The sequence below is a fragment of the Pangasianodon hypophthalmus genome, chromosome 18 (genome assembly GCF_027358585.1).
Source record: "Pangasianodon hypophthalmus isolate fPanHyp1 chromosome 18, fPanHyp1.pri, whole genome shotgun sequence".
NCBI classification, from domain to species: Eukaryota; Metazoa; Chordata; class Actinopteri; order Siluriformes; family Pangasiidae; genus Pangasianodon; species Pangasianodon hypophthalmus.
In genome coordinates this window covers 1,422,106-1,494,194 of record NC_069727.1, presented here as the reverse complement: position 1 = coordinate 1,494,194, position 72,089 = coordinate 1,422,106, and the positions used below count along the sequence as shown (strand labels likewise).

The following is a 72,089-nucleotide window of genomic DNA, read 5'->3' as shown; positions in this document are numbered from 1 at the left end:
CGGCCATCTATAACCTTTATCCTCCACCTGACAGCGGCCATCTTTAACCTTTATCCTCCACCTGACAGCGGCCATCTTTAACCTTTATCCTCCACCTGACAGCGGCCATCTTTAACCTTTAACCTCCACCTGACAGCGGCCATCTATAATCTTTATCCTCCACCTGACAGCGGCCATCTTTAACCTTTAACCTCCATCTGACAGCGGCCATCTTTAACCTTTATCCTCCACCTGACAGCGGCCATCTATAATCTTTATCCTCCACCTGACAGCGGCCATCTATAACCTTTATCCTCCACCTGACAGCGGCCATCTTTAACCTTTATCCTCCACCTGACAGCGGCCATCTATAATCTTTATCCTCCACCTGACAGCGGCCATCTATAACCTTTAACCTCCACCTGACAGTGGCCATCTTTAACCTTTAACCTCCACCTGACAGCGGCCATCTATAACCTTTATCCTCCACCTGACAGCGGCCATCTTTAACCTTTAACCTCCACCTGACAGCGGCCATCTTTAACCTTTATCCTCCACCTGACAGCGGCCATCTTTAACCTTTATCCTCCACCTGACAGCGGCCATCTTTAACCTTTATCCTCCACCTGACAGCGGCCATCTATAATCTTTATCCTCCACCTGACGGCGGCCATCTTTAACCTTTATCCTCCACCTGACGGCGGCCATCTTTAACCTTTATCCTCCACCTGACGGCGGCCATCTTTAACCTTTATCCTCCACCTGACGGCGGCCATCTATAACCTTTATCCTCCACCTGACGGCGGCCATCTATAACCTTTATCCTCCACCTGACGGCGGCCATCTTTAACCTTTATCCTCCACCTGACGGCGGCCATCTATAACCTTTATCCTCCACCTGACAGCGGCCATCTATAACCTTTATCCTCCACCTGACAGCGGCCATCTATAACCTTTATCCTCCACCTGACAGCGGCCATCTTTAACCTTTATCCTCCACCTGACAGCGGCCATCTATAACCTTTATCCTCCACCTGACAGCGGCCATCTATAACCTTTATCCTCCACCTGACGGCGGCCATCTTTAACCTTTATCCTCCACCTGACGGCGGCCATCTATAACCTTTATCCTCCACCTGACGGCGGCCATCTATAACCTTTATCCTCCACCTGACAGCGGCCATCTATAACCTTTATCCTCCACCTGACAGCGGCCATCTATAACCTTTATCCTCCACCTGACAGCGGCCATCTATAACCTTTATCCTCCACCTGACAGCGGCCATCTATAACCTTTATCCTCCACCTGACGGCGGCCATCTATAATCTTTATCCTCCACCTGACAGCGGCCATCTTTAACCTTTATCCTCCACCTGACAGCGGCCATCTTTAACCTTTATCCTCCACCTGACGGCAGCTATCTATAACCTTTATCCTCCACCTGACAGCGGCCATCTATAACCTTTATCCTCCACCTGACAGCGGCCATCTATAACCTTTATCCTCCACCTGACAGCGGCCATCTTTAACCTTTATCCTCCACCTGACGGCGGCCATCTATAACCTTTATCCTCCACCTGAGCCCTTATAACACTTTATAACCCTTAGAGCCAGAGTTCCATTTGTGCAGAAAGTTTCCCTTCGTCCCAACAGGAATCATTAACACTATAATCATTAACATATTAAATTAATCCATAATATGATTTTTGTGCGTGTTGTTGTGTGTGTTTAGATGTTCTAGATGTTCTAGAAGGTGTCATGCTTTTGGCGGTTCTAGAAGATTCTTGTGCATTTAGACGTTCTAGACCATTGTTGTGTGTTTGTTCTAGAATACATTTGTGCACTAGAATATTTTTTAGAATATTTTTGTGCATTTGGAAAAACTGGAACATTACGTGTTTGGATGTTGTAGAAGATTTTATGTGGAGGAACACTAGAACATTTTTGTGTGTTTGTATGATCTAGATCATTTTTAATGGGTTTGGATATTTAAGAACTTTGTTTGGATGTTCTAGAACATTGTGCATTTGGATCACTTTTGTATGTGTTTTGAAAGGTTCTAGATCATGCTTTGTGTGTTTGGATGTTCTAGAACTCCTTTGTAAGTGTTTGGATGTTCTAGATCACTTTTATATGTGTTGAGTGTTGAGATGTTCTAGATCACGCCTTGTGTGTTTGGATCTTCTTGTGTGTTTGGATGTTTCAGAAGACTTTTTGAGTATTTGAAGGATGTTTTTCAACAGTGTTTATAGCTGATGGTTCAGACTGAATGAGCTGAATGGCTCAGATCAAATGGAGGAATTACAGAATGACGGCACACACACACACACACACGGAGAGAGAGAGGAAGTAGATGTGGATAATTGCTGTGTTTATGGAGGAACTCGTTCTCCATCTGTGCAGTGTGTGTGGTTTCTCCACAGCTGTGTTCATGTGAGAGATGAAATGATGCCTCTGCCATGATTACATGCCTTTACTATTGTACCTGCTGTGTGTGTGTGTGTGTGTGTGTGTTCCTACAGGAGATTTGTTCTTTAGTAACATATTCACTCAGTGTGTGATGTCGACTCACAGCTTCAGCTCCAGTTATATAATCACTCTTATTACACTTATCACGTGTGTGAGGATCAGCGTTTAGTGCTGTAATGAGTTCTCAGAGTACGACAGGAAGCTTTAGTCTGTGACTAACTCGAGATTTAGAAAAATGGGTCCGTCCAGTCTACACGACAGAACCAGAACCGGTGCTGAAGGAGCCGTAATGAGCAGTGCGTGTCCGGATCAGTGAACGCAGCATTTTAGTGACACTTTACAGATTCTAATCTAAATCTAAAACTGTCTGTACTATGAGTAAGTACTCTGTCTGTTTCCTGTCACAACACTGTGAAGGTAGGCGGGGTTTCTGTGTGTGTATGTGTGTGTGTGTGTGTGTGTGTGAGTGATTAATATGTAAATATGAGGCAAGTGTTGTGAGAGGGTGATTATTGACGGAGAGCTGAATGAGTCACAGCTACGCCTCTGCTCTAGTACAAGACATTGTGTGTGTGTGTGTGTGTGTGTGTGTGTGTCTTAAATAGTGTAATTGTGCCACACTTTTTTGTATGACAGGACACTACGTACCAGAGGGAGAGAGGGATATCGTCCAAGTTCATCAAAACCCCCCTCCCCACTCCCCCCTCCCTCTCTACCTCTCTCTCTCTCTGTCTCTTTCTCACTTTCGTTCTCTCTGTTGTTCTTTCAGAGCCATCACTGCTTCTCAAGGGCATGATTTTACATGGTCACACAGTAAAACATTATGACCCTGGGACTAAGTGCCTTTGTGTTGGTCAATGTGTGTGTGTGTGTGTGTGTGTGTGAGAGAGAGAGAAAGAGAGAAAGAGAGAGAGAGAGAGTTAATGCATGCATATTCCCAAAGCAGTACAATAAATCTGGGTTAATGAAAACCAGCTAAAGCAAAAGAGTGAGAGAAGCGGAGAGCAGAGAATAAGAGAAATGAGAGAAAGAGATGAGGATTATATTTATATTAGATTAGATCTATTATGCACAAAGTGAGTGATATTTTTTTTCTCCTGTCTGAGGTGTATAAAATGTGGTTTGGATTTGGGTTCAGTTAAGTGATATGTCTAATAATTAACAGACATGTTTACTTATAAAGTTGCAGGTTAAGCAGACACTCACACATTGTGTTAAATTTGGGCTTCACTGAAACTCAATTTCTCAGCAACACGTATTTAAAACGTGAATTTCTATAAATAAAAGTATGTAGAATGTAATTTTACAAGTATACGACTCTCACAGAGGAGCAGATTTACAGTGCAGATTTATTAACAGTGTAGTTTACAGATTTAATGTAAAGATGTACAGTGTATATTTACAGATTTGCTGAATTAAAGTGCAGATGTACAGTTAATATTTACAGATATACTGTATAGATGTAGATATACAGTGAGGTGTACGTATTTACAGCCAGATTTACAGCAGTGTAGATTTACAGATTTACAGATTTACAGTGCAGGTGTAGTGCTGGCTCAGTGTTTAAGGCTCTGGGTTACTGATCAGAAGGTCAGGGGTTCAAGCCCCAGCACCACCAAGGTGTCACTGCTGGGCCCTTGAGCAAGGCCCTTAACCTGCTCTGCTCCAGGGGCGCTGTATCACGACTGACCCTGCGCTCTGACCCCTGCTTCCTAACAAGCTGGGATACGTGAAGGAAAGAATTTCACTGTTCTGTAAAGTATGTGTGACAAATAATAAAAAGGCTTCTTCTTCTAAGGAAGCTGTGCAGTATTACATTTACAGTGCAGGTTACAGTTTTGCAGATTTACACTGCAGATAAACACATTTACAGCACAGATTTACACATTTACAGTCCATATTTACAAATTTACAGTGCATATTTACAGATTTACATTGCATATTTACAGATTTACATTGTTGTATACATTTACAGATTTACAGTACAAATTGACAGTGCAGATCTACATTATTATAGTGCAGATTTATATATTTACAGATTACAATGCACATGTACAGATATACAGTGTAGTTTTAGTGTAGATTTACAGTGCAGTTTTACAGTGCATATTTACAAATTTACAGTACAAATTTACAGATTTACATTGTTGCGTACATTTACAGATTTACAGTACAGACTTACAGATTTACAGTACAGATTTACAGTGCAGATCTACATTATTATAGTGCAGATTTACATATTTACAGACTACAATGCACATGTACAGATATACAGTGTCGTTTTACAGATTTACAGTGCAGTTTTACGGTGTAGATTTACACATTTACAGTACAAATTGACAGATTTACATTGTTGTGTACATTTACAGATTCACAGTACAGATTGACAGTGCAGATCTACATTATTATAGTGCAGATTTACATATTTAGATTACAGTGTAACAGATTACAATGTACATGTAGATATACAGCAGTGTAGATTTACAGATGTACAGCGCAGAGTTTCATATTTACAGCAATGTAGATTTACAGATTTACAGTGCAGCTCTACGGTGCAGATCTACATTATTACAGTGCAGATCTACATTATTACAGTACAGTCTAACAGATTTACAATTCACATGTACAGATTTACAGTGAGGTTTTACAGATATACAGTGCCAATTTACAACATTGGGGAGAGTTGCATCAGAAAGAGCATCTAGTGTAAAAACTGTGCCAAATCAAATACATGGACCAAAGATCCACAGTGGCAACCCCTAACAGCAGCCAAAACAAGAACAACAGTGTGGTTTCATAGATGTACAGTGTAGCTTTACAGTACAGATGTTCAGATTTACAGTGTAGACAGTGCATGTCCAGCTGTTCAGTGCAGTTTTATGGATTAACAGTACAGAGTCACAGATTTATAGTGGAGTTCCACAGACATACACTGCCATTTTTCAGCGCCGATGTACAATTTGTCAATGTAGACTTGCAGATTTACAGAGGAGCTTTACAGATTTATAGTCTTACATCTCAGATTAACAGTTCAGTTTTACATGTTTACAGTTCAGATTTACAGATCACAGTCTGGAAACTTGAGTAAAGCGGCTGCTTGTAGGTTTCATCTGTTCATCAGGAAGTTCCTTTTCTGATGTCACCACAGTTTTCCGACTGATGAGCTGTAGTCATCCATACATATGAATTTCACTTCCTGCAAGTGATTAGCGCTGCTTACAAGCTTCTGGTGAGTTTGCCGGTTCTTTGAAATCATCACATTTAGAAACGTTTCATCTGCTCGATTTACGCTGATATTTTTAAGTCTGATTTGATCAGTTAGGCCACAGTTCGAGTAAATACTGTATTATTGTCAGGTCAAGTCAAGTGGATCTTTACTGTCATCACAGCCAAGTACATGTGCAGGACATAGTGAGATGAAATAACGTTTCTCCTGGATCCAAGGAGTGTTTGGAATGAACGATTCTTCAGTGAGTTTATGTTTCAGTCTCTCCATGCCTGTGATTGGCTGGTGTTGTTTTGATGATGTCATCTTTCTCGTCCCCTCCTCCCAAAAAAAAAAAAAAAAAAAAAAAACAAGAATGAAAGCTCAGAACCATTCATTTTCATTTGACTGAAATGAGTTTCCTCACTCCTTCAGTTCTGTTTGTGTTTATTAATTGTGGCTTTCAGAGATTTCTATGACAAGTTTCGGTGCCTGTGGATCTGTTGGCCATGAGCTGACTGTCAGCACTGCTTTGCTGGCGTCGTTACTCATCAGCTGTTAAAAACGTTCAAGCTGTATTACACGAGGCATCGGAACTAATATTTCTCTCAGGCTGGCGTTTTAATATTTGCCTTTAAAAGATTGAATGAAAGTCTTTAAATCAGGCTATAAATCCTGAGGTTAAGCTGCTGCTTACTGTTTGTGTATGAGCTTTTATAAAATTACCAACCAAAATAGCCTGACGTTTATTGGTATTCATGGATTTCCAAAACACAATCACACACACACACACACATACACACATTTTCATTTGCATTTGGGTTGATAGTAAAAATTTCTGTAATACAAAAATGTTTATAATAGCTGGGATTTAGCAAATAAAATATGGCAGCAATTTTATTAGTGTTACTTCAGTAAATATAATCAGGGAAAACATTTTTTTTCTAGTGAGGCTGTGAGCTAAAGCCCGACTTCTGACAGTAAGCAGCTTTCTTTTCTGATCTTAAGCCACTGACTGATTTGTCCCTCATTTCTGCATTCACTCACTCAGTAGGGAGCCTAAATCCGGTGACATTACATTCTTAATACCCACTAATATAGTACATGTTATATATGATTGTAAAAAAAAAAAAAGAAAAGAAAAAACAGTGTTTAGCTAATATATAAAGAACTGACAGCAAAATGAGGTAAATCTTACAGAATGGTGCATCAAAATGCTAATCTGGCTAAAACCTCCAATGATTAATAATATAGGCAATAAAATATTTTATCATATTTTAGCAGAATTAGCTGAAATTATATTCTAATTTATAAACTAGAATTTAATGATACAGCACATGTTGGAGCTAGGCAACTGCAGAAAAATATTCTCAACTAAAGGGTCAATAAATGAGAGAGAACAGCGAATAAAAGCTATATACAGCAATACAGGCTGAAAGCCTCCTTACTAGCTTTTGCTTGTTATTCACAATAAAGTGTTAATAAGCTTAGCTATAGGCTTTAACAGCTGAAAGGTGCTGCTGTTACTGCTTTTTCTAAACACCGTTCTGTACTAGAAATAAAAACACAGGAGGTGTAACGTTCTTGTTCCGTAAATACGGCTGAGTAAGAGGTGCTTTAAACAGATGCTCCAGTTCTTTCAATTATGCTAACAGCTGGAGTGGCAGAGGCTCAGTGTGAGATGCTGGCTCGAAATCAAAGCAGGAAAAGTGCTGCCGATGCCAGCATCCTCACAGATTCCAGCTAATGAGAAAAACTCTGGAGGGCCTTCAAATAGCCAAACATCTCCAAAAGTTCTGTCACGACTCTGGCTGATTATGAGCGGGCGAATAGCCAACTATTTTTTTAAATGGATGCAAGTTTTTTAACAAGTTCAAAATAGTCCTTTTAGCAGATTTAGCCACAGCAAGGATAACATGGAGATTATCAGTTATTATAATATTATCACAATCAAACACTGTCATTCACAAAAAACACCAACATTGTCCATCAAACATATAATTATCCACCATTATATCCACCGTCATTATATACCAAATTACTTCAGTGACATCATCTCCATCAGACACCAACATTCATGATCAAACATCATGTTTGTTATTAAACATCAACAAAAATCACACAAATATACTCTACCAAACACCATCAATCATTGACCTTCACCACCACATTCCTAAATAGTTCATCAAACATCATCTCAATCAAACACCAACATTCTCCATTACAGATCAACATTTACTGTCAAACTCCACTGATCTCCATCAATCAGCAACACTCACCATCAAACATTCATGATCAAACATAACATTTGTTATTAAGTACCAACAAAATTTACACAAATATACTCTATCAAACACCATCATTCATCACCAGTCATCAACATTCACCATCACACATCAACATTCACCATCAGACATCACTGTTCGCTTTTAAAAACCAAGTCTGTCCATCAACCACTGACCTTTACAACCACATTAAATCATTCATCAAACATCAACATTTGCATTATTCAAGGCCATCATTCTCAAACACCAGTATTCTCCATCAAACACCAACATTCTCCATCAAACACCAACATTCACCATCAAACACCAACATTCTACATTAAACATCAACATTTACCTTCAAACTCCAGTGTTATCCATCAAACATCAACATTCTCCATCGAACATTAACAGTCTCCATCAAACATCAACATTCTCCATCAAACATCAACATTTACCTTCAAACTCCAGTGTTATCCATCAAACATCAACATTCACCATCAAACACCAACATTCTACATTAAACATCAACATTTACCTTCAAACTCCAATGTTCTCCATCAGTCATCAACATTCTCCATCAAACATCAACATTCTCCATCAAACACCAACATCAACATTTACCTTCAAACTCCAGTGTTATCCATCAAACATCAACATTCACCATCAAACATTCATGATCAAACCCCAATCTTGCCATCAGCTTCCTACTCCATCAGACGCTAATGTTCTCCACCAAACATCAGTGTAGACTTTTAAAGATTAATATTCACTGCCAAACACCTAAATAATCCATTACACATCAATATTACAATTAAACACCAACATTATCACACACCAAGATTTGGCATTAAACATTCTCCATCAAACACCAACTCTCACCTTCAGACACCAATATTCTCCATCAAAAACTGAAATTTTCCAGCAAACACCAACATTCTCCATCAAACACAAAAAATTCATAATTAAACACACAATTTCGTGATAAATTGCCAACAAAAACGTACCCCATTGGACACCGGCAATTGCAGTCAAACACCAAGATTCATTATCAGAATTAACTTTATTTGTTATTTATTTGTCATTTTTCTTTCTAAGGGCCAGTAAGAGAACTGATGAGCCTGATTACATGTGTGAATAAAAAATAATCAGTATTTGTTTTTTTTGGTGTTTGTTGTGTCCTGACCTGAAGAATAAAGCATCTGTTGTCTCTCTCTTTCTCCTTTCCTCCATCAGGTCTATCAGTACATGCATGAGACAATAACAGTGAACGGCTGTCCGGAGTATCAGGCTCGAGCCACAGCAAAGGTGAGAATGGCTAAGACTGTGATTCATCTAGCTAGCATGCGCAGTGTCAGGATACTGATAGCAAAAACGAGACAGAACCATCGAGAACATCAACATTTTCCTCAGATGTTTTGGTAAATTAGATGGAAAAGACACTGTATGGGTAAAATGACCCTGGATCTAACCTAACTAAGGATTCAACTACATGGAGAAATGTCAACATTGTGTAGGAACTCGGTTTAAGTTATCAGTTGTGGATGCCACAAGAGTGTACCATTCATGTAGAATCTTCTCAAATACAGAGTTGTATGTAGCATAAGAACATTTCGTGGAAAGTGTTGGTAAATTGGTACAGTCCAGAAATAAAAATGGTGAACTGAAGCCTTGGTAGTGGTGAGCTTTACGCTTTTTATGCTAATGTTTAACTTCCATATCATGATATTAGCATGACAACATTCCTTCCAACCTTCATGTATTTTGTGTAAGAACTTCAAATTTTAACATCGGAGTACGCATGAATCTGGAATGATTGACAGTTGCACAGGTATTTTGACTTCTCTGATATTAACTGAAACCCTGGAAGCCCCGCCCCCTTCCCCCATCTCACGTTAGTCATATTTTCGCTGGTGCTCTCATCTGCTTGAAAATGGAGAACATTTTGAGTTCATTAATGTGAAATAAAATTAATCAGTGTGTTTTCCAGTTAGCTAACATTACACACGTATAGAGTTAACCTCAGTTAGCTAGATTTATTAAAGCTACGCTGAAGATTTTCAGCCGAAAAACAAAAGTGGCGTTTAGGGTCAGTGGGTCTGGCATGACACATGTTTCCCTGCAACACAATGATACACAATAACAATATAGTGAATTTTTGGTGTTGTGGTATTTCGTGTAATTTATTATCTGCACATGTGAAATACCTTTACAGGAGAAAAGAGCAGAAAGTGAATTGGGAGAGAGGATGAAAATACGGTTTATCTGTGAGAGTGAAGGACGAGTGCAGTGTGGAGATGATACACAGCACTGTCAGGGCGTGGATTCAGCGCTTTTGTCTCTGAGAAGAACAGACCATCTTCAGGGTTTTGTATTGACTGAACTCAATTAGCGCACTACAGTGTGTAATAGCCCATTAACCACGAGGAAACGAGGGAGAACAGAAGACGCTAATAGTCTTCAAGGACATTTTCAACTGTGGAATTTATAACGAGCCACACAATCAGGTCTTCCTCTTTTTGTTCGCATTAAGTGAAATGTGAATTATCAGTCCTGCTTCGAGAAGTAGACCAAGGCCTGGTTTACACGCTGGGTAATGAGCAGGACCGGGTGTGTTCACGTGTTTTCAGTCCTTTGTCTCTTTATTGATAAGACAGTAATTCAATTATGCGGAACGCAGTGTGAATTTTAATAAAGCAGCCTTGTTTTAGCTGCAGAGATCAATTTTTATATCCTGTGTCCTCAGTGAAGGAGGCGTGGCCTCTGTGTGTCTCCTGTAAGTCTCAGTGAAGGAGGCGTGGCCTCTGTGTGTCTCCTGTCAGTCTCAGTGAGGGAGGCGTGGCCTCTGTGTGTGTCCTGTCAGTCTCAGTGAGGGAGGCATGGCCTCTGTGTGTCTCCTGTCAGTCTCAGTGAGGGAGGCGTGGCCTCTGTGTGTCTCCTGTCAGTCTCAGTGAAGGAGGCGTGGCCTCTGTGTGTCTCCTGTCAGTCTCAGTGAAGGAGGCGTGGCCTCCGTGTGTCTCCTGTAAGTCTCAGTGAAGGAGGCGTGGCCTCCGTGTGTCTCCTGTAAGTCTCAGTGAAGGAGGCGTGGCCTTTGTGTCATTATGTAACTAGCCAAGCTAGATAGCATTTAGGTAAACTATTATACCACGTAATTAAAAACAGTATTTTATCTTAAAAAGTGTATTGAGACAAAGAATTTTGTCTGTGATTGGCTAAACAAACAAACTTAAGCACCATCCTTGATTTCTTTTCTTTGGCTTGCTATTATTGCTTAGTATTCAGTACTGGTTTAATTACACAGTATAACTGCTTAGCAAGTTTAGTCAAGCTAACCAACAGTAGCAGCAGTAGTTGTATTTATTTATCTTTTTTTTTTAAGTGAAGTGAAGTGAAGTGTGGCCAAGTATGGTGACCCATACTCGGAATTTGTGCTCTGCATTTAACCCATCCAAGTGCACACACACAGTAGTGAACACACACACACACACACCAGGAAACACACACCCGGAGTAGTGGGCAGCCTTTTTTGCTGCGGCGCCCGGGGAGCAGTTGGGGGTACGGTGTTTTGCTCAAGGGTCTCATCTCAGTCGTGGTATTGAGGGTGGAAGAGAGCGCTGGTGATTCACTCCCCCCACCTACAATCCCTGCCGGACCTGAGACTCGAACCCACGACCTTCGGGTTCACCTTCGGGTTGCAAGTCCGACTCTCTATCCATTAGGCCACGACTGCCCCCATATCATCAGGTTTGTGATTGGCTGATCAAACTTATTTTATGCTTCATCCTTATGGCAAAATCAAGAAATGCTAAATATTATTTCAAACGTTATAAATATTATTTCAGCTTGGCATGTGCTTTTCTCCCCTAACAGCAGCCATATGGTTTAGCGACAGTGTGCTGGAAACACGTTCTGGGAGAAAGTCTATAAGGCTTGTGCCACTCTGGGAGGATATTTGGCTTTGGAGACGTTGTTCACCATATGCTATTTCATGACACCTTCTCTTCCAGCCAGTGTGAAGCTGTGAAGGTCGAGTCTGGTCTGTGTTCTGCATGCTGAACACACTCTGACAGAACCGAGCTCTTTATTCCATGCCTGAGGAACAGAGAAATATGGTTTTTGAGTCTCACAGAGCAGATCAGAACCCCGCCCTCTTTTCCCATCAGGTTTTCACCTTGTGGGAATCGACTGAAGGAAAGCTTTGAAAGTCTTTTCTTTCGTCTTCCCTTTCCTGAGCACCAATATCTTAATGATGAGGAAAAACCTGAAAGAACAGCACCTCTGGCTAGAAGTTTCAATCTGTATCCCCAAACGCTAGTGTTTCACAGAAAAACTTTGACCAGAATTGGTTCAAACAAATACTTGTTGTCGAGTAAAACTTAAAAGAACATGCGGTGTGGGACGCTGTGTAGAAATACTGCATTACAAATAAATCGATAGAAAAAAACCCTCAGACCTCTGTCTTGTTTTAACCTGTTTAGTACCTCCTAGCAAGCGTTAGCTAATAATTAGGGGTCCAAGCACCACAACTCCTGGAATACTGTTCCTTCATTTACATTGTAATTAGCTGCAATGGTAATGTAAACGTTATAAGTGTAAATCTGTTTTATAAAATTTCTTTTTAAGCGACTCTTCTCTAACGTGTTCTTTCAATGAATTCGGCTTGGACATGTTCAAATTGATATTATTTTATAGTGTGATTTTAATTTTTGGACATACGAATGAGCAAGCTGTCACTGAATAACTTCCCATGCAACTACACACACACCAGGGTGCCAAAACTTTTAGTAAAAATACAGACATTTGTGTGCAAGAAGATATTTTCTGGGGCTGAATCTCAAATCTACACTATGCATGTAGGGCACTAGGTAGGGTGTTTAGATCCATGATACTCTACGTGGGGCACAAACAAAGTGAATAGGAAGCCATTTTGGATTTATCTTAATCCCTCGTAAGATACTTTCTGCTCTCAGCCAATCAGAACTCTTCGTAGGATAATGGTGTATCACTTTGTATTTAATGAGTGATGAAATAACTTTTTTTCTCTGTTTAATGTTTCATCACTAGGCGACGGTGGCAGCTTTCGCCGCGAGTGAAGGCCACTCCCACCCGCGAGTGGTGGAATTACCGAAAACTGATGAAGGGCTGGGCTTCAACGTGATGGGCGGGAAAGAGCAAAACTCCCCAATCTACATCTCCCGCATCATCCCAGGGGGCGTGGCCGAGAGACACGGGGGCTTAAAACGGGGCGATCAGCTACTGTCTGTCAACGGAGTGGTGAGTTGTAATCCTCAGAGTGTTAGCGAGAGTTAGAGAGCATGTTACCTCAGCTTTCCCATGAAATTTTCTTAAATCAACCTTATAAAACCAAGCGGCACAAAGGAGGCGTGATTAAAAGTTACTGAAAACGAGGGGAAAATAGCAAACATCTCAGACAGCTTAATCCATACGGGAGGAGCAGCGGGATCATCGTCTCTGAAGTGATTTCAACACGCTCTCATTGTGGAAACGTTTGTAACTGAACTGCTGTTAAGAACGACAGAATCCTTAAACAAACTGGCAGTAAACTTTAGTTAAGAACATATCTGTGAGCAGAAAGTGCTGAAGGCAAGGAAAAAGTTCTATTTGTTTATTATATGATTTGAAAATTAAGGGCCATCAACATAAATATGCATATTTTATAAAAAAGTAAAAAAAAAATTTCTGTGCATTTATTTTCTCCTGTCCGCATGAAAACGGTGTAAGGAAGCTTTTTTCTAAACACACCTTCACAGGTGGAGAAATTCCACCTTTGGAATCAGAGAACTCCAGCTTCACTGTTTGTGTGTAGACGGGAAAATGTATGTTTTTGAAAACACTACGTCACAGCATGAACCTGAACATGCCTGATTGGTGTGTTTTTGTGTGTATTATAAATGTGCTAGGACTCTGTTTAGCACAGCTGCTGAATATTTTGTTATGTTGTGCTCTGTAATTTCTTATTTGAAGTCTAATTTGACTTTGTGTTATTATTACAACCTCCTGTAGAGGAGACTCTGATATGATCAGAGCTGTAGTGCTCCTGAATCCACCGCTCCGGTGCTACAAACCGCACTCCGAACACAGATTATGGATAAGATCCGGACGCACTAGCAGTTTGGACGATTTCCAGTCAGAGATACTGTGGCTGAAGAACGTGTTTAGACATTTCACTTTTTCTATCGTTCAGTGCACAGCTCTTAAAGTTATTTGCTGTGTAGCATTAAGGCAGTGAGGCATTTAAATCCCAGCAGCCTGGTGCTACCAGAGTAAAGTAAAGATAAGCCACGCCCACTAGAAACAGCATCGAGTGACTCACGAAAAATTGCTGCTGGTGTGAACACAGTATGAAGATGTAAGAACTTCAAGTGCTTGACCCCTACACAATAGCCTGGCACTGCCACTGTAGCCATGGCAACCAGTAGTATAGCAGTAAGATATAAGAGTAGAGTATATACAGTTCTGTGCAAAAGTCTTAGGCATGTGCAAAGAAATGCTGTAGAGCAAAGATGCCTTCAAAAATAATGAAATTAAATGTTTCTACATTAAAAATAAATCCCGTAAAGAGCAGTAAACAGTAATAAATGAAACAAAGTCAATATTTGGTGTGTCGATCCTTTGCTTTAAAAAATAAATAAATCAGTATCTGAGGTGCAGTGTGTGCAGTTTTATAAGGAAATGAGCTGGAAGTGTTACTGAGCATCTTGCAGAAGCAGCCACAGTTCTTCTGGAGACTTTGACTGTCGACTCGCTTCTTATTTCTGCAGCGAAACCCAGCAGCCTTCATTCTGTTTTTATCTGAAAAGTGTCTCTTATGGAATCTGCTGCTTTCTTTACTGACATACAAACATTTTTCTGTAACATTTCATTTTGTGCTGGAAAACTAATGTTTGGAATCTAAAATGTTTTTGTACTGAATCAATAATGTAGAAGTCAGAAAATAAACATCTATAACAAAGTTTGTGCTTAAAAAAAAACCAATTAGGGTGCCTAATATAGATAGATAAATAAATATAGATATATAGATATATAGATATAACAGTATATAGTATAGGAGTAAGATAGAACACACCCACAAGCTACCAGCGTAGAGCCAATAGGAAAAATCATGTCTCGTGTGAATGCAGTATGAGGATGTTTCAGTGCTTGGCCCCCTAAAGAGTGCTTAATGTGTTAGAATAAAATGACTAGAGACTAGAGATCTAAATTTCTTCTGTCTTTTTTTTTACACATGAAATTCCTGAAGACATAACCCATCTCTTTTTTTACTCTAAAAGGAATCAGATGGAAGTGAAATGTTTTTATTCCCAGAGCTTCTCCTCTTTAAATCCCATCTGTATCACCACTAAAAAGGAATCGTAGACATTTCAGAGTGTTTTTTTTTTTAACTGGTCTCTGTCAGTTTCTCCTCCAAACTTTCAGACCGTGACAAACTTCAGACAGTAATTTGCTTTTCTCACACACTGTGAAGGAAGAAAGCGACTTCCAACCGCGGCACCACACAGGATTAATTTGATTTTTCATTTTGCTATAATGGGAAATCTGTCATTATGTCGGAGGTAGAGGTTCTCATTAAAGTAAACGTGCAGCACTTTACTCAGCAAAGAATAACTAATTAATGCTCATTTATGATAAAGTGTGATTGGAAAATTGTCACGTTTCAAAATAACTGCAGTTCCAATGCACCATGTAATGCTCACATTCACCTCAGTGAACTTCAGAGCAGCTATAAAACTCCATTCTTCATTACAGTGGGCCTTATTACAAATAAAATACGTTAATGAATTAAAGGGGCAGTGTGTAATGTTTAGAGCCATCTACTGTCCATTAGGTGAATTACATTTGTAATGAAAGCATGGAAAAGACATCACTTTCCCCCTGACTGACCCATTTATGGAAGATGGGTAGAGTTGAGTAAGGAGGCGGAGCTAATTTCAATGCCAGAACAAATTAAAACAAAATCTTGTTTATTCTAAATGAGTAAATTAGTGAGATCACTGCACGAACCACAGTTTTTAAAAAATCATATAAATGAAATAATTGTCATTGAGACATTTTTAAACATTACATACTGCACCTTTAAAATATTGAGTTTATAATTTGTGTATTTATTTATTTATTGTCTGACAGAAGACGCTACATTTATTAAATTAAATTATTGGTCATTTAATCATTAGCCAACATTAATTTATTTTTAGTAATTATTGGACATTTAGTTCTATTGACTGTCCAGCAGGGGGCGCCACATTTGTTTAAAAAATAAATAAATATACACCATTTTATTTATTGGCCAGCAGTAGGTGAAATATTTAATAAATAAGATTATTTATTGGGCATTTTATTTAATGACCAGCAGGGGGCACCATATTTATTCAGTAAGATTGCTAGCAGTAATAAGACCATTTTATTTATTGGCCAGCAGATGACAGTTGACAGTTTAAGTGCAATATATGTTTCTGCTGTTTAATATTTTACATCATTTTAATATTTTGCATCATCAACAGAGCAGTGCACTTGGAAAGAACATGTTTTTTTTTGAGGTAACATTATTATCAGTATCAGTACAGCATAATGTTTATAGTATAACTGTTTATACTTCAGACATGCTACTCATAATATACCTTTATCCTGGTTTATTATCACATCCCTGGTTTGGATGCAATCAAAATGGATGACATTCTACATTCCACTAGTGTTCACCGACTTCCTGCGAATGGCTTACTAACTCACTAGCAGAGTAAACTAGTGAAGCTACATCAGCTGTGAATGAGTGTTAAACCATACAGAGCTTTTTTGTTTGTTTGCATTCTCAGAGTGTGGAAGGCGAGCACCATGAGAAGGCAGTGGAGCTGCTGAAGGCGGCTGAGGGCAGCGTGAAGCTGGTGGTGCGCTACACACCCAAAGTGCTGGAGGAGATGGAGGCTCGCTTTGAGAAGCTCCGCTCGGCCCGACGCCGCCAACAGCAGCAGCTCCTCATTCAACAACAGCAACAACAACACAACCTCAACACTCAACAGAACCACACGGCGTAGGTGAGGCTTTTCATTGCTTTAAGGCCCCCAACACACGGACAGCAGGGGGCGCTACAGTTACTGCGTAAGAACTGTTATTGTGTGTTTATTTATTGTGCAGCAGGGGGCGCTACAGTTACCGAGTAAGAACTGTTATTGTGTTTATTTATTGTGCAGCAGGGGGCGCTACAGTTACTGCGTAAGAACTGTTATTGTGTGTTTATTTATTGTGCAGCAGGGGGCGCTACAGTTACCGAGTAAGAACTGTTATTGTGTGTATTTATTGTGCAGCAGGGGGCGCTACAGTTACCGCGTAAGAACAGTTATTGTGTTTATTTATTGTGCAGCAGGGGGCGCTACAGTTACTGCGTAAGAACTGTTATTGTGTGTTTATTTATTGTGCAGCAGGGGGCGCTACAGTTACCGAGTAAGAACTGTTATTGTGTTTATTTATTGTGCAGCAGGGGGCGCTACAGTTACCGCGTAAGAACTGTTATTGTGTTTATTTATTGTGCAGCAGGGGGCGCTACAGTTACCGCGTAAGAACTGTTATTGTGTTTATTTATTGTGCAGCAGGGGGCGCTACAGTTACCGAGTAAGAACTGTTATTGTGTTTATTTATTGTGCAGCAGGGGGCGCTACAGTTACTGAGTAAGAACTGTTATTGTGTTTATTTATTGTGCAGCAGGGGGCGCTACAGTTACTGAGTAAGAACAGTTATTGTGTTTATTTATTGTGCAGCAGGGGGCGCTACAGTTACTGAGTAAGAACTGTTATTGTGTTTATTTATTGTGCAGCAGGGGGCGCTACAGTTACCGAGTAAGAACTGTTATTGTGTTTATTTATTGTGCAGCAGGGGGCGCTACAGTTACCGAGTAAGAACTGTTATTGTGTGTTTATTTATTGTGCAGCAGGGGGCGCTACAGTTACTGAGTAAGAACTGTTATTGTGTGTATTTATTGTGCAGCAGGGGGCGCTACAGTTACCGAGTAAGAACTGTTATTGTGTGTATTTATTGTGCAGCAGGGGGCGCTACAGTTACCGAGTAAGAACTGTTATTGTGTTTATTTATTGTGCAGCAGGGGGCGCTACAGTTACCGAGTAAGAACTGTTATTGTGTGTTTATTTATTGTGCAGCAGGGGGCGCTACAGTTACCGAGTAAGAACTGTTATTGTGTTTATTTATTGTGCAGCAGGGGGCGCTACAGTTACCGAGTAAGAACTGTTATTGTGTGTTTATTTATTGTGCAGCAGGGGGCGCTACAGTTACCGAGTAAGAACTGTTATTGTGTGTTTATTTATTGTGCAGCAGGGGGCGCTACAGTTACCGCGTAAGAACTGTTATTGTGTTTATTTATTGTGCAGCAGGGGGCGCTACAGTTACCGCGTAAGAACTGTTATTGTGTGTTTATTTATTGTGCAGCAGGGGGCGCTACAGTTATTGCGTAAGAACTGTTATTGTGTTTATTTATTGTGCAGCAGGGGGCGCTACAGTTACCGAGTAAGAACTGTTATTGTGTTTATTTATTGTGCAGCAGGGGGCGCTACAGTTACCGAGTAAGAACTGTTATTGTGTTTATTTATTGTGCAGCAGGGGGCGCTACAGTTACCGAGTAAGAACTGTTATTGTGTTTATTTATTGTGCAGCAGGGGGCGCTACAGTTACCGAGTAAGAACTGTTATTGTGTTTATTTATTGTGCAGCAGGGGGCGCTACAGTTACCGAGTAAGAACTGTTATTGTGTTTATTTATTGTGCAGCAGGGGGCGCTACAGTTATTGCGTAAGAACTGTTATTGTGTTTATTTATTGTGCAGCAGGGGGCGCTACAGTTACTGAGTAAGAACTGTTATTGTGTGTTTATTTATTGTGCAGCAGGGGGCGCTACAGTTACCGAGTAAGAACTGTTATTGTGTTTATTTATTGTGCAGCAGGGGGCGCTACAGTTACCGCGTAAGAACAGTTATTGTGTTTATTTATTGTGCAGCAGGGGGCGCTACAGTTACCGAGTAAGAACTGTTATTGTGTTTATTTATTGTGCAGCAGGGGGCGCTACAGTTACCGAGTAAGAACTGTTATTGTGTTTATTTATTGTGCAGCAGGGGGCGCTACAGTTACTGAGTAAGAACTGTTATTGTGTTTATTTATTGTGCAGCAGGGGGCGCTACAGTTACTGAGCGAGAACTGTTATTGTGTGCAGCAGAGGGCGCTAGGTTTATTAAATAAAAGTCCATTTTTATTATATATTAACAAATAATTAATTAATGGTCATTTTATTGCCCAGAAGAGGGCGCTATATTTATTAAATAAGATTAATTATTTGTCATTACATTATTAGCCCAAACTAGCCATAATAATTCATTAGTGATAATATGTGACCGTAGCTGCTACTATTATTATTATTATTATTATTATTATTAATACTTTATGCAGCAAATAACAAAGGAAAGTTAGCATTTCATTAGCATAACTGATTACTAGCTAACTGCAAGCTTTTACACATTGCTAGTCTAAATTTATTATTAGCCATGTTAGCATTTTTTAGACCTTCTGTACAAGTCACACGGTGTAAATCCTGACAATCTGGGGCAAAAATGCTAATATGTTCATGCTAAATAAGTGTGTTACGTGATTTAGGACACAGTCATAGTCTTAGCTTGAGCTTTTGCCTTAGCCTTAGCTAACGCTCAGTCTCTCAGCGTTTGTCGCTTTGCTACTTCACAGGTTGTTCCAGAAGAAGAAAAAGTAAACGATGCACCATGAGCTTTATTGGAACTTCACAATCTGCAGACGAGGGTCGCGTCCTTTTCCAGCGAAGACCACTCTCCCTCGTTTTAGTGTACTACCTACAGCTTTACAACATCCTGAACGTAGACGCCGGTGCTCGCTAAACGTACGTGCGACTGCAGAACGACGACCTCGAGCACTTTCACTTCTCCTTTTTTCCACCAGTCGTGACCCGTTCCAAAGAAAACGTCCCGCTTGTAGTTTGATTAGCGCTTTTATTTGTGTTTTTAAACCAGTTTCCTGTTTAGTCGCCGCCTTCTACGCTAACTTATTAACAGATTCTTCTGGTGCTTGTGTCTGTGAGAAAGAAAATCGTGTCCGATGTCGTCTTTTCCCGGATAAAAGTGAGGTATTTTATACCGTATTGTAGCAAGAAATATTTTATATGAAAAAGTGTAGATTTAGCAATAACACACTTCAGTTGGTTTTAAAAACGTCGTGAAAATTCTGTAAAAAAAAAAATTCAGTTTAACGCCAAACACACGGTTGTGAGAAAGAAACTGGCTTGGCTAACAACAAACTGAAGCTAGCAGAGCATGAAAGCTAACTGCTAATGTCCCTGCAGGCTTAAGCTACTTTTAGCTGTTAGCATTGTTAGTGTTTATGGACATTCTGTGCAAATAAACTTAACTGTTAACTTTACAGTATGGAGCAAAAATGCTAATATAGCTAATGAAAAAAAGCTAGCAGAACTTTACAGCAGAGAATTACTGCTAGCCAACTGTACGCTTTTACACTTTAGCGCTAGTTAACATTTGCCTTTAGCCATGTTAGCATTTTTAAACATTTCGTACAAATAAAATTAAAGGTACTTGACACAGTTGGGACAAAACTGCTACTTTTGCTAACAAAAAAACAGAAGCTAGAAGAGCATGAAAGCTAACTGCAAGGATGAATATTAGCTTTAGCCCAGATTTGTTGTTAGCCATGTTAGCATTTGTGGACATTTCATACATTAACAGTTCATCGTCGTAATCACAGCATGGAGCAAATATGCTAAAATACGTAACAAAAAGCAAGCTAGCAGAACATTTAGCATTATCCCTAGCATTTCTGTTAGCTAACTACATGCTTTCAGACTCTAGTGCTAGTTAACATTTGACGTTAGCCATGTTAGCGGTCGTGGACATTCTGTACAAACTTAAAGGTAAATGACACATGAAGCCAAATGCTTCTATGCTAACAACAAATGTTAGCCTGCAGAACAGGAAAGTTAGCAGTTTAGCGTGGCTGCTAGCTGGATTGCTAGCTTTGTGCTTTGTTAAATAGCATTTTGGCTCCATGTGAAACATAAAATGAACCTGATTTACACAGAATACAGATTAAATATCAAAGCTAATCGATGCTAATCGAAGCTAATCGATGCTAATTTGCTTAAATTGAAGGAGTGTGATTAGCTACATTTACTGTTTTTTTCACGATGCAATTTTACAGTTATTGTATGAAAACGATGATATTTATGAGGATGTGAATGTCGTACACAGATGTATGAAATAAATAAATAAAGTTATATAAAGTCGTGGTCATGTAACATAACGCTATTTTATTATTTATAAATTTTCTAGTTTGTGATCTTGAAGAGTTTTTAATTGTAATTCTATTCAATTTTATTGTAAATTCCGAAACGAAGCGTCTCATTTGATCAAAACCGGCTGTAATTTTCTCCACTTCTGACAATCGTTCATTCACACGCAATTTACGAATGAATTGAATCTTTAAATAACTCTTTAAACGACTCTTTAAACGACTCTTTAAAGGAACAGTTCAGTGAAAAATCAAACGTACACAATATTTTTTAATCGATTAGCCGAGACAAGCCGAGCTTGTTTGGTTTTGTATTAGAGCTACGATGCTATCGTAGCTAACATTAGCCTCATATGTACGCTCGGGTTATTTTAACATCTCAGTTGATGGGTTTGGGTCATGTGACCCAAAATGACGTAGCGAGAAAAAATCAGACGCAACTGCAAGAATTTTCGTTCAAATTTAACTTCATTTGTAATTTAGTTTTCGAAATTATATTTCCATAGAAATTCTGTAGGCAAAAGCTTTTTTGATAGCCAGTGTTAGCCTGCTGACAAAATTTACGCTAGCTAACATTATTAGAGTCGAAAATATGGCTGACGTTAGCGTCTCTTAATAAATAAGACAAATTAGTTTTTTTGGTAAGAAAATTTTTCATACAGTTTCAATTCTTACATAATTATATTTGTAGCTAATTATATTTGTTACTTAATTTCGAGCTGCTACATAACAATTAGGCTAATGTTACTTCTAGCTAGTTAATTATCTCCGATTAACCGCGAGCGCTGGAGTCGAGTTGATGCTAATCCTGCGGTTGATATTCGTCACTCAAGGCTTCAAAATGTGCAGAGATAGTAACTTAGGCTACGTCCACATTAATCCACATTTTCATTTAAAGTGCTTTCCGTTCCATCTACACCAGCATTTTCAAACGTTTCCCAAAAATTGCTCGTTCACACTGAAACGTCTGAAAATGCTCGCTTTGCTATACTGCGTGTGAGTAAAAACGTACGAAGCGTTGGCCTGCGTCGTTTCCGTCTGAAGGTTGTACAAAGTGACGTTAATCTTTAACAACACTATCAAACTGGACAGCAGCCACAACAACTGCAGTACGACATCGTCCACCATCTTGTTTGTTTTGAGTTGAATGAGTCACATGACTAAAAATACACTATTGTTTTTGAATATGTCCATTTTCTCGGTCCAGACTACGATGCGAAAACGGCGTTTTCAAATTTATCCACTTGGGAGAGAGTTTTCAAAAAGCTCCGTTTCAAATTTATCCAGATTAATGAGGACGTAGCCTTAAAAGTTACAAATGTTAACGTTAAGCACTACGTTATAAAATGTCATTGAGCTTAGTGATGTCACTTGGAGCAAGTATATGAAAATTAGCGTGTGTGTGTGTGTGTGTGTGTGTGCTAGATTTTTGGGTGACTTCCGTTCCTTATTTTAGCCTCATAACTAAAGAAGAAGTAAAGATCAGCCCCTGAAGCTAAGATTATTGTGTAATGTTAATTTTGAACTGAATCGTTTCTCTAAAATGAGTCGAATGAATCAATTCTCTTTAACAAATGTAATGTTTAAGGAGTCGTTTTCCTTCTACGGATTATTCTAAAGCTTAAATGTGTTTCTGCAAATGGAGTTATTTCTGGATTTTCATTCAAATCAAATGAATCAAAACACTGAACTAATTTGTTCAAAAGAATCGACTCAGTAAAGTGAGTCATGAAGCCTGGTATGAATCTGAAGAATCTGAATAAGTCTTTTTGTTTTGGTTTTATTCGGTTTATTTGTGAACCTGTGAGAGATCTGGTGCAGTAAAACCGCTTTGTAGGAACCAGACGACGCTGTGAGGTGAATCCGCTGTTCCTCGGACGATCTTTTCTCTCTGTTTTGTATGTTTTAAACACTTTTCTTATCGACGATGTGCATTTTGAGGACTGATTAAACTTGTACAGAGAGACAAAAACAATACCAGGTGATATGCAATTGTTATATACGTATATTATATTATATTATAGTATATTATATTATATTATATTATATTATATTATATTTGTATGAATAAATAGATATATGTCCGTGTGCACATCAGTGTCTTGACTGGTTTATCTTCATTCCTGTACCCAAGTTCTGTCCTGTTTCTTTATATTTTATAGTAACGTTTATTTAAAAACCTCCAAAATGCAAAAAAAAAAATAATAATAAATCACTATAAAAATAATAAAATAATGTTATCTCTCCTGATATAAGCAGCTTCCTGGTAGAAGGATCACCATGTAAAGATTAATAACAATATTTTATATTTTATATTACCACCACACACACACACACACACACACACACAAACACACACACACTGGTCCTTTAATAGGAACAACTGCTCATACACCAGCCATAACATTATCACCACCTGCCTAATATTGTGTTGGTCCCCCTTTTGTTGCCAAAACAGCTCTGACCCGTCGAGGCATGGACTCCACTAGATCCCTGAAGGTGTGTGTGGTATCTGGCACAAAGACGTTAACAGCAGATCCTTTAAGTCCTGTAAGTTGTGAGGTGGAGCCTCCATGGATCGGACTTGATGTCCAGCACGTCACACAGATGTTCGATTGGATTGAGATCTGGGGAATTTGGAGGCCAAGTCAACACCTTGAACTCTTTGTCATGTTCCTCGAACCATGGACAATTTTTACAGTGTGGCAGGGCGCATTATCCTGCGGAAAGAGGTCACTTCCATTAGGGAATACCGTTGCCATGAAGGAGTGTAACCTGGTCTGCTACAATGTTTAGGTAGGTGGTATGTGTCAAAATAGCATCCACATGAAGGCCAGGACCCAAAGTTTCCCAGCAGAACATTGCCCAGAGCATCACACTGCCTCCGCCAGCTTGTGTTCTTCCCATAGTGCATGCTGGTGTCATCTCTTCCCCAGGTAAATGATGCACACGCACCCGGCCTTCCACATGATGTAAAAGAAAATGTGATCTATCGGACCAGGCCGCCTTCTTCCATTGCTCCGTGGTCCAGTTCTGATGCTCACCTGTCCATTGTAGGCACTTTTGGCAGTGGACAGAGGTCAGCATGGGCACTCTGACAGGTCTGTGGCTACACAGCTCCATACGCAGCAAGCTGCAATGCACTGTGTGTTCTGACACCTTTCTATCAGAGCCAGCTTTAACTTTTCAGCAGTTTGTGCTACAGTAGCTCTTCTGTGGGATCAGACCAGACAGACTAGCCTTCACTCTCCTCATTGGATCAGGTGATTTTCTGAGGAATGAAGATTTCCAGCTCTGTGTTGTAGATGTTGCACTTTACTGCCTCCTGGTGGCTAAAATCCATTACTACAGGTTTCTAAAGATAGATGCAGGAAGCTTCAGCACAGAACACTGATTCATAGCAGGCGAAACTAGGTTAACTGATTTAATATTTCTCATTATGAGATTATGTGTGAACAGATATATTTGTTTGGGTGTCTCTGCCTTCTGATTAGTCATCCCGCCCACACACACACCACACACACACACACACACACACACACACACACCTCATCAGTCATCAAGGACTAAACGTGCTTCAGTGTTTCTAGTGTTCAGTGCAGGGTCTTGTTGCTAAACGTATGAGCTGTGACTATTTTAGTTTTTCTCGTTCTCTTGTTTGGAGTTTGTTTGCTGGATATCTTCAGTGCATTTCGCACTTTTTGTCTTTTTACTGTTGATCGTAATTATAATCTCTTTTTATAGCAAGTTCTTTTCTTGCCTTAGCTGCCTCTGTAGCGCTCATTAGGATCTCAGTCTAAACCCAGATTTCTGTGAAGCTGCTTTATGTCTATTGTTAAAAGCATTTAATAGCTTATTAAACCTATTTCTAGACATTTTCACTCATTTAAAATAGTCTTAGTCTGTTGTGAGATAATTTTACTTATGTCTAGAAATAAACGGGCTGAAGTAGAGTTACTGTTACACCCCGAAGCTGATTATGTTCCTGAGCACCTCGTTAATTTTCTCCACTTCTGACAATCCTTCGTTCATTAAGATTGACGCACAATGAATTGACCCTTTAAACGACTCTTTAAACAACTCTTTAAAGGAACAGTTCAGTGAAAAAATCAAATATTTTAAATATTTTCCAATCGATTTAATCGAACAGCATGTCACCAATTGTTTTATTCCTCTTATACTGCAGAAATCTACCAACAATTATAATTTTGCATTTATTAAAAACATGCTGTACTTTTTTTATCTGTTTCTAGTTACATTTAATGTTCTGTTAAACAAGTCACTCTTCTGTCCTAAAATTACAGCTTTATCCCTGAGTGTTACAAAGCACTGACACTGGAGACTCCTTCCATGGTCTTAAGAACAAATCCTGGGTCAGTAAATTAGCAAGAGTTAAGCAAATAAATAAGGCTGGAAACGGATATAAAATTCAACCTAGCACAAGTTTGGATGTATAAAGATTTCCAAAAAAAAAAATTTCTTGTGGGATTTTTTTTTCTAAAAAGATAAGTGGTTATTTGGAGATCTGTGACACCTTCTAACGAGCTCATAAATAGAACTAAAAGCAACGTTGTGAGTCAATCAGTGAAGGAGTGAGAAAATCTGCTGCAAAAAAGCTAAATATCACGCAGCAGTCAGAAATCACTGAGCAGGTCTTCATCTGAAATTTACAAGAATGTAAAGGCAGAGAAAAGCCCGGTTTCTCTCTCAGCTACTAAGGGAATAACTCAGCACTTTGAAACGAGAGGTGAAGTTGTCAGGAAGAAAGGCACGTCGTGCAGCGAAGAGCACCGTCTGAAACAACAGCTGGCCGAAGATCTCCGAAAACGCGACTGTTTCGAGGACAATAGTTACCAGAAGGTTATCTCGAGCAGGTTTTGTGGCTTGAAGATGTGTGTTTTTTTAAAAAAAGAGAGAAAAACAGCTGCAGCAGTTGAGGTTCAGCAGAATTGTGTGGAGTGATGGATCAGGATTTGAGTTGTATGGTGATGCTCCAGAAGACCTGGTGAGAAATAGTGTAGTGAATACATCTCTAATACAGACAGGCACAGAGGGAGACGTGTCATGGAGTGGAGAGACTTTTCACATGCTAGTGATGATGAGAATGATGGTGATGATGGTGATGATGATGATGATGGTGGTGATGATGGTGATGGTGATGATGATGGTGGTGATGATGATGAGAATGATGGTGATGATGAGAATGATGGTGATGATGATGATGGTGATGATGATGTTGATGATGATGAGAATGATGGTGATGATGATGATGATGATGGTGATGATGATGTTGATGATGATGATGAGAATGATGGTGATGATGATGATGATGATGGTGATGATGATGTTGATGATGATGATGAGAATGATGGTGATGATGATGATGATGATGATGGTGATGATGATGATGATGGTGATGAGAATGATGGTGATGATGATGATGGTGATGATGATGATGATGATGAGAATGATGATGATGGTGATGATGATGATGATGATGAGAATGATGGTGATGATGATGATGGTGGTGATGATGTTGATGATGATGATGATGATGATGATGATGATGACGGTGGTGATGATATTGATGATGATGGTGATGATGATGTTGATGATGATGTTGATGATGGTGGTGGTGTTGATTAAGATGATGATGTTTATGATGATGATGATGATAGTGATGATGACGATGTTGATGATGATGTCGTTGATGATGATGATGATGATGATGAAGATGGTGGTGATGATTACACTATCGGGTGTCACCCAGATGAGGATGGATTCCCTTCTGAGTCTGGTTCCTCTCAAGGTTTCTTCCTCATGTCATCTCAGGGAGTTTTTCCTCACCACCGTCACCTCTGGCTTCCTCATTAGGGATAAATTCATAAATTTAAAATGTATATATTTCTGTAAAGCTGCTTTGTGACAATGTCCATTGTTAAAATCGCTGTTGAATTGAATTGAATTGAAGATGCTTTGGAGTGCAGGAGAATATTACAGAAAGGCTTGCTTCCATCAAAAGTTGTTTTCTAAAGAGGAATGACCTGACGTTATTGTGCAAAAGGACAACTCTCCTGTCCACCAAGAAGTCCATCAGGCTCAGAGTCCAGCGTTGAAGCCTGTCCTGAAGAGAATGTCTTCATCTCACATTAAACACAAACTAGCCGGGAAGCTTTGGTTTATTTATTTATTTATTTATTTATTTATTTTCACCTACTCACCAACTGTTTAAAGCCTTCAGTGCCGAGTGGAACAATACTGACCGTGTGCCATTTTACTCACAAGGCTTCAGTATATAAAGAAATCAAAGGGAAAAACTGTTCCATACTAATTTACTTCATCGATTTGTTCAGTTCTTGCCATAATTACTGATGATTTGTTGTTAAGATCATTAAAAGCTTAATGTTTTGCCATTTTGGTCTTGTCCCATTTTATTTCTCTCAGGACAGCATGTGAATGAGCCGTTACTATAGAAACAATAACATATCACAATGAGCGCATTAATATAAACCTGTGATCTGTCAGAGCTGCTGTTAGAGAAAATGAATCAACACCTTCTGAGCCAATCAGAATCCAGGATTCAGCAGCGCTGTGACGTAAAACGATTCAATCAATTTGATTAGATTTAACAGATTTTCACTTGTGATCGACGATTTCTCTTTTTTTTTGCAGTGTATGTGTTTACTTGTAATCTCTTTTAGAGTTTATAGACTAATACCTTCTACACGAATGTTTATATAGTGTTAGAACTCATTAGCAATGAGAATATTAAACATTATTTTTTATTTTTTGATAGTGATTGAAGAAAAATAAAGCAGAAACAAGAAAGAAAGGTAATAATGAGAGTAATGAAAGGGTTAAATGTCTTGAGATTTGAGTGAGCAACAGATGATACATGTAAGGCTTAAATAAAGCTCACGTGGCTAATAAGCTCACACACACACACACACACACACACACACACTTGACGTGTCAGCACAAAGCCATTTGTTCATGACAATGGCATTAAAGGTGTGAATGATGTGTAGCATTTGTTACATTACACAAACCCTTATTTCCTCCTTCTCTTTTTCTTCAACGCCTCATCATCTGTCACCTCCACACACACACACACACACACACACACACACCTCTGACGATGACAAATGGCGTGTGGAGGAAATCTACGTGCTGCTCTTAGCATCTCTACTGAGAGACAGGAAACAGCTTCTGTAAGAACAACTGAATTTATTCCTCATTTCAATACAATCCAGCCGTAACGTGGAGAAAAACAGAAACAGAACATAGAGAGAGAAAAGTAAAGAACTTAAATATGAAACAAAAGAATACAGTAAAGATTAAACAGTTTAAAATACAAAAGTACAGTATGTACAAAATTATTTACAATACCGAACCCGTGGATTCGCCTCTACGTTATCTTTTATTCAAATGAACCGAACGTTTTTGTGTGCAACGTAAAAAATAAAATAAAATAAAAACCAGACAGGTTTGATATTCAGTAAGATGTGTGTGTGTGTGTGTGTGTGTGTGTGTGTGTGTGACTGTATTCAGGGTGTGATGATGATAAAGAAATCAGAAATAATTACAGAAATAATTACACATTTCCAAAACATTTTACAAAATAAAGTTTAAAAAAAAAACAAAGTTCTGAAATCAACTCGTATTTATTCTACGTTGTCATTAATGAAGAAAATAATAAAAGAGAAATTTGACCAGTTCACTGATTCTGTCTCTGTACATACGTTTACATTTACATTTACTGGAGTTACGTTACTCTAATACAGAAAAAAAGAAATAAAAAATAAAGTCACACAAAGTGAATTTACAAATATCTTTTGCAATGTATGTTCGAAAATGGATTTAAAAATTTATTTAAAGTTTTAAAAAATGCACGGGTTCGCAATTTAAGGAAGAAAAAATGGTTCCTTGGATGTTCTTTGGATGTTCTAGCGTGGGTTCTACGTGGAAACCTCTCGGGTGTAGGGTTCTACACATAACCTTTAACGATGGGAACAAACCAAGAACCATTTAGAGTTCCAGATTTACATCGTTGTTTTTTTTTGTGAATAATTTAGTTTAGTACTAAAGTACAGCACTGAAATGTATTTATTATATTTAGTATTTAATTTTAATATTAATTTTTCATTTTATATTTGTTCAATATATGTAACATTTAAATATTAATATTAATTTTATGTCTCTTTAGTATATTTAACATTTACATATTAATATTAATTTTATATTTGTTTACTATATTTAATATTTAAATATTAATATTAATTTTATATTTGTTTACTATATTTAATATTTAAATATTAATGCTAATTTTATTTTTGTTTAATATATTTAACATGTAATGTATTTCATGTTCAACCAATTTAATATATATTTATATTTAACATATGTTTAATATGTTAAAGTTAAAAAAAATTTAATATTTTGCATACATGTTAAATATAAATGTAAATATGTTCAATATATTAAATAAATGTTTAAGATATCCATGTGTGTATTTAAAAAAAATCTTTCATACATTGCAAAATTATATTTGTAAATAAATTGTGCATATATTTTCTTTATGAGCGTCTTATATAGTAAGTACAATCACAGTGTGTGTGTGTGTGTGTGTGTGTGTGTGTGTGTGTGTATGCGTGTGTGTGTGTGTGTTTGTCCTTTTTAAACTGTTTAAAGTCTGCTGAAAATGATATTGTAGATTACTGTAGCAGAATTTTATACATGATGCTCCACCCCGAGCGTGTGTACATGCACACCCACACACACACACACACATACACACACACAGCGTCTCTGTGGCTCTTACAGGACGTGGTAGATGAGTGTGTTCGGACTTTCCGGAGTGCTGCAGTGGGACTCGCAGGGACTCGGGGACAGAGCGTCCGTGTTCCTCGAGGACAGTCGGTCCACGATGCTGGTTAAACACTGCAGACTCGTCGATCCAGCGGATCTGTCCATCCCACTCGCTGCAAAAATAAACAACAAACAAACCATGCATCAAACAAAACACATAAACGCACGACAAGTATGAAAATACGGCTATAAAGTAAAGATGCTAGTCACTATAGTCACGATCTCGAGCTAACTGCAGTCTAAACTGTGTTTAGAAATAAAAATGTGGACAATTCAAGCTCCAAGACGCACAATATGAAATAAAACAACACAAAAGTACACAATGCCGTTTACTGGGATACAGCTACAGAGGAATGCTAGTCACTGTCTCATGCTAATCACGATCCACAACAGCCATGCTAGCAAAACAATCACTCAGTCACTTCTAATTACATAAACAAAAGTAGATCTTTTATAATACAGGATAAAGAATAAAGATGCTAGATCAGTATGAAAATACTGCGTTTGTGATATCAGGGCTACAAAAGATTAGCTTTATGCTAGTCAGTTTTATGGTAGTTAGTTTTAAGTTAGCCTCATGTTGTTCAGTTTTATGCTAGTCTGCCTCATGCTAGTCATTTTTATGCTAGTCAGTGTTAAGCCTCATGTTGTTCAGTTTTATGCTAGTAGATTTAGGCTAATCAGTTTTATACTAGTTAGTTTTAAGTTAGCTGCATGTTGTTCAGTTTTATGCTAGTCAGTCTCATGCTAGTTTTAAATTAGCAGCATGTTGTTCAGTTATATGCTAGTCAGTCTCATGCTAGTCAGTTTTAAGTTAGCCTCATGTTGTTCAGCTTTATGCTAGTCAGTTTTATGCTAGTCAGCCTCATGCTAGTCAGTTTTATGCTAATCAGCCTCATGCCAGATGCCAATTTCATGGTAATCAATCTAGTGCTAGATGCTAATCAGTTTTATGCTAATGAATGTTTTTCTTTATGATAAATCAGATTAAGCCAAGCTGTGCGCGTGTCCCGAATCACACCCTGCTCCCTACATAGTGCACTACAGTGTAACACAGTGTGTTAAAGACGACGATGTGATGATGATGATGATGATGTGATGATGATTATGATGATGATCTAATGATGATGAGAGAACAGCGCACTCACCGCTCTGACCTTCATAACTGTACACTGCTGCGGTGTTTAAACTGATCTGAGACCAGACGGGACTGCACACAGGCTGCGGGGAAACAAACACAACACAATAAAACTCCATGTACATAATAAATCAATAATAATTAATCAATAATAATAAATCAATAAATTTCTAAACTAAACGTAACAAATTGGCAAGTATCTTTAATATCAGCGAATTTATGTAAAAGCTCTTATTTTATGCTCATTTAAATGGTCTTATTATATTGACAGATAATTAAACTTTTAAAAAAATAATAAAAATTTTAAGGTTTAAAGTGTTGAAAGTAAATTAAATTCTATTTATGAGCATTTTACTTTCTCAGTTATGATTTTTTTAATTATTAAAAGTGTCTAATTTGTTTTATTGTTTTATCTTAAAATAAAAAATATTGACGAATATCACCTTTATTTAAAATTTTTTAGCATATATTGAATTCATTTTTTTTAATGTTCCTACAATTAATGTTGTAAAAATGTTATATGAAAATGTTTTAGTTGGAACTTGGAAAGACTTCGCGTTAGAGGTGTAATGTTTCGTAATTCTAAATCTGTTTGATTTTTTTACGTTAAATAAAAACAATGTCTAATTCCTGATACTTGAGCCAACCATTTCTGCTAAAAAAACAAAAGAATACAAAAAATATATATATTAAATTGTATTTGGTATTAAAATGTATTTCGGCTGTGTTTTTATTTTTTCTAAAAATGAGACACTTTTGTTGTTTTTTTTTTACACATTTTTTAAAGCCCTAGTCATACTTGGTGGATTTAGAAAGTCCTCAGCAGTTGCTTCTTTATTTCACAGCAGTCATTAAAAGAAAAAAAAAAGAGAAAGGAGGAGGAACTCCCACGCTAAGCTGAGCTGCGAGCGTGCCGAATCGATCTGGGAGTGAAAGCCACACCGGGCCGTGCAAGACGACACTGTGAGAGAGAAAATGAGCAGAACGTCCTGGCAGGAACCAGGAGGATTAGCTCAGGCTTCATTAGGCTGTAAAAAAGAGTCGAGTGGGAAAAAAAAATAAAATCTCCGCTTACATTTCACAGAAAAAAATAAAACGTGAGTTGAAGGGACTGTGATTAGCTCAAAAAAACACCACAAAACCAAGAATTATATGAAATATAAAATATTCAGATAGATTATTGATATACAATTATTTTTTTAAAAATTCTCTTTCCTTTGGATTGTTTCCAAGTGATAAAGATGATTTGGACGTCACGCTAATAAAATCTTACGCCTAAGAGCCCAGACGTGAAGCGGTAAGCTAATACACTGGCGTAAAGAAAGGAGACAGATGTGCACAGAGATTTATTATCGAGGAGGAAAGACGGGCAAAAATTTCACAGTTCAAACACCAAGGAGGGAAAAAAGACCACGAGACTCTGAAGATCTTATTCATGTTCGAGGAAGCATCATTATCTTCATGTTAGTTTCGCTAAATCAACAAGCTAGGCGATTATTAAAGGCTCCATCAGCTGAATTTCTGGCTCATAAAGAGAAACGTGTTAAGACACTGAGTGTATAATGTTTGTACTACAACAACATTTAAACCAAACAGAGCTAAAAAAAAATAAAATTAAACTGCAGTAAAACTCAGTAGGATTTGTGATGCTAGTTTAACGTTTTTTAGACGTAGTGTACTCTATAGATCTGCTCATGTGGTGTACATCACATACTTTTTCATTTTAAGAATAAAAATTGCATGTATTTTATACAAAAAGGCACAAAAATAGAAAGAAAGAAAAAAAAAAGATCAAAAAGATGCATCAAGACAGAAAAATCACAACTTTGTGTCAACTATAAAAGAAGGTAATAAAACAGAGTTTTAATAAAAAGTCACTGTATCGTTAAATAAAAAATACATTAAAAAATGAAAAACTAAATTTTCTGTAAGTCTGAATCATGCTCTGTTCACTACAACGTACAGAAATCCCACAATGCACTGCAGCACGTCAGCACCCTGTCATAATGCACGAAATACCCATAATGCACTTTGTTATAATCGTTAAACATAAGTGCAATTTAGATGAGCTACTTTAGGGACAAAATATAATACAATGTTATAATTAAAGTGATGATTTCTGTTCAGTCGAGTGGAAAAAAATCCAATATGGATATTGTAATAAATAATAAATTACACTGTTAATAAATTGATACTAAAAGTCTTTTTTACAGAAAATTCCTCTCATGTTCTGGATTAAACCATTTAAAGAAAAATAACATCACATTAAAACACTTACAGTTTGTGATACCTTTATATTTGAAGAAAGTCTTGACAGTTTATCAGAAAAATATTATGTTTTTCTTATTATATTTATCTTTTTTTTGGTAAAACGGTGTCATGTGACTGTTTTGTTTAGAGTTGCTGTAACATCCCTGATTTAATTCATTAGCTGATTAAGTTTTTTAACTACAAAATTTTGAAAAAAAAAGTATTTCAGTGGAAATGTAAAAATACAGATTAAATATATTATGATTAAAATCGACGTATTGCTGCAGGAGAGCGATCTACACTAACGAGCGCTGCTTTTGAAGCCGTGTTTGGATTAACGCTATTGAACGCAGCATGTGATGATTGAAGCCCCTGCAGTGAGCGAGTGTGTGCGATCTCTCAGGCGTGCTACACACCGTGCTGTCGGAGCAGGTGGATGATGATGATGGACTGGAGGGTTGGGAGCTGCTCTCTCGGCTGTAGTAGTTCTCCACCCGCTCCCTCAGCAGCTCCTGCAGGCTCTCGATGTAGTTGATGGCGTTCCTCAGGATCTCCACTTTGGGAAGTCGTTGGCTGGGATTGGCCGACGTGCAGCGGCGCAGAGCCTCGAACGCGTGGTTCACCTTCTTCAGCCTGCGTCTCTCGCGCATGGTGGCGGCGCGCCGGCGGTCCACGCTGCTCGCTTTACGCTTGCAGGCTTTACAGGCCCACTGCAGGCAGCTCCCCGCCTCGTGGAGGCCCCCGGGGGCCCGGACGTGCTCGTCCTCGTCTGATTCCAGCTTCACCGACGAGTCAAACATCAGCGCAGAGTCGTGACATGAAGTCCAGGAGTCCATGTTTGTGGAGGAGAGAAGAGAGGAGCTGAGAGAGGAATCTGAGACTCTGCTCCATACGGCCTGCTCTTATAGCACCACACCTCCACCACGGGGTCAGTCCTCCTGCCCTATTGGCCCTCACACCCCCCCTTTACCCCCCCTTTACCTCCCCTTACCCCCCCATACACCCCACCCAGTTTCACACATGTGCATGGAGGAGAGTTTCTCATTCATCATCATCAGGAAGTAAACACACAAACACAAACACACACACTATTTGTGCTATTTTTATTCTTAATGTGATTCTTCATATAAATGAAAATGATATAACTTTTAAGCTCTTACTTCCAAGCTTATTTTTGTTCCTAAATAAAACATCTCAACGTTACACTCGGATATCAAGCAAAAAAACATCCGTCTCGCTCTTTATTCGGTTCCTCTGGAGGATCTGAAGATTTCCCTTTGAGAAAATGTTTTCAGTAAAATTTCTTTTAGAAAGCTGGAACAGTTAAGCATCCAAAGAACCGCTTAGTCTGTAAGCGGTCTTTATTTTGTTCCTTTCCATTTCGTAAAGTTTTAAATGAAACTCCTATTAGAAGTTATTGTGTTTGTTCCTCTGAGGGAAGAGAGACGGCTTTTCCATCCAGAAAACTTCCAGAAAACTTTGTTTATTTGAAAAAGCTAGATCTGTTAACAATCCTGAGAACATCTGAGAAACCGTTGTACTAAGAGTTCAGATATAGTCTGTATGTTTAATATGCAAGCACCGTGAACGTTACAAGCTTCATCCCACTGAAGGAAGCTTTAGGAACTGATTACAGAGATTCTTTATAAAAAAAAAAGTTCCCAGTGAAATCTCTTTAAAATCTAGATCATCATAACAAGGTCTCTGAATCTGTGCTGTAAAAACTTTCAGAAATTAAACTCAGAAGGACTTTCAAGGTGGCTTTAAAGTACACAAGATAAACTGAGGTAAAGAGTGGAAACAGAAAGAGGAGAAGAAAATAGTGTGAAGAGAAAAACTTTACAGCTGAGATTTGGAAGAAATGACGGAAGTGCAGTGACGGAGAAATGAGAAGAGTTTGAACGAATAAAAGAGTCAATCAATCAATAAATCAATTTCATCAACATTTTTTAATTTTATACATTTCGCTAATTTTAATTTAATAAATAAAAAAGAAGTCATCTGTGTATGAGAGCTCATTCCTCCGTTTTTCTTGAGTATGTGTGTGTGTGTGTGTGTGTGTTACAGATGTGGCACAGCTGGATCAGAGCGATGTTACTGTGAGTCTGGAGTGTGTTAATGAGTGTGAGTTAAAGCTCATTAAACAGGAGTTAAATAGAGTTAAAGCTCATTAACAATCGTGTGTGGAGTAAAAAACAGACGAGAACCAAAGCGTTAATTCTGGAAGCACTGAACCTCGTCTTTGAATTTTAAATTAAATATGCAGTGCTGCCATCACCGTTCTTCATTTATCTTCATTTATCAGAACGGATTTGGAGTGATAGAGTGGTGTCCTGGGTTATTTATTTATTTATTAAAGAACAACTCATGATACTTTTTAGCCATTTATAGTTACATTTAACCCTTTCATGCAAAGTGTCCATGCTTATGGACAGTTCATTTAAAGCTCTTAAAATATAAAATATATTTAAATTAAAAATATATAATTAAAATATATTTTAGGAAAATAATTTATAAATATAAATGTAAAAATAAATCTAAAATGTAAATCACCTTCAAATCTGTTTAGAGCATTGCTGTAATTTAACATAAACTTGTGTAGCTCTCTAAACTATATGTTGTTGTCAATCTTTACTACCTTTCTGCATAATAAAATAAAAAAATAACAAAAAAGTATTTTAATAAAAAATATTTTTTTGTGCTAGACTTCACTGATCACCTTAGGTTTCTATTTATTTTATTTATTTTTAGTTATTTTGTTTATTTTTTTACCTTCTTGCAAAATGCAACAGTCCTAAAGTGTTTTTAAGTTTTGTGTTTCAAAAATTATATTTTCTATAATTTTGGAAATATTTTAGAACTGAATATTAACATTTTTGGTTTATTTATTTATTTATTTATTTTGCACATTTACTCATGGTATTCTTATACATGGACAATCCATTCATTTTTTTTTATTATAAGTGATATTAAGACAAAGTAAAACCTCATACCTTGTGCAATCTAAAGAACCTGGATATGCTTATAAACAATTTATGCATGCAAAGGTTAACGTCCCTAATGAGTTCCTGTTCTCACTTACGTTATAGCAGCTATAAACATCAGATTCCTCAGCAACCTCTTTTTTTCTCTCTCTAATAAACTCAGCTTGTCGTGTTACCAAGAAAATGCAAAGAACACCTCTGTCCTGAAGATGTCGAAAAACTTAAAATTAAAGCTTTACCTCTGACACTGGAGACTCCTTCCATGAATGTTAAATAAACGTCTCCTTACAGAAAATTTTTTAACATCCGTATCCTGTACGAATCCCTGTGAATGAGCTGTTGCTATAGAAACGATAACGTTTGAGAACGAGCGCATTAATATAAACCTGCACTACTTTATAGAAAATTAATTTGTTCAAAATAAGAAAATCTTAAAAATCGAATATAAATCAGTGCACAACAATGCAGTGTTCACAATTACAACACTGTGTGTTGAATATCACAATAAATCATATATCTGATTATTGGAGCATTCCTGAGATCTGTAGCAGCAGTAATGACAGGAGACAGCGGCTGGTTTTGAGGCGGTTGTGTAATATAAAAGGTTCTCGTCCTGTTCCTGCACTTTACAGCTCATCAGTCGGAGCTTTACAGCGGCGACAGTTAATACGCTACAAACAGCCATCTTTCTCACAACGTGTTAAAGTGTTTGGCCTGATGAGAGTCTGGGAACTGCAGCTAAGCAAACACAGGCGCTAAATCACACACACACACACACACACACACACACACAGCTGAAGAAGACATCGAGTGTGTGTGTGTGTGTGTGTGTGTGTGTGTGTTTAGATCAAAGCGAACAACACAGACAACGAGAAAACCTGCCAGTGTGTGATTAGTAAAGCTCAGAGCAGTGATGTTTTATATTTTATTTTTATTAAAATTAGTTCTCAAATTAAGATTCACTCTAGATTTTTTGCATTTAGTTTAGTTTTTAGTTGCATTTTCTATTATTTCTATTTTATTTTATTTTTCTTTATTGTATTTATTTTAGTGCTGGTTTTATTTTTTAGAACTTCGATCTAGTGACAGATTGACAGAATTTGAACTGTTTTTGTGTCTTTTTTTTTTTTAGACAGAAATGAAATAAAGTTCATGACCACACACTTCTCTTCTATTCTACACAATGTCTAAGAGAGAGACAGAGAGAGAGAGAGAGAGAGAGAGAGAGAGAAGGAGAGACAAAGGGAAGGAGAAACCAGCAAAGAGAAACAGACAGAGAGAGAGAGAGAGAGAGAGAGAGAGGGTGACAGGGAGACAAAGTGTAACAGAGAGGGAAAGAGAGAGGGAGATTGCACTTCATCATTCAGCATTAATAGATCATATCAGGTCACATGACTCAGGAGTTTGATTGACAGCAGCATGTGTGTTGCTCAGAGAGAGAACGCTTCCTGCCAGAGAATCACCATACACTTGTAAACACTCCACACTGTGTGTGTGTGTGTGTGTGTGTGTGTGTGTGTGTGTGTGAGAGAGAGAGAGAGAGAGAGAGAGAGAAACAGACTTACACAAACTAGCATTAATGCATCCCATCACCAGTCACCAAGTCGCTGTGAATGAGCTGTTACTGTAGAAACAATAACGCATTAGAAATGAATCAAATTAACCTTCTGACCAATCAGAATCCAGGATTGAAGAGCGCAGTGGTGTAAATGGAAAATAATTTCACTGAGCAGTGAGCAGTGGTTAGAGTTAGGACAAAAATCCAACATTTGAGAACTCATCCTTAGTTCTAGTTAACAACGTGCAATACATGATCATAAATGATATAACAATATAATGATATAAAAGATATAACGATAGAAAGATATAACGATAGAAAGATATAACGATAGAAAGATATAACGATATATCGATATAAAGATATAACAATATAATGATATAACGATATAAAGATATAAAGATATAACAATATAACAATATAACAATATAAAGATATAACAATATAACGATATAAAGATATAACAATATAACAATATAACGATATAACAATATAACAATATAACGATATAAAGATATAACAATATAACGATATAAAGATATAACAATATAACAATATAACGATATAACAATATAATGATATAACAATATAACGATATAAAGGTATAATGATATAAAGATCTAATGATCTAACAATATAACGATATAACGATATAACAATATAATGATATAACAATATAACGATATAATGATATAACAATATAATGATATAACAATATAACGATATAACAATATAATGATATAACAATATAACGATATAAAGGTATAATGATATAATGAAATAACGTAGGCGAGGGTCAAAAAAAAAAACATGAACAATGAACAAGACGACAGTAACATAAAACACCAGGGTGTAAATACACAACTAGTTATTGGGTAACACGGAACAGGTGCACACAATCAGGCAACAGACCAATGAGAGGAAAGGGGGCGGAGACACGAGTAAAACAGAAACACTTGTCTGAGTGGGAACAAGTGACACTGTACCTGCTATTACTCACAGCTTTACAACATTTTCCCCTGATAGACATTCCCACTGTGATCATGTGCTAAACTGGTGACTAAATTTATCAGAGCAGCAGCTGAAGCTGGCAGGAACATTTCACACACACACACACCCACACACACACACACACACACACACACCCACACACACACACACTTATAGTGGGACGGCTGAAGACTTCTTTAATAACATCGCCTAATCCAAACCTTTAAGGAGGGCAATTGTGCAGCAATTTTATTTATATGCACAATATATAAAATTAAAAATCCCATAATTCCATGAATTAAAAACTCCCAAAATCATGTTTATCTTTTACTTTATTCATAAAATACAAAATATTTAAAACAGCAATAATATATTCCAATGCCTGTACAAGTAAATAGTGATGAATAATCAGGAATCTCTGTATAAGAACGGAATCACGTGCAGCGGTAGGTACACGGAATACTACCAAAAATCCCAAAATATAAAATGATCTTTTTCGGTATAAATGTATGAACAGTGAACTTGAACAGTAAAAGGAAAGTGGAAATGTGAGCTGAGCTTCTTCACGCATTCCAAACATTTCTTCATCACCCTTCATTCGTCTTTGTGTCCTGAGTGGAAATGCTGTCCACGATGGAGGAGAGACGGCGGAGACTGCTGGACGCCAGGGACTCCGTTACACATCCTAAAAAAGAGGTTAAAAAGATGAATTACATTTTTTTTTAGAAAGTTTCAACGAAAGAATTACAGCAGCTCTAGTTTTGTTTCAGTTTTAAAAAGATTTGAACAACCAGATTAGGATGAAATGTCGAAGTTCAAGAAGTTCAGCTGGATTAAAAAAATTAAACATGATTAAAAACTGTACAGTAAAGAATTATATTAGCTCTTTTTTACAGCTTGGACACTCTCTCTTTCTCTCTCTCATTAAAATGTATTTTTCTACATAAAAGTAACCAGGTTAAGCTGAAACAATGCTTCATCTTTATCAATTAAAGCTCAAAGTGATGTTAAAATTGTTAAAATACGCATGATGTCATCACGTTCCATCATTACATCATCACGTTCGATCATTGTGTCATCACATTCTATCATTACATCATCATGTTCTATCATTACATCATGAGGTTCTATTATTACGTAATAATGTTCTATTACATCTTTACATCATGATGTTCTGTTATATCATTATGTCATCATATTCTATCATTACTTCAGGGTGTATTTTCTTATTTGTAGCTCTTTGGGTTAAATGATACATTTAGAGTGATGTACAGTTAACTGTAGTGGACTCTAAAGATTCTGTAATGCTGATGATTAATTAATTAATTACAATGACATATTTTACAATCATTTGCTTTATACACCACAGAGAACAGTAACACAGTACGTTTAGAGAACAGTAACACAGTACGTTTAGAGAACAGTAACACAGTACATTTAGAGAACAGTCACACAGTACGTTTAGAGAACAGTAACACAGTACATTTAGAGAACAGTCACACAGTACGTTTAGAGAACAGTAACACAGTACGTTTAGAGAACAGTCACACAGTACGTTTAGAGAACAGTCACACAGAACGTTTAGAGAACAGTAACAAAGAACGTTTAGAGAACAGTCACACAGTACGTTTAGAGAACAGTAACACAGTACATTTAGAGAACAGTCACACAGTACGTTTAGAGAACAGTCACACAGAACGTTTAGAGAACAGTCACACAGAACGTTTAGAGAACAGTCACACAGTACGTTTAGAGAACAGTAACACAGTACATTTAGAGAACAGTCACACAGTACGTTTAGAGAACAGTAACACAGTACGTTTAGAGAACAGTCACACAGTACGTTTAGAGAACAGTCACACAGAACGTTTAGAGAACAGTCACACAGTACGTTTAGAGAACAGTCACACAGTACGTTTAGAGAACAGTAACACAGTACGTTTAGAGAACAGTAACACAGAACGCTTAGAGAACAGTAACACAGTATGTTTAGAGAACAGTTACACAGAACGTTTAGAGAACAGTAACACAGTACATTTAGAGAACAGTAACACAGAACGCTTAGAGAACAGTAACACAATACGTTTAGAGAACAGTGACACAGAACGCTTAGAGAACAGTGACACAGAACGCTTAGAGAACAGTAACACAGTACGTTTAGAGAACAGTAACACAGTACGTTTAGAGAACAGTAACACTGAACGTTTAGAGAACAGTAACACAGTACGTTTAGAGAACAGTAACACAGAACGTTTAGAGAACAGTGACACAGAACGCTTAGAGAACAGTAACACAGTACGTTTAGAGAACAGTAACACAGTACGTCTAGAGAACAGTAACACTGAACGTTTAGAGAACAGTAACACAGTACGTTTAGAGAACAGTAACACTGAACGTTTAGAGAACAGTAACACAATACGTTTAGAGAACAGTAACACAGAACGTTTAGAGAACAGTGACACAGAACGCTTAGAGAACAGTAACACAGTACGTTTAGAGAACAGTAACACAGTACGTTTAGAGAACAGTAACACTGAACGTTTAGAGAACAGTAACACAGTACGTTTAGAGAACAGTAACACAGTACATTTAGAGAACAGTAACACAGTACATTTAGAGAACAGTCACACACAACGTTTAGAGAACAGCAACACAGAACGTTTAGAGAACAGTAACACAGCATGTTTAGAGAACAGTCACACAGAACGTTTAGAGAACAGTCACACACAACGTTTAGAGAACAGCAACACAGTACATTTAGAGAAAAGTTACACAGTACATTTAGAGAACAGCAACACAGAACGTTTAGAGAACAGTAACACAGCATGTTTAGAGAACAGTAACACAGTGCGTTTAGAGAACAGTAACACAGCATGTTTAGAGAACAGTGACAGAACGTTTAGAGAACAGTCACACAGAACGTTTAGAGAACAGTAACACGGTATATTTAGAGAACAGTAACACAGTACATTTAGAGAACAGTAACACGGTACGTTTAGAGAACAGTAACACGGTACGTTTAGAGAACAGTAACACAGTACGTTTAGAGAACAGTAACACAGTACGTTTAGAGAACAGTAATACAGTACGTTTAGAGAACAGTCACACAGTACATTTAGAGAACAGTAACACAGTACGTTTAGAGAACAGTAATACAGTACGTTTAGAGAACAGTAATACAGTACGTTTAGAGAACAGTAACACAGTACGTTTAGAGAACAGTAACACAGAACGCTTAGAGAACAGTAACACAGAACGCTTAGAGAACAGTAACACAGAACGTTTAGAGAACAGTAACACAGAACGTTTAGAGAACAGTAACACAGCGTGTTTAGAGAACAGTTACACAGTACGTTTAGAGAACAGTAACACAGAACGCTTAGAGAACAGTAACACAGAACGTTTAGAGAACAGTAACACAGAACGTTTAGAGAACAGTTACACAGTACGTTTAGAGAACAGTCACACACAACGTTTAGAGAACAGCAACACAGTACATTTAGAGAACAGTTACACAGTACATTTAGAGAACAGCAACACAGAACGTTTAGAGAACAGTAACACAGCATGTTTAGAGAACAGTGACAGAACGTTTAGAGAACAGTCACACAGTACGTTTAGAGAACAGTAACACGGAACATTTAGAGAACAGTAACACGGTACGTTTAGAGAACAGTAACACGGTACGTTTAGAGAACAGTAACACAGTACGTTTAGAGAACAGTCACACAGAACGTTTAGAGAACAGTAACACAGTACGTTTAGAGAACAGTCACACAGTACGTTTAGAGAACAGTCACACAGTACGTTTAGAGAACAGTAACACAGAACGTTTAGAGAACAGTAACACAGTACGTTTAGAGAACAGTAACACAGAATGTTTAGAGAACAGTAACACAGTACGTTTAGAGAAGAGTCACACAGTACGTTTAGAGAACAGTAACACAGTGCGTTTAGAGAACAGTAACACAGTGCATTTAGAGAACAGTAACACGGTACGTTTAGAGAACAGTAACACAGTGCGTTTAGAGAAGAGTAACACAGTGCATTTAGAGAACAGTAACACAGAACGCTTAGAGAACAGTCACACAGAACGTTTAGAGAACAGTAACACAGAACGTTTAGAGAACAGTCACACAGTACGTTTAGAGAACAGTAACACAGTACGTTTAGAGAACAGTCACACGGAACGTTTAGAGAACAGTAACACTGAACGTTTAGAGAACAGTCACACAGTACGTTTAGAGAACAGTCACACAGAACGTTTAGAGAACAGTCACACAGAACGTTTAGAGAACAGTAACACAGTACGTTTAGAGAACAGTCAGACGGAACGTTTAGAGAACAGTAACAAAGAACGTTTAGAGAACAGTAACACAGTACGTTTAGAGAACAGTCACACAGAACGTTTAGAAAACAGTCACACAGTACGTTTAGAGAACAGTCACACAGAACGTTTAGAGAACAGTAACACAGAACGTTTAGAGAACAGTAACACAGTACGTTAAAAGAACAGTAACACAGAACGCTTAGAGAACAGTAACACAGTACGTTTAGAGAACAGTAACACAGTACGTTTAGAGAACAGTAACACTGAACGTTTAGAGAACAGTAACACAGTACATTTAGAGAACAGTAACACAGTACATTTAGAGAACAGTCACACACAACGTTTAGAGAACAGCAACACAGCATGTTTAGAGAACAGTCACACAGAACGTTTAGAGAACAGTCACACACAACGTTTAGAGAACAGTAACACAGTACGTTTAGAGAACAGTAACACAGTACGTTTAGAGAACAGTCACACAGTACGTTTAGAGAACAGTAACACAGAACGTTTAGAGAACAGTAACACAGTACGTTAAAAGAACAGTAACACAGAACGCTTAGAGAACAGTAACACAGAACGCTTAGAGAACAGTAACACAGTACGTTTAGAGAACAGTAACACAGTACGTTTAGAGAACAGTAACACTGAACGTTTAGAGAACAGTAACACAGTACATTTAGAGAACAGTAACACAGTACATTTAGAGAACAGTAACACAGTACATTTAGAGAACAGTCACACACAACGTTTAGAGAACAGCAACACAGCATGTTTAGAGAACAGTCACACACAACGTTTAGAGAACAGTAACACACAACGTTTAGAGAACAGTAACACAGTACGTTTAGAGAACAGTAACACAGTACGTTTAGAGAACAGTCACACAGAACGTTTAGAAAACAGTCACACAGTACGTTTAGAGAACAGTCACACAGAACGTTAAAAGAACAGTAACACAGAACGCTTAGAGAACAGTAACACAGAACGCTTAGAGAACAGTAACACAGAACGCTTAGAGAACAGTAACACAGTACGTTTAGAGAACAGTAACACAGCATGTTTAGAGAACAGTGACAGAACGTTTAGAGAACAGTCACACAGTACGTTTAGAGAACAGTAACACAGTACGTTTAGAGAACAGTAACACAGAACATTTAGAGAACAGTAACACAGAACGTTTAGAGAACAGTCACACGGTACGTTTAGAGAACAGTCACACGGTACGTTTAGAGAACAGTAACACGGTACGTTTAGAGAACAGTAACACAGAACGTTTACAGAACAGTAACACAGTACGTTTAGAGAACAGTCACACAGTACGTTTAGAGAACAGTAACACAGAACGCTTAGAGAACAGTAACACAGTACGTTTAGAGAACAGTCACACAGTACGTTTAGAGAACAGTCACACAGAACGTTTAGAGAACAGTCACACAGAACGTTTAGAGAACAGTCACACGGAACGTTTAGAGAACAGTAACAAAGAACGTTTAGAGAACAGTAACACAGTACGTTTAGAGAACAGTCACACAGAACGTTTAGAAAACAGTCACACAGTACGTTTAGAGAACAGTCACACAGAACGTTTAGAGAACAGTAACACAGAACGTTTAGAGAACAGTAACACAGTACGTTAAAAGAACAGTAACACAGTACGTTTAGAGAACAGTAACACAGTACGTTTAGAGAACAGTAACACTGAACGTTTAGAGAACAGTAACACAGTACGTTTAGAGAACAGTAACACAGTACGTTTAGAGAACAGTAACACAGTACATTTAGAGAACAGTCACACACAACGTTTAGAGAACAGCAACACAGAACGTTTAGAGAACAGTAACACAGCATGTTTAGAGAACAGTCACACAGAACGTTTAGAGAACAGTCACACACAACGTTTAGAGAACAGTAACACAGTACGTTTAGAGAACAGTCACACAGAACGTTTAGAGAACAGTCACACACAGTACGTTTAGAGAACAGCAACACAGTACATTTAGAGAACAGTTACACAGTACATTTAGAGAACAGTTACACAGTACATTTAGAGAACAGTAACACAGTACGTTTAGAGAACAGTAACACAGTACGTTTAGAGAACAGTAACACAGTACATTTAGAGAACAGTCACACACAACGTTTAGAGAACAGCAACACAGCATGTTTAGAGAACAGTAACACAGCATGTTTAGAGAACAGTCACACAGAACGTTTAGAGAACAGTCACACACAACGTTTAGAGAACAGTAACACAGTGCGTTTAGAGAACAGTCACACAGAACGTTTAGAGAACAGTCACACACAGTACGTTTAGAGAACAGCAACACAGTACATTTAGAGAACAGTTACACAGTACATTTAGAGAACAGCAACACAGAACGTTTAGAGAACAGTAACACAGCATGTTTAGAGAACAGTCACACAGTACGTTTAGAGAACAGTAACACAGTACGTTTAGAGAACAGTGACACAGAACATTTAGAGAACAGTAACACGGTACATTTAGAGAACAGTAACACGGTACGTTTAGAGAACAGTCACACAGTACGTTTAGAGAACAGTAATACAGTACGTTTAGAGAACAGTAACACAGAACGTTTAGAGAACAGTAACACAGTACGTTTAGAGAACAGTCACACAGTACGTTTAGAGAACAGTAACACAGTACGTTTAGAGAACAGTAACACAGTACGTTTAGAGAACAGTAACACAGTACGTTTAGAGAACAGTCACACAGTGCATTTAGAGAACAGTAACACAGTGCATTTAGAGAACAGTAACACAGAACGTTTAGAGAACAGTCACACAGAACATTTAGAGAACAGTAACACAGTACGTTTAGAGAACAGTAACACAGTACGTTTAGAGAACAGTAACACAGTACGTTTAGAGAACAGTAACACAGTGCGTTTAGAGAACAGTAACACGGTACGTTTAGAGAACAGTCACACGGTACGTTTAGAGAACAGTCACACGGTACGTTTAGAGAACAGTAACACGGTACGTTTAGAGAACAGTAACACAGTGCGTTTAGAGAACAGTAACACGGTACGTTTAGAGAACAGTAACACAGTGCGTTTAGAGAACAGTCACACAGTGCGTTTAGAGAACAGTAACACAGTGCATTTAGAGAACAGTAACACAGAACGTTTAGAGAACAGTAACACAGTACGTTTAGAGAACAGTAACACAGTACGTTTAGAGAACAGTAACACAGTACGTTTAGAGAACAGTCACACACAACGTTTAGAGAACAGTAACACAGTACGTTTAGAGAACAGTAACACGGTACGTTTAGAGAACAGTAACACAGTGCGTTTAGAGAACAGTCACACAGTGCGTTTAGAGAACAGTAACACAGTGCATTTAGAGAACAGTAACACAGAACGTTTAGAGAACAGTAACACAGAACGTTTAGAGAACAGTCACACAGAACGTTTAGAGAACAGTCACACAGAACGTTTAGAAAACAGTAACACAGTAGGTTTAGAGAACAGTCACACGGAACGTTTAGAGAACAGTAACAAAGAACGTTTAGAGAACAGTAACACAGTACGTTTAGAGAACAGTCACACAGAACGTTTAGAAAACAGTCACACAGTACGTTTAGAGAACAGTCACACGGAACGTTTAGAGAACAGTAACAAAGAACGTTTAGAGAACAGTAACACAGTACGTTTAGAGAACAGTCACACAGAACGTTTAGAGAACAGTAACAAAGAACGTTTAGAGAACAGTAACACAGTACGTTTAGAAAACAGTAACACAGTACATTTAGAAAACAGTAACACAGTACGTTTAGAGAACAGTCACACGGAACGTTTAGAGAACAATAACAAAGAACGTTTAGAGAACAGTAACACAGTACGTTTAGAGAACAGTCACACAGAACGTTTAGAAAACAGTCACACAGTACGTTTAGAGAACAGTCACACAGAACGTTTAGAGAACAGTCACACAGAACGTTTAGAGAACAGTAACACAGAACGTTTAGAGAGCAGTCACACAGTACGTTTAGAGAACAGTAACACAGAACGTTTAGAGAACAGTCACACAGTACGTTTAGAGAACAGTCACACAGTACGTTTAGAGAACAGTCACACGGAACGTTTAGAGAACAGTAACAAAGAACGTTTAGAGAACAGTAACACAGTACGTTTAGAGAACAGTCACACAGAACGTTTAGAGAACAGTAACAAAGAACGTTTAGAGAACAGTAACACAGAACGTTTAGAAAACAGTAACACAGTACGTTTAGAAAACAGTAACACAGTACGTTTAGAGAACAGTCACACAGAACGTTTAGAAAACAGTCACACAGTACGTTTAGAGAACAGTCACACGGAACGTTTAGAGAACAGTAACAAAGAACGTTTAGAGAACAGTAACACAGTACGTTTAGAGAACAGTCACACAGAACGTTTAGAGAACAGTAACAAAGAACGTTTAGAGAACAGTAACACAGTACGTTTAGAAAACAGTAACACAGGACGTTTAGAAAACAGTAACACAGTACGTTTAGAAAACAGTAACACAGTACCTTTAGAGAACAGTCACACGGAACGTTTAGAGAACAGTAACAAAGAACGTTTAGAGAACAGTAACACAGTACGTTTAGAGAACAGTCACACAGAACGTTTAGAAAACAGTCACACAGTACGTTTAGAGAACAGTCACACAGAACGTTTAGAGAACAGTCACACAGAACGTTTAGAGAACAGTAACACAGAACGTTTAGAGAACAGTCACACAGTACGTTTAGAGAACAGTAACACAGAACGTTTAGAGAACAGTCACACAGTACGTTTAGAGAACAGTCACACAGTACGTTTAGAGAACAGTCACACGTAACGTTTAGAGAACAGTAACAAAGAACGTTTAGAGAACAGTAACACAGTACGTTTAGAGAACAGTCACACAGAACGTTTAGAGAACAGTAACAAAGAACGTTTAGAGAACAGTCACACAGTACGTTTAGAAAACAGTAACACAGAACGTTTAGAAAACAGTAACACAGTACGTTTAGAAAACAGTAACACAGTACGTTTAGAGAACAGTCACACGGAACGTTTAGAGAACAGTCACACAGTACGTTTAGAGAACAGTCACACGGAACGTTTAGAGAACAGTAACACAGAACGTTTAGAGAACAGTCACACAGTACGTTTAGAGAACAGTTACACAGTACGTTTAGAGAACAGTAACACAGAACGTTTAGAGAACAGTCACACAGTACGTTTAGAGAACAGTCACACGGAACGTTTAGAGAACAGTAACAAAGAACGTTTAGAGAACAGTAACACAGTACGTTTAGAGAACAGTCACACAGAACGTTTAGAGAACAGTAACAAAGAACGTTTAGAGAACAGTCACACAGTACGTTTAGAGAACAGTAACACAGTGCGTTTAGAAAACAGTAACACAGTACGTTTAGAAAACAGTAACACAGTACGTTTAGAGAACAGTCACACGGAACGTTTAGAGAACAGTCACACAGAACGTTTAGAGAACAGTAACACAGTACGTTTAGAGAACAGTAACACAGAACGTTTAGAGAACAGTAACACAGTACGTTTAGAGAACAGTAACACAGAACGTTTAGAGAACAGTCACACAGTACGTTTAGAGAACAGTCACACAGAACGTTTAGAGAACAGTAACACAGAACGTTTAGAGAACAGTAACACAGTACGTTAAAAGAACAGTAACACAGAACGCTTAGAGAACAGTAACACAGTACGTTTAGAGAACAGTAACACAGAACGTTTAGAGAACAGTAACACAGTGCGTTTAGAGAACAGTAACACAGTACGTTTAGAGAACAGTCACACACAACGTTTAGAGAACAGCAACACAGAACGTTTAGAGAACAGTAACACAGCATGTTTAGAGAACAGTCACACAGAACGTTTAGAGAACAGTAACACAGCACGTTTAGAGAACAGTAACACAGCACGTTTAGAGAACAGCAACACAGTACGTTTAGAGAACAGTAACACAGAATGTTTAGAGAACAGTAACACAGTGCGTTTAGAGAACAGTAACACAGAACGTTTAGAGAACAGTCACACAGAACGTTTAGAGAACAGTCACACAGTACGTTTAGAGAACAGTCACACGGAACGTTTAGAGAACAGTAACAAAGAACGTTTAGAGAACAGTAACACAGTACATTTAGAGAACAGTCACACAGAACGTTTAGAGAACAGTAACAAAGAACGTTTAGAGAACAGTCACACAGTACGTTTAGAAAACAGTAACACAGAAGGTTTAGAAAACAGTAACACAGTACGTTTAGAAAACAGTAACACAGTACGTTTAGAGAACAGTCACACGGAACGTTTAGAGAACAGTCACACAGTACGTTTAGAGAACAGTCACACGGAACGTTTAGAGAACAGTCACACAGAACGTTTAGAAAACAGTCACACAGAACGTTTAGAAAACAGTCACACAGTACGTTTAGAGAACAGTCACACAGAACGTTTAGAGAACAGTCACACAGAACGTTTAGAGAACAGTAACACAGAACGTTTAGAGAACAGTCACACAGTACGTTTAGAGAACAGTAACACAGAACGTTTAGAGAACAGTCACACAGTACGTTTAGAGAACAGTCACACAGTACGTTTAGAGAACAGTCACACGTAACGTTTAGAGAACAGTAACAAAGAACGTTTAGAGAACAGTAACACAGTACGTTTAGAGAACAGTCACACAGAACGTTTAGAGAACAGTAACAAAGAACGTTTAGAGAACAGTCACACAGTACGTTTAGAAAACAGTAACACAGAACGTTTAGAAAACAGTAACACAGTACGTTTAGAAAACAGTAACACAGTACGTTTAGAGAACAGTCACACGGAACGTTTAGAGAACAGTCACACGGTACGTTTAGAGAACAGTCACACGGAACGTTTAGAGAACAGTAACACGGAACGTTTAGAGAACAGTCACACAGTACGTTTAGAGAACAGTTACACAGTACGTTTAGAGAACAGTAACACAGAACGTTTAGAGAACAGTCACACAGTACGTTTAGAGAACAGTCACACGGAACGTTTAGAGAACAGTAACAAAGAACGTTTAGAGAACAGTAACACAGTACGTTTAGAGAACAGTCACACAGAACGTTTAGAGAACAGTAACAAAGAACGTTTAGAGAACAGTCACACAGAACGTTTAGAGAACAGTAACACAGTACGTTTAGAAAACAGTCACACAGTACGTTTAGAAAACAGTAACACAGTACGTTTAGAGAACAGTCACACGGAACGTTTAGAGAACAGTCACACAGAACGTTTAGAGAACAGTAACACAGTACGTTTAGAGAACAGTCACACAGAACGTTTAGAGAACAGTAACACAGAACGTTTAGAGAACAGTAACACAGTACGTTAAAAGAACAGTAACACAGAACGCTTAGAGAACAGTAACACAGTACGTTTAGAGAACAGTAACACTGAACGTTTAGAGAACAGTAACACAGTACGTTTAGAGAACAGTAACACAGTACGTTTAGAGAACAGTAACACAGTACATTTAGAGAACAGTCACACACAACGTTTAGAGAACAGCAACACAGAACGTTTAGAGAACAGTAACACAGCATGTTTAGAGAACAGTCACACGGAACGTTTAGAGAACAGTAACACAGCACGTTTAGAGAACAGTAACACAGCACGTTTAGAGAACAGCAACACAGTACGTTTAGAGAACAGTAACACAGAATGTTTAGAGAACAGTAACACAGTGCGTTTAGAGAACAGTAACACAGAACGTTTAGAGAACAGACACACAGAACGTTTAGAGAACAGTCACACAGTACGTTTAGAGAACAGTCACACGGAACGTTTAGAGAACAGTAACAAAGAACGTTTAGAGAACAGTAACACAGTACGTTTAGAGAACAGTCACACAGAACGTTTAGAGAACAGTAACAAAGAACGTTTAGAGCACAGTCACACAGTACGTTTAGAAAACAGTAACACAGAAGGTTTAGAAAACAGTAACACAGTACGTTTAGAAAACAGTAACACAGTACGTTTAGAAAACAGTAACACAGTACGTTTAGAGAACAGTCACACGGAACGTTTAGAGAACAGTCACACAGTACGTTTAGAGAACAGTCACACGGAACGTTTAGAGAACAGTAACACGGAACGTTTAGAGAACAGTCACACAGTACGTTTAGAGAACAGTTACACAGTACGTTTAGAGAACAGTAACACAGAACGTTTAGAGAACAGTCACACAGTACGTTTAGAGAACAGTCACACGGAACGTTTAGAGAACAGTCACACAGTACGTTTAGAGAACAGTCACACAGTACGTTTAGAGAACAGTTACACAGTACGTTTAGAGAACAGTAACACAGTACGTTTAGAGAACAGTCACACAGAACGTTTAGAGAACAGTAACAAAGAACGTTTAGAGAACAGTCACACAGTACGTTTAGAGAACAGTCACACAGTACGTTTAGAAAACAGTAACACAGTACGTTTAGAAAACAGTAACACAGTACGTTTAGAGAACAGTCACACGGAACGTTTAGAGAACAGTAACAAAGAACGTTTAGAGAACAGTAACACAGTACGTTTAGAGAACAGTCACACAGAACGTTTAGAGAACAGTAACACAGAACGTTTAGAGAACAGTAACACAGTACGTTAAAAGAACAGTAACACAGAACGCTTAGAGAACAGTAACACAGTACATTTAGAGAACAGTCACACTGAACGTTTAGAGAACAGTAACACAGTACATTTAGAGAACAGTAACACAGTACGTTTAGAGAACAGTAACACAGTACATTTACAGAACAGTCACACACAACGTTTAGAGAACAGCAACACAGAACGTTTAGAGAACAGTAACACAGCATGTTTAGAGAACAGTCACACAGAACGTTTAGAGAACAGTAACACAGCATGTTTAGAGAACAGTAACACAGTGCGTTTAGAGAACAGTAACACAGAACGTTTAGAGAACAGTAACACAGCATGTTTAGAGAACAGTAACACAGCACGTTTAGAGAACAGCAACACAGTACGTTTAGAGAACAGTAACACAGAATGTTTAGAGAACAGTAACACAGTACGTTTAGAGAACAGTAACACAGTACGTTTAGAGAACAGTAACACAGTGCGTTTAGAGAACAGTAACACAGAACGTTTAGAGAACAGTCACACAGTGCGTTTAGAGAACAGTAACACAGAACGTTTAGAGAACAGTCACACAGAACGTTTAGAGAACAGTAACACAGAACGTTTAGAGAACAGTAACACAGAACATTTAGAGAACAGTAACAAAGAACGTTTAGAGAACAGTAACACAGAACGTTTAGAGAACAGTAACACAGTGCATTTAGAGAACAGTAACACAGAACGTTTAGAGAACAGTCACACAGAATGTTTAGAGAACAGTAACACAGAACGTTTAGAGAACAGTCACACAGTACGTTTAGAGAGCAGTCACACAGTACGTTTAGAGAACAGTCACACAGTGCGTTTAGAGAACAGTAACACAGAACGTTTAGAGAACAGTCACACAGAACGTTTAGAGAACAGTAACACAGAACGTTTAGAGAACAGTAACACAGAACGTTTAGAGAACAGTAACAAAGAACGTTTAGAGAACAGTAACACAGAACGTTTAGAGAACAGTAACACAGTGCATTTAGAGAACAGTAACACAGAACGTTTAGAGAACAGTCACACAGAATGTTTAGAGAACAGTAACACAGAACGTTTAGAGAACAGTCACACAGTACGTTTAGAGAGCAGTCACACAGTACGTTTAGAGAACAGTCACACGGAACGTTTAGAGAACAGTAACAAAGAACGTTTAGAGAACAGTCACACAGAACGTTTAGAGAACAGTCACACAGAACGTTTAGAGAACAGTAACAAAGAACGTTTAGAGAACAGTAACACAGTACGTTTAGAAAACAGTAACACAGTACGTTTAGAAAACAGTAACACAGTACGTTTAGAGAACAGTCACACGGAACGTTTAGAGAACAGTAACAAAGAACGTTTAGAGAACAGTAACACAGTACGTTTAGAGAACAGTCACACAGAACGTTTAGAGAACAGTAACACAGAACGTTTAGAGAACAGTAACACAGTACGTTAAAAGAACAGTAACACAGAACGCTTAGAGAACAGTAACACAGTACGTTTAGAGAACAGTAACACAGTACGTTTAGAGAACAGTAACACAGTACATTTAGAGAACAGTCACACACAACGTTTAGAGAACAGCAACACAGAACGTTTAGAGAACAGTAACACAGCATGTTTAGAGAACAGTCACACAGAACGTTTAGAGAACAGTAACACAGCATGTTTAGAGAACAGTAACACAGCACGTTTAGAGAACAGCAACACAGTACGTTTAGAGAACAGTAACACAGAATGTTTAGAGAACAGTAACACAGTGCGTTTAGAGAACAGTAACACAGAACGTTTAGAGAACAGTCACACAGAACGTTTAGAGAACAGTCACACAGAACGTTTAGAGAACAGTAACACAGAACATTTAGAGAACAGTAACAAAGAACGTTTAGAGAACAGTAACACAGAACGTTTAGAGAACAGTAACACAGTGCATTTAGAGAACAGTAACACAGAACGTTTAGAGAACAGTCACACAGTGCATTTAGAGAACAGTAACACAGAACGTTTAGAGAACAGTCACACAGAACGTTTAGAGAACAGTAACAAAGAACGTTTAGAGAACAGTAACACAGAACGTTTAGAGAACAGTAACAAGGAACGTTTAGAGAACAGTAACACAGTACGTTTAGAGAACAGTAACACGGTACGTTTAGAGAACAGTAACACAGTACGTTTAGAGAACAGTCACACGGAACGTTTAGAGAACAGTAACAAAGAACGTTTAGAGAACAGTCACACAGAACGTTTAGAGAACAGTCACACAGTACGTTTAGAGAACAGTCACACAGAACGTTTAGAGAACAGTAACACAGAACGTTTAGAGAACAGTAACACAGTACATTTAGAGGACAGTAACACAGTACGTTTAGAGAACAGTAACACAGTACGTTTCGAGAACAGTAACACAGTACGTTTCGAGAACAGTCACACAGTACGTTTAGAGAACAGTCACACGGAACGTTTAGAGAACAGTAACAAAGAACGTTTAGAGAACAGTAACACAGTACGTTTAGAGAACAGTCACACAGAACGTTTAGAGAACAGTAACACAGTACGTTTAGAGGACAGTATCACAGCATGTTTAGAGAACAGTAACACAGAACATTTTGAGAACAGTCACACAGTATATTTAGAGAACAGTCACACAGAAAGTTTAGAGAACAGTCACACAGTACGCTTAGAGAACAGTAACACAGAACGTTTAGAGAACAGTAACACAGAATGTTTAGAGAACAGTAATAGTACATTTAGAGAACAGTCACGCAGTACGTTTAGAGAACAGTAACACAGTACGTTTAGAGAACAGTAACACAGAATGTTTAGAGAACAGTAACACAGTACGTTTAGAGAACAGTCACACAGTACGTTTAGAGAACAGTCACACAGTACGTTTAGAGAACAGTAACACAGAATGTTTAGAGAACAGTAACAGTACATTTAGAGAACAGTAACACAGAATGTTTAGAGAACAGTAACACAATACGTTTAGAGAACAGTCACACAGTACGTTTAGAGAACAGTCACACAGTACGTTTAGAGAACAGTAACACAGTACGTTTAGAGAACAGTAGCACAGAACGTTTAGAGAACAGTCACACAGTACGTTTAGAGAACAGTAACACAGTACGTTTAGAGAACAGTCACACAGTACGTTTAGAGAACAGTAACACAGTACGTTTAGAGAACAGTAACACAGTACGTTTAGAGAACAGTCACACAGTACGTTTAGAGAACAGTAACACAGTACGTTTAGAGAACAGTCACACAGTACGTTTAGAGAACAGTCACACAGTACGTTTAGAGAACAGTAACACAGTGCGTTTAGAGGACAGTATCACAGTACGTTTAGAGGACAGTCACACAGTACGTTTAGAGAACAGTAACACAGTATATTTAGAGAACAGTCACACACAACGTTTAGAGAACAGTCACACAGAACGTTTTAAGAACAGTCACACAGTACGTTTAGAGAACAGTAACACAGTACGTTTAGAGGACAGTAACACAGTACGTTTAGAGAACAGTCACACAGTGTATTTAGAGAACAGTCACACAGAACGTTTAGAGAACAGTGACACAGAATGTTTAGAGAACAGTCACACAGTACGTTTAGAGAACAGTAATACAGTACGTTTAGAGAACAGTCACACAGTACGTTTAGAGAACAGTAATACAGTACGTTTAGAGAACAGTCACACAGTACGTTTAGAGAACAGTAACACAGTACGTTTAGAGAACAGTAACAAACAACGTTTAGAGAACAGTCACACAGAACGTTTAGAGAACAGTAACACAGAACATTTAGAGAACAGTAACACAGTACGTTTAGAGAACAGCAACACAGTAACAGAACGTTTTGAGTACAGTTACACAGTGCGTTTAGAGAACAGTCACACAGAACGTTTAGAGAACAGTGACACAGAACGTTTAGAGAACAGTAACACAGAACGTTTAGAGAACAGTAACACAGAACGTTTAGAGAACAGTCACACAGTACGTTTAGAGAACAGTAATACGCTACGTTTAGAAAACAGTCACACAGTACGTTTAGAGAACAGTAATACAGTACGTTTAGAGAACAGTCACACAGTACGTTTAGAGAACAGTAACACAGTACGTTTAGAGAACAGTAACACAGTGCGTTTAGAGAACAGTAACACAGTACGTTTAGAGAACAGTCACACACAACGTTTAGAGAACAGTAACACAGTACATTTAGAGAACAGTAACACAGAACATTTAGAGAACAGCAACACAGTAACAGAACGTTTTGAGTACAGTTACACAGTACGTTTAGAGAACAGTAACACAGCATGTTTAGAGAACAGTCACACAGAACGTTTAGAGAACAGTAACACAGTACATTTAGAGAACAGTAACACAGTACATTTAGAGAACAGTAACAGTACATTTACCAAACAGTAACACAGAACGTTTAGAGAACAGTAACACAGTACGTTCAAAGAACAGTAACACAGTACGTTTAGAGAACAGTCACACAGTACGTTTAGAGAACAGTAACACAGTACATTTAGAGAACAGTCACACAGTACGTTTAGAGAACAGTAACACAGTGCGTTTAGAGAACAGTAACACAGTACGTTTAGAGAACAGTAACACAGTACGATTAGCGAACAGTAAAACTGAGCATTTAGAGAACAGTCACACAGTACGATTAGCGGACAGTAAAACTGATTGTACAAACCTTCTCTTTGATGAGACGACTCTGCACTGGAATGATCTGAGTTTCCCTGCCATGTGTTTTTCCATCGATACTCAACATTAGTCACCTAAATACACAAAACACATTTAGTTCTAACTGTGTCATGTTCTTAACAAGTGTTAATTTTAATTCTAGAGCAAGACCAGTAAGTTCTTTGTTAAAAGTTTTCCATTTTAAAGTATTAGCATTGCTAATTTAACTTTATGAATGATTTGTGTATGAATGTTGTTAAGGAGCTTTATAACTTGAACCGATTATTAAATAAATAACTGTTTAAATGCTTATTTGTAACAAAAAGGACTAAATTTTAAATGACACAGATGATATTAGTTAGCACTGATTTTGAAATTGCAGTGAATCTTAAAAAAAATCTTTAAAAAAAACTTGAATTACTTTTGCTATTATACTTGTGAAGCCTCTTAAAGCTTTAAAAAGATTTTGCATTAATAGCACTTTGAAATACAAGGTCCTAGCATTGCAAATTCACTGCAATTCATTGAAAATTCACACAACGTTAATGCTCAGACCTTTTCCTGTAACCTAAACAGATCAAATTGATCATCATTTAGAGGAAAATATGTTGATTTAAAAGCATAAGCATAGATAGCTCATTGCCATGAATTTTAATATAAATGTACTTTTTGCTTTTTTTTCTTTGGGTAGCATCTTTGTACTTTGTAAATAAATGGAACATAAATTAAAAGTATCATAAATAGACACAGATTCAGTGTTGTATGTTTAATAAGTCTCTAAAACAAGAGGAGAAATGCAAAGAATTAGTATAGATTGGTGTGATAAGTGTTCACATTTTACACATTTTTTTACATTTTATTATTTTAATTACATATTATTATGTTTGTGATTATCATAATGAAATATCGTAGTGAGAAAAATGGTTTGGGGAGGAAAAGTTTTTGGGAGGTTTTTTACAAATTAAACAGATTTTTGTCATTTTTTTTCTCCAATAAACATTTTAATAATAAACTGTAAAGACAAGTTAGAGCTCTGATTATTATTATTATTATTATTATTATTATCATTATTATTATTATTATTAATTCATTATAACAGAATGTTAGTAACACTCACGATTATCACTTCTTACAACCTACTTTGTCATAATTTCTTTTTTTTAAACAATTCCTAAATAATAATTTAGATAATAATCATTGTGAAATTGTCCTTGAGCTTTGGAAATTCCATATTAATGAAATGTATTATTATTATTATTATTATTATTATTATTATCAATATTTAATAATACTTAATAACTTATTGCTATAATAAATATATTGTTATTTATTTATCATTACTTTTATTTTACTCGGTTATCTTGATAAATTTATTGCTACATAACTGTATTATTACTATTTTTGTGATTATGAAGGATCTGTTTTTTGGAAAGACAATCTGTAAATAAACTAATTTTTTAAAATTAAATCTCTCTTCTCTCTTTGTATTTTTTTTTTGTTTGTTTTTTAAATATTTTATTACCCTGTATTCATTAGTTTATTCTGTTTGATTTTTTATTTACTTTTAATGAATTCTCCTGCTATTCTTTTTTTATTCTTTCTTTTTTCTTTTAAATTATTTATTTTTTTCTCTTACTTTTCTTCCTTTACCTTTTTTCTTTCCTTCTCTTAGGAGTGGCTTTAATATTTCCAAAACCCTGCACCTTTTTATATCGCTATCAATGTCCTTATCGTACTGGAAAATATTAATAATATGTTAATATATGATACTATATTAGAGATACAGCTTTTGTAGCAGGTTTTTAGGAAGGTTTTGAGGTTCTTACGTTGTGTTCTCTGGGGTTCTGGTTAAACACACCGTCCTCTGACAGTCTGTCCTGCTCATCCAGGTTGTGCAACAGGTCCTGGAGTTTTTCGATGTAACTGATGGCGCTGCGTAAAATCTCCACTTTGGGAAGCCTCTGGTTTGGATTGGGGACCGTTTTCCTCTTCAGCGCGTCGAACGCTTCGTTTATCTTCTTCAGCCTCCTTCTCTCACGCAGAGTCGCCGCTTTCCGCCTGTCCGTCGGGCCTGACTTCCTCTTGCAGATTTTACAGGCCCAGATTAAACACTGACCATCACAATGCGGCTTTAAGGCCTTCGGGACAAAAACATGTTCCTCTCCACCATCTTGGCTCGGAGACTCTGGACTCTCGTCCTCCTGATACAGAGGAGAAACTTCTGGCATGTCCAGGTGCTGCAGGGCTCCATGGTCCGCTTCCAGGTAGCGCAAATCGTTAAAAAGATACGTATTGGTCTCGAAAAGGTCCATCATGGTGCGTTCAGCTTGGATGTCCTTAACTTATTGACTGTAAGACCGTGTGTTGGCATTTAAATAGCTCAGTGACACAAGGCGACTTAAATATAGCATGTGAAACTCTATCCGCATGCTAGCTGTCGCAGGACATCACATGTTTTTTTTTCAATGGGCTTTTAAAAAATACACCTTAACACCTCTAATAAAAGCCAGAACATGGTCTCGAACATATAGCAGGTGACTTAAATATCATTTTCACAGCTGATTGTTACACCGTGTGCCAGTAAGTGTGTCTCAGATTACAAGACTGTTTAGCGTATAAGGTCAGAATTAACGTTTATGATCTGTGCAGATTTGTTAACGCTTTTTTGCAGATTCAGAGGAGAGTTTTCTGTTGGCATACAGCATTGTAAATAAATAAAATCAGACCCACGAGCAAGTCCTCTCAGATCAGTAGAACACCAAGGACATGAAAAGTAATACCGAGTGACAGGGTGGTGTGATGAAGCGGAGTTACTGTTACTACACTGAAGCTGGTTACAGAAAACTTCACCATATCAACAACTACGCAATATAAAGCCACAGTGACAGTGGAAATAAGACAGAAATGTCAGGAACATTAACATTTACCTCAGATGTGTTGGTAAATTAATAAGAAAAGACACCATATGTCTAAAATTACACTGTAATTAGACTTAGCACCAGCCGCTAACCCAACTTTTATCGTTTCCACTATATGTTAAACAAACGTTAACACTGTCTGTGGAGCTGTTCATAGCCATGAACTCTTGTCATAAGCACTGTGAAACACACTCGCATTTGAGAAGAGCGTAGAGAAAATAAAAAAAAAAAAGAAACAAGTACATGAAAATAGAGGATCGGCAGTGTTTCCCTGTGTGTGTGTGTGTGTGTGTGTGTGTGTGTGGACCTCTCAGAAACTTCTCAAAACCCCTCACACACACTTCTCAGAGACTCAGAGACCAAGATGAATGACAATCCTCATGGCAGTGTGTTTTTGTGTGTGTGTGTGTGTGTGTGAGAGAGAGAGAGAGAGAGAGAGTGTTTGTGTGTTTATGTGTTTAGCATGTTTACACTTTCAGACAACATGTTGAATCATGTTTCAGTTCTTAGCAAGGCCATGCAGAACTCACAAACATGAGCTCTGTGTCAAAACACACACTTCTGTAGCGTTACACACTGTCAGGAGTGAGTCTACGATTTCTCGTGTTTCACTGAGATTACATTTACAACTCTGTATATAAGGTAAAGGTGAAAAACATTTACTCTATACAATACCGTACATCCCTGTTCATTTTTTTCACTGTTTACACTGTTTACAATATTTACACTGTTTACAGCATTTACACTGTTTACAGCATTTACAATATTTACACTGTTTACAATATTTACACTGTTTACAGCATTTACAATATTTACACTGTTTACAATATTTACACTGTTTACAGCATTTACACTGTTTACAATATTTACACTGTTTACAGCATTTACAATATTTACACTGTTTACAATATTTACACTGTTTACAGCATTTACACTGTTTACAGCATTTACTGCTTACACTGTTTACAATATTTACACTGTTACAGCATTTACACGGTTTACAATATTTACACTTTTTACAGCATTTACTGCTTACACTGTTTACAATATTTACACTGTTTACAGCATTTACACTGTTTACAGCATTTACACTGTTTACACTGTTTACAGCATTTACACGGTTTACAATATTTACACTTTTTACAGCATTTACTGCTTACACTGTTTACAGCATTTACACTGTTTACACTGTTTACAGCATTTACTGTTTACACTGTTTACAATATTTACACTGTTTACAGCATTTACACTGTTTACACTGTTACAGCATTTACACTGTTTACAATATTTACACTGTTTACAGCATTTACACTGTTTACAATATTTACACTGCTTACAGCATTTACACTGTTTACAATATTTACACCATTTACAGTATTTACACTGTTTTATATCCCAGTGTAGGTATCACTATACTACACTGTACTAAATATAATCATAAAATACTCAGAAATCTTATTATTTTTGCATTAACGTGTGAATCCATCTAACGTCTTGTGCTTAAAACATATGTTTCCACAAGTCGTCCATTATAGATCATGAAAAGTGTGCATTTTAGTTCACATTCACTCAACCCTGAACACATTCACCTCTATGAACTGTTTGGAATATTCCAAGTCACATGTTCAACAGGAAGTTGCATCATTGGACATTCCTGAAGATTACAGGAAGAAGAGAAGTAAAGAAAGGTTCTCTCATTAAATTCTTTTTTCTTTATTTTCATTTAATGATATTATATTGACTGATGATGTCACTGAAAGTAAATTATTAATTAAAATATATAAATTTTAAGCAAGTCGTTAATTAGTCCTTAATGTATTCATGCCATTAGCATGGATGCTTGTTAGACACGTTGTGTATTGAGATAAATGTCAATAAAACTAAGGAGTTAGTGATTAGTAGAAATAAAAGTGAAGTTCCTGAACAATTACAACCTTTGATACTCAATGGACACCGAGTGGAAATGGTTACTAGTTTTAAATATTTGGGAACATTTATAGATAATCACCTGACTTTTGATTTGGTTGCATCTTATAAGAAGGCTGAAACATTTTGGTGTGAGCGAGCATATTTTAGAGATGGTTTATAAGAGTCTTGTGATTGTAGGAAAGACTCAAAAACAATTAAATGATATTTATACAGCTAAAGTTAAACAAATAGCTTTAGTTATTATAGAGGATTCACTACACCCTTCGCACTGTCAGTTTCAGTTGTTGCCATCAGGGCGACAACTTGCCTCGGGCAAGTGAAAATGTGTATCAGATGTCATTTGTGCCAACTGCAGTTAGAATTTTAAATGCTGAGACATGAATATTAATATGTATGCAGATATATGTACATGTGGGAATGTATATATGTGTATGCTAAAGTGAAATGTTGAGTCAATTGTATTGTATGATATTTTATTCTATCTTACCTTTTAGAGTTGTTATGTAAGTGTCTTTATTTGTATTGGTCTTGTTATAATGTGTTGTGAAGCCAAAGACAAATTTCCATTTGTGGACAATAAAGGAAAGTAAGTAAGTATTTACCGATTATATGCTATAAAAAAAACTGACCCGATTGCTCATTTAAGAGCAAAATGCAGCACAGGAACTTTGTAAAAAATGCAAAGTGTCACATCAGGTGACATGCTGGTGTGGCTGTGATATGGCCACGCTGGACTTCATTACCCATCAGCCCCATCAGAGTATTACAGATCACATGACCCTGTCACATGCCCATTGCATCTACTGTAACATTAAGTATTAGCACTGGGCGAGTGACCTTTCCTTCACCTCCACACTGCACAGTACATCTGAGTTATAAATACACACAACACTCCCTCAGCCAAGACCCCTATTATAGAGAGTGTGTGTGTGAGTGTGTGTGTGTTAGTGTGTGATTATAGTGAGTGTGTGATTATAGTGTGTGTGTGTTAGTGTGTGATTACAGTGGGTGTTTGTTAGTGTGTGATTATAGAGAGTGTGTGTGTGAGTGTGTGATTATAGTGAGTGTGTGTATTTGTGTGATTATAGCGAGTGTGTGTCAGTGTGTGATTATAGTGAGGGTGTGATTATAGTGAGTGTGTATTAGTGTGTGATTATAGTGAGTGTGTATTAGTGTGTGATTATAGTGAGTGTTTGTTAGTGTGTGATTATAGTGAGTGTTTGTTAGTGTGTGATTATTTGTTAGCATGTGCTTTGTATTGAGTGTGTAATTAAAGTGAGTGTGTGTTAGTGTGTGATTATAGTGAGTGTGTGATTATAGTGAGTGTATTAGTGTGTGATTATAGTGAGTGTGTGATTATAGTGAGTGTGTGATTATAATGAGTGTGTATTAGTGTGTGATTATAGTGAGTGTGTATTAGTGTGTGATTATAGTGAGTGTTTGTTAGTGTGTGATTATTTGTTAGCATGTGCTTTGTATTGAGTGTGTAATTAAAGTGAGTGTGTGTTAGTGTGTGATTATAGTGAGTGTGTGATTATAGTGAGTGTATTAGTGTGTGATTATAGTGAGTGTGTGATTATAGTGAGTGTGTGATTATAATGAGTGTGTATTAGTGTGTGATTATAGTGAGTGTGTATTAGTGTGTGATTATAGTGAGTGTGTGATTATAGTGAGTGTATTAGTGTGTGATTATAGTGAGTGTGTGATTATAATGAGTGTGTATTAGTGTGTGATTATAGTGAGTGTGTATTAGTGTGTGATTATAGTGAGTGTGTGATTATAGTGAGTGTGTGTTAGTCTGTGATTATAGTGAGTATGTGATTATAGTGAGTGTGTTAGTGTGTGATTATAGTGAGTGTGTTAGTGTGTGATTATAGTGAGTGTGTGATTATAGTGAGTGTGTGAGTGTGTGATTATAGTGAGTGTGTGTTAGTGTGTGATTATAGTGAGTGTGTGTTAGGACTGTAATGAGTGTGCAGTTCCACAGAGTGTGATCTGAATCCAAGCTGCTGATTGGTCGGTTGCTGTAACAGTATGACATCATCAGCTGTCATTTGGAGTTTAAATTCTTTAACACTGCATCAGTGTGTTAAAGTGGGAAAGTTTCACATTTTAAACTGTATAATGTTTATTAAAAAAAACACAAAACTCTACTGCGCTAAAATTATACAAAATCATTTCTATTGCCTTTTCACACTCAGAGTTTCTTAAGTAAACCAACAAGCTGGGTGAGAATGAGGACAGGAAGTGCAGCAGTCTGGTGTGATGTAGACGTTCTTACAGGAGTAAAGGGTTCAGATTAGTCAAGCTCAACATTTCACACGTGTTGAACAACCTCGTTTCCACTTCATCCCACCACCGCCGGGGCCAACCAGTGTTTTACTCATAAGGCCACTTGACCTCCGACCTTTAGGCGTCAGGAGTTCACATCCCAGGCGTGATGTGGTTCTTTGAGTCGGAGTACAATTCCAGGTGTGGATTTGATGAAATATACGACGTGTCCGTCACGCCCAGCGGAACTTCCTCCGAACACGGCTGATGATGATGTAGATTTAGGAAAGAAGCGCGGTTTAACCCCGAGGGTCACGCTGTAGGGTGTGAACACAGCGCAGAGTTCAGGTTCACTCAGAGCTTAGATACTGAAGTGTGTGTGTGTGTGTTAATTTCACACGGTTTCTTTATTTAATCATAAGTTTCATCTAAAAATGATATCAATCTCTAGTCAGAATTTTAGTCTGTTTAACTTTGAGTAAAATGGTGTATAGTTTTCGTCAGTAAAATAATTCAGTTTTAATGCACACAAGTTCACACACAATTTGTAACACAACTATGTTGCACACAAATAAAATTTCCTTGTGTGTGTGTTTAGATTTTCACAAACTGTCACATAACATGAAGAATGGACTCCATAAATTTGACTCTTCAAACACTCAGAAAGTGATTTAAAGTATTTCTATTATAAAATCTCCTTTATTTACATGTCATTTTTTAGATTTATTCACCAGTAAATATCTTAATCCAGATTGCACTAAAACAGTTTGACGTATTTGGCTACGTTTAGCTAATTTTGTTGTGATTGTAACCGTGGCTGATATCTTTATGGAACAATAAACATATTGCTGCTACAGATATAACGACGGCTGCTACACAACCAAATGGTTTACAGTTTACAGCCCATGTTCTGTATCCTGAGTGTCGTGTGTATTTATTGTTCTGTTATGTGTATTTATTGTCCTGCACTCGTCTCACACTGTTGTGTATCTGTTCAGGTCACGGTGCTGAGCTATGAACAAAACAATCTGATTATAGCTAGAAGACTATACTTTTTAAAAAATGAAATGTTTGAAAGATAAGATAAATCATCAGTGTAGTGCCACTCTCCTTACCGTATTCATCTTATAATTATACTGTGTACTCAGGACCGTACACATATCTAGTGATATATTTTTGCTGAGTAATTACCGTGTTTTTGGGGGAAAAAAAGGCCTTGTTTTGTAAATTTGTGGCTTTTTTGGTAAATATATGGATTTATTTTTGTACGTTGGTTTGGTTTTTTATTGGTGAGTTTTTTGTTTTTTTTTTAATTTTGTTGTTTTTTTTGTAAATTTGTTGTTATTTATTGTAAATTTGTTGCTTTGTTGTAAATTTCTGGGTGTTTTTTTAATTGTAATTTTGTTGTTTTTTATTGTACCTTTGTTGCTTTTTTTGTAAATTTTTTGGAGTTTGTTTTTTGTAAATTTGTTATTTTTTATTTAAATTTGTTTTTTTGTGAGTTTGGGGTTTTTGTACATCAGTGAGTTTTTTGTACATTTGTGGAATTTCTTGTAAATTTCTGTGTGTGTGTGTTATCTTTTGTAATTTTATGTTTTGCACTTTTCTAAATACTTGGCATGATGCATTTCCTTATATATTCTTTATTACTAATGTGAGATAAATAACCATAGCTCTCTTCTGGAGTATAAAGTTACTATTTTTTTGTCTCCGGACCTCAGGGATCTCTCGCGACTCTCTGCCCCTCGCTCGCTGTTATCAGTGGAAACAGTGGCCTGGTATAAAGTTACTCTGAGGGTTAGTGAGATATCGAAGTCTGAAATTTCTCCCTCTGCTCCGCTCTGAGGTCTAAGCCTACATAAACACTGCACTCCAACCCCAGGCTTCACTCCAGCTCCGTCTCAATACCTTCTTCTCCCCTTCGGAGGTTAAACCCTGAGACCGATGGCCCCCTCTGCCCCCCTCTGCCCCCCAACACACACACACACACACACACACACACACACACACTGCCCCAGAAATCCATCTCTGGAGTGCAGAAATGAACAGAGCACTAATGCCAAGCAAACAGACGCCATCTCTCGCTGTCATCACAGGTCAGAGACGAGAGTTTGAGTTTCAAAGCTGCTCAGAGGGGGAGGATGATGATGATGATGATGATGATGTTGATGATGATGATCCTGGGTGCTGTGTGTGATTCCAGGGCTTTGTGTCAGAGGCATGACGGCTGAGCTGTGTCCATTAGCACTAGCGTGAACTCGCTAATAATGACCTCCAAGCAGCTCAGAGACTTAGTGATGTCATTTCTGAGGAAATTTATTAGAGAAAATGATCATTTCATAACATACAATTTTATGTTAGATAAATATTAAACCCAATAATAAAAAGTAATTAATAATTTTAAGATGATCAGGTGAGTGTAAAGTGTCCTACTGTCTTTCTATCAGCTATCAAGAATTAATTAAAAAAATTACAAGATTTAATTCTTTATTTTTTCTAATACATTAAATCATAGTGCTGTTTAACTCCGTACTGTTCAGAGCTAAACACAAATGAAAAATGAATCTGTATCTCAGATCCACACACTAAAAGTGGTTATTGCACTAATCTACACAAGTTATATGCAACAAAGCTCAAATTATTTCATTTCTCTAAATTAAATTAAGTTTTTTACGCATCTGTACTTTACTTTCGTTTAATGTTAGATGTCAAAGCAAAACACTGTGATTTTTCTTATGATTTTAATAACATTATTTTATTGTTTGAATATTTTCAATCCATAAACTTCTTTGTTAAAAGAATTACTATTATTGATGTAAACATTTCATTTTTATACTTTTTATCCCAACTCTGTTAACATAAAACGCGTTGTCGTGTTCTTTATGGTTAAACGTGTTTTATTAAGGCACTCTGTTAGCTCCAGACATGAAGTTTATCGGCTTTTATTTTTTATATCTGGAGTAGTTTTGTAGTTTAGTAGTTTGAGTGACATTTTAGAGACGTGAATATTGTTTTTGTTTAGAATTATGTCACTTTATTATTGTTGTGTTTTGCAGAGAGTTTGCTATTGGGTGTGTGATCACAATAAAACAACAAAAAAAAACCTGAGTTAAATTCGTTTTTACAATATAAATTGTTTATAATATGCAAATTAGCACGTATTTAATGATTGTCTCAGTTGCATATTTTTACATACATACATTCAAAAAGAAAATTGCAATAAAAGATACTGTTCACTTTAACAGGTTTATAATGTATGTATATGAGTCAAGTTAAAAAGATAAAGATATAAATAAGACTTAAAGAGTTAAAAGTCTTATTTTTTGTCCTTTTCTCACTTTTTCTCACTACATTTCAGAAGAAAAACATCTTCTCAGCCCTCAGTCTACAGTTCTCTCCCTCGATACTCTGAGGATTGTAAAGTAAATCATGTAAGAAATTTAAAGCTGTCCTTTTATACTTTAACGAGATTAACACTTCAACTTGAGTGAGGAATTTCTGTTATTCTAAACATCATCATCATCATCATCATCTTTGTCAGCCCGAGCCGGTTGTTTGATGTGTGTAAGCGATCCCGCTCGAGTGTGTGGTGTTTATTATCATCTCTGCTGATCCAGTCAGTGATAAAACTCCATAGCACTAACATTAGTGTAGCTGAAACTCTGTACGCTCAGTGTGTGTGTGTGTGTGTGTGTGTGTGTGTGTGTGTGATCTTAGCGATTAGCCGACTTCACCAGCAGGAAAGAAACAACAGCGAGTTTTTACAGCTCCATCAGCAGCGTCCAACACAAACTAACAGGATACTGATGAACGTCAGAGTGACAGAGAGAGTGGAGACACGACGCCGGGGTTCTGTTTAAACTACACACAACGTTTAGTCTGATTCTGCAGGACAACATGAACACCATCACACCACAGAGTGTAAAAAACACCACAGAGTGTAAAACACCACAGAGTGTGAAAAACACCACAGAGTGTAAAACACCACAGAGTGTGAAAAACACCACAGAGTGTAAAACACCACAGAGTGTGAAAAACACCACAGAGTGTAAAACACCACAAAAAGTAAAACACCACAGAGTGTAAAACACCACAGACCGTAAAACACCACAAAATGTAAAAAAAAAAAAAAAAAACACCACAGACTGTAAAACACCACAGAGTGTAAAAAACACCACAGAGTGTAAAACACCACAAAATGTAAAAAAAAACACCACAGAGTGTAAAACACACCAGAGTGTAAAAAACACCACAGAGTAAAACACCACAAAATGTAAAAAAAAAAACACCACAGAGTGTAAAAAACACCACAGACTGTAAAACACCACAGAGTGTAAAACACCACAGAGTGTAAAAAACACCACAGACTGTAAAACACCACAGAGTGTAAAAAAAACACCACAGAGTGTAAAACATAGCACAGTGCACTGATGATGGTGTTTATGTCTCTCCTCAGGAATAGTTGAGGTACTAAATGTAACCTGATTCCCACTAATCTTCATTACGGTGACTGAGAGGATCATGGGATTGTCCTTCATCTTCATCCGTGTGTGTGTGTGTGTGTGTGTGTAATAAGGGGACATTATGTACATTTTATTTTTACACATTTCCTTTAAGTACTACAATTCTCTTGGACATAAAAACCATCTTCACTTTGGTGCCTGTCCACTTACATGGGTGTGTTGGTGTGTGTGCGTGGGTATGTGTGTGTGTGTGTGTGTATGTGTGTGTGTGTGTGTGTGTGTGTGTGTGCGTGCTCTGATTCCATCCCTTACGTAAATCAGCACAGCGTGACTAAACCTCAGTAACAAGAGCTGCTGAGCACATCAGTGTTTTAACTCACACACACACACACTCACACACACACACACACGCACACACTCACTCACACTCACACACACACACACACTTACTTTTCTCCATGTGTGAAGCGTTAGAAAGTTATCTTCACTATAATCCATTATAATTTCTTGGGAAAATCTCTAATGGTTTCCATCACATAATCGGAATCAAGTTAATGGTTTCCATTAAGGAGTTTCTGGTGACCGTTACATACCAGCAGAACCCAACAGTCTCTTCTTTCATCTGTAACTGATGACCATTAGAATAAAACAAGATAAGCCATCAGGAACCATTAGGAACAACACATTCCATTAAACTACCATTACAGACCATTACAGAAGCACATTAAGAACCAGGAGAAATCTCTAATGGTTTCTGATTATTATTTTTTTTAGTACGGATCCTTTGGAAATGTTAAGACATGTATGTATGTTAGCCATCATGCTAACTGATAATTAGCATTTTAGCTAGCTAACAATGATTCCTTTTTTCTTATACAGTGAGTAACCTTGACAACACATACTCATAATAATTTTAAGAAATTGATAAACTCTTATCAAACATTAGCATTCAGGATTAGCATTTGTCCTTTCTTAATGACAACTAGCCTTCTTTTAACTATTTAAAATCATTTAAAATAGTTTAAGTTTAAATGTCAGTTCTCATTGTGTATTTAACATATTGTTTCTCTTTTTTTAATTAATTGTGGTTCTTGAATGTAGCTTAGCTTTCATATTTAACGTCCTGGTTGTGTGAGAGCCACCCAGCGAGCACGTCAGCCATTTTTACTCTCCTCCATCAGACCACACAGACAGAGCTGAAGTGGTTTTTCGGTTTCGGGTGTCGTCTAAAGGGTCGCTGGTTAATTTGCTGTTTTACACTGTGTTTTTGTTCAGGACGGAAAAGGACAGGTGACGCCACACAGGAAGTCCCGAGCGAGTCTGAGAGCGTTAGCAACACGCGCTACACCAACTCCACAATTAGTGAGGAGAACCCTGAGATGTTTGGTTAGCGGTGGAGGCTAAGTGTAATTACAGTGGAATAAAAGCATGTGGATTTTTTTTTTTTTTTTTTTTTAATTTATCAACACATCTGAGGTAAATGTTGGTGTTCTGGATATTTCTGTCTCATTTCTCCCGTCATTCTGCCTTCATATTCATATAAAACACTTAACGGCTAGCTGTAATTTTAGCCACATAGTGTCTTTTTTTTATTATTTATCAACACATCTGAGGTAAATGTTGATGATCTGGATATTTCTGTCTCATTTCTGCCATCGTTCTGCCTTCATATTCATATAAAACACTTAACGGCTACGTGCTAGCTGTAATTTTAGCCACACAGTGGCTAAACATCTGAGGCTGTCTGTCCTTGTGTCTATCTGCCTGTCTGTCTACCTGTTTATCGATTTATCTGTCCGTCTATCTTTCTTTCTATCTGTTAATTAATTAATTTGTGTGTCTGTTTTTGATTTATTTCTTTGTCTATCTTAAAGTGCATCTGGCTATCAGTCCATCTATCTATCTGTCTGTCTATCACACTGTCTGTCTGTTTGTTTATTTATCTATCTATGCATCTGTCTTTCTACCTGTATATTTGTCAATTTAGTGATATGGCTGTCTAACTCTCTGTCTATCTATCTATCTATCTATCTATCTATCTATCTGTCTATCTATGTCAATCTGCCTGTCTGCCCGTCTCTCTTTCTGTCCATCTGTCTGTCTATCTGTGTTTTTCTATATCTCTGTTCTTTCTATCTATCTATCTATCTATCTATCTGGCAGTTTGTCCATCAACTCTGTCTGTTTACTGTTCCATCTGTCTATCTATCTGTCCCTCTGCCTTATCTGTCTATTTGTTTCTGTCTGTCTATCCTTATGTAAATCTTCCTGTCTTTCCCTCTTTCTGTCTGTCTATCTGTCTTTCTATGTTTTGTTTTATCTATCTATCTCTCTATCTCTCTATCTATCTATCTATCTATCTATCTATCTATCTATCTGCCTGTCTGCCCGTCTCTCTTTCTGTCCATCTGTCTGTCAATCTGTGTCTTTCTATATCTCTGTTCTTTCTCTCAGTCTATCAACCTATCAATCAATCAGTCGATCTATCTATCTATCCATCCATCTATCTATCTATCCATCCATCTATCTATCTATCTATCTATATATCCATCGCTGATGTAACGGGTTTATTGTGTGATTATGTTCTCAGTCAGTGATGAGGGTTTAAAGGTCACAGGGAGGTGAGACAGCAGTCCTGTGCTAATTATTGTGGTCCATGATAATTTTAGTGGCTCATCAAAATAGTGCACTACCTAGTGAACAGGGTGTGACATCATCACCTCAGGGCTGTTCTCCAGAGAGACAAAGTGGACAATTTCACGCCTCGTGCATCAACAAATAAATTCAGAGTAGAAGTGAAGTGAGCTGCATCCCTACTGAGAGTCCACTATGATCAAGATTACCCTCCTGAGGGCACTAAGGCTCAGAAGTGCCCTTACTGGGGCAAGAGGGCATTCAGTGGCCCTTTAGATTCACCCTAGGAGGAAGGGAGGGGTTAGTGAGAGAGCCCTGACCTTTAACCTTCATAAATAACACCACGAACATTCCACTGTGGGTGTGTCCCAAACCACATGCCACATTCACTATATAGCCCACTATGGGCGTGTCCCAAACCCCATGCTACATTCACTATATAGCCCACTATGGGCGTGTCCCAAACCCCATGCTACATTCACTATATAGCCCACTATGGGCGTGTCCCAAACCCCATGCTACATTCACTATATAGCCCACTATGGGCATGTCCCAAACCCCATGCTACATTCACTATATAGCCCACTGTGGGCGTGTCCCAAACCACACACCACATTCACTATATAGTCCACTGTGGGCGTGTCCCAAACCACACACCACATTCACTATATAGCCCACTGTGGGTGCGTCCCAAACCACACACCACATTCACTATATAGCCCACTGTGGGCGTGTCCCAAACCACACACCACATTCACTATATAGTGCACATAAACACCATCATCAGTCCACTGTGGGCGTGTCCCAAACCACACACCACATTCACTATATAGCCCACTGTGGGCGTGTCCCAAACCACACACCACATTCACTATATAGCCCACTGTGGGTGCGTCCCAAACCACACTCCCTATTCACTATATAGTGCACATAAACACCATCATCAGTCCACTGTGGGCATGTCCCAAACCACACACTCTATTCATGTAATATTTTATACATCTAGGCCACTTTTTTGGCGAAATCACCTAAAGTTTGGGATATATATATGTGTGTGTGTGTGTGTGTGACGGGGTGTAGGTTTCAAAGAGAGTCTCACCAGTCTGTGTAAACAAACAGAGGTC

The 72,089-nt window shown here is 37.6% G+C and overlaps 3 protein-coding genes across 6 annotated transcripts in view; 1 reads left to right on the top strand and 2 right to left on the bottom strand.

The window, feature by feature from the left end:
• Positions 1-19,731, top strand: part of lin7a (lin-7 homolog A (C. elegans)) — a 43,137-nt gene extending 23,406 nt beyond the window's left edge. The window contains exons 3-6 of one of the 4 annotated variants that reach the window (XR_004579995.2): positions 9,155-9,226; positions 12,983-13,192; positions 16,747-17,029; positions 19,667-19,731. Coding sequence is in view for 3 of the 4 variants with exons in the window: in XM_034313336.2 (XP_034169227.1) it covers positions 9,155-9,226; positions 12,983-13,192; positions 16,747-16,961; positions 19,667-19,691 (522 nt within the window). In the remaining variant the exon portion in view is untranslated. The remainder of the gene's footprint in view (positions 1-9,154; positions 9,227-12,982; positions 13,193-16,746; positions 17,030-19,666) is intronic. The other 3 variants (XM_034313336.2, XM_034313337.2, XM_053241673.1) reach the window with 3 other exon arrangements.
• Positions 19,732-28,351: 8,620 nt separating this feature from the next.
• myf5 (myogenic factor 5) lies at positions 28,352-34,456 on the bottom strand. Its single transcript, XM_026909928.3, has 3 exons — positions 33,926-34,456; positions 31,270-31,342; positions 28,352-30,234 (listed from the first exon to the last, which is right to left on the bottom strand). Exons 1-3 carry the CDS (start codon positions 34,343-34,345, stop codon positions 30,071-30,073), a joined length of 657 nt encoding a protein of 218 aa, XP_026765729.1. The 5' UTR covers positions 34,346-34,456; the 3' UTR covers positions 28,352-30,070.
• A 4,899-nt stretch (positions 34,457-39,355) lies between these two features.
• myf6 (myogenic factor 6) lies at positions 39,356-59,137 on the bottom strand. Its single transcript, XM_026909927.3, has 3 exons — positions 58,577-59,137; positions 56,761-56,845; positions 39,356-39,726 (listed from the first exon to the last, which is right to left on the bottom strand). Exons 1-3 carry the CDS (start codon positions 59,063-59,065, stop codon positions 39,629-39,631), a joined length of 672 nt encoding a protein of 223 aa, XP_026765728.1. The 5' UTR covers positions 59,066-59,137; the 3' UTR covers positions 39,356-39,628.
• Between the last annotated feature and the right edge of the window lie 12,952 nt (positions 59,138-72,089).

Coding starts and splice junctions, on each gene's coding strand:
- myf6 (XM_026909927.3), bottom strand. CDS start 59,065: ATGATGGACCTTTTCGAGACCAATACGTATCTTTTTAACGATTTGCGC. Junction 56,846..58,576: donor AGAACCCCAGAGAACACAAC/GTAAGAACCTCA, acceptor TTGTGTATTTAG/GTGACTAATGTTGAGTATCG. Junction 39,727..56,760: donor GTCGTCTCATCAAAGAGAAG/GTTTGTACAATC, acceptor CCTCTTTTTTAG/GATGTGTAACGGAGTCCCTG.
- myf5 (XM_026909928.3), bottom strand. CDS start 34,345: ATGGACTCCTGGACTTCATGTCACGACTCTGCGCTGATGTTTGACTCG. Junction 31,343..33,925: donor CCACCTGCTCCGACAGCACG/GTGTGTAGCACG, acceptor GTTTCCCCGCAG/CCTGTGTGCAGTCCCGTCTG. Junction 30,235..31,269: donor CAGTTATGAAGGTCAGAGCG/GTGAGTGCGCTG, acceptor TTATTTTTGCAG/CGAGTGGGATGGACAGATCC.